At 39.3% G+C, this 65,092-nt stretch overlaps 5 protein-coding genes across 11 annotated transcripts in view; 3 read left to right on the top strand and 2 right to left on the bottom strand.

Annotated features, from left to right (window-relative positions):
- Window positions 1–4,605: 4,605 nt before the first annotated feature.
- Window positions 4,606–9,266, bottom strand: ogfod2 (2-oxoglutarate and iron-dependent oxygenase domain containing 2). Its single transcript, XM_026320681.1, has 7 exons — window positions 9,043–9,266; window positions 8,848–8,904; window positions 7,971–8,081; window positions 7,780–7,879; window positions 7,114–7,238; window positions 5,739–5,996; window positions 4,606–5,251 (listed from the first exon to the last, which is right to left on the bottom strand). The coding sequence occupies exons 1-7, from the start codon at window positions 9,175–9,177 to the stop codon at window positions 4,985–4,987; spliced, it is 1,053 nt and encodes a 350-aa protein (XP_026176466.1). The 5' UTR covers window positions 9,178–9,266; the 3' UTR covers window positions 4,606–4,984.
- Window positions 9,267–15,412: 6,146 nt separating this feature from the next.
- abcb9 (ATP-binding cassette, sub-family B (MDR/TAP), member 9) lies at window positions 15,413–22,604 on the top strand. 3 transcript variants are annotated; one of them, XR_003296535.2, is made up of 12 exons: window positions 15,413–15,848; window positions 16,083–16,753; window positions 17,094–17,208; window positions 17,447–17,577; window positions 18,125–18,330; window positions 18,417–18,614; window positions 18,720–18,848; window positions 18,926–19,114; window positions 19,456–19,629; window positions 19,983–20,142; window positions 20,356–20,448; window positions 20,679–20,813. XR_003296535.2 is itself a non-coding variant. In XM_026322350.2 (12 exons), exons 2-12 carry the CDS (start codon window positions 16,084–16,086, stop codon window positions 21,336–21,338), a joined length of 2,430 nt encoding a protein of 809 aa, XP_026178135.1. In that variant the 5' UTR covers window positions 15,415–15,848; window position 16,083; the 3' UTR covers window positions 21,339–22,604. The 3 variants fall into 3 exon arrangements, 1 of the variants encoding a protein (XP_026178135.1); XR_003296536.2 differs by having other exon boundaries at window positions 19,983–20,165; XM_026322350.2 differs by lacking the exon at window positions 20,356–20,448 and adding an exon at window positions 21,018–22,604 and having other exon boundaries at window positions 15,415–15,848; window positions 20,679–20,815.
- A 335-nt stretch (window positions 22,605–22,939) lies between these two features.
- Window positions 22,940–36,227, top strand: vps37ba (VPS37B subunit of ESCRT-I a). Its single transcript, XM_026322165.2, has 4 exons — window positions 22,940–23,152; window positions 28,635–28,806; window positions 34,692–34,774; window positions 35,529–36,227. Exons 1-4 carry the CDS (start codon window positions 23,048–23,050, stop codon window positions 36,012–36,014), a joined length of 846 nt encoding a protein of 281 aa, XP_026177950.1. The 5' UTR covers window positions 22,940–23,047; the 3' UTR covers window positions 36,015–36,227.
- Window positions 36,228–40,158: 3,931 nt separating this feature from the next.
- ppp3cca (protein phosphatase 3, catalytic subunit, gamma isozyme, a) lies at window positions 40,159–62,521 on the top strand. 2 transcript variants are annotated; one of them, XM_026322102.2, is made up of 13 exons: window positions 40,159–40,850; window positions 45,023–45,220; window positions 46,603–46,727; window positions 50,869–50,980; window positions 53,023–53,168; window positions 53,460–53,599; window positions 54,884–54,961; window positions 55,048–55,142; window positions 55,243–55,368; window positions 55,657–55,734; window positions 56,407–56,491; window positions 57,432–57,529; window positions 61,123–62,521. In XM_026322102.2, the coding sequence occupies exons 1-13, from the start codon at window positions 40,799–40,801 to the stop codon at window positions 61,275–61,277; spliced, it is 1,488 nt and encodes a 495-aa protein (XP_026177887.1). In that variant the 5' UTR covers window positions 40,159–40,798; the 3' UTR covers window positions 61,278–62,521. The 2 variants fall into 2 exon arrangements, with proteins under 2 accessions (XP_026177887.1, XP_026177888.1); XM_026322103.2 differs by lacking the exon at window positions 40,159–40,850 and adding an exon at window positions 41,449–41,597.
- A 1,927-nt stretch (window positions 62,522–64,448) lies between these two features.
- adam28 (ADAM metallopeptidase domain 28) overlaps window positions 64,449–65,092 on the bottom strand; it is a 13,827-nt gene continuing 13,183 nt past the window's right edge. For all 4 annotated transcript variants that reach the window (XM_026322101.1, XM_026322098.1, XM_026322099.1 and 1 more), the window contains one exon: window positions 64,449–65,092. This exon is cut by the window's right edge and continues 80 nt beyond it. The gene's annotated coding sequence lies outside the window, so the exon portion shown is untranslated.

Here is a 65,092-nt window from a genome sequence, read left to right as displayed (position 1 = left end):
ACAAGATGGATATTCATGACTTCACAGATATAATTTATGTAATTAAAATGTAATTATTCTAAAGTATGTGTGTTGTCCTGTGTTGAATGTAGTAATTTTCCCTTCAAATTTATAGTATAACTGACTGCTTATCATTTCAATTCTTCCTGTTCCTGACCACATTTTGCAAAAACTCTCAACCCAATTGGTCAGTAACACCAGTGAATCAAAAATGACTAAAACAAGCCCATTATAAAGGAACAGTTTAATATTAGATGGTTTCCAGATATATGAACAAAAATACCAACAATCACTGACAAATAAAATTCAGTGTTTTTACTAGGGATGCACTGGCCCAAATTTGCTACATTGCCACTGGCACTGATGCTGACCTTATTCGAGATCATTCATTGCTATGATGTTAGACTCACAAGACAGGCAGAAGCAGAGATACTGTCTTCTTAACTTCATTTGTTCTTCCTTATGAAAATCCCACAGTGCAATCACACATCAGTCAGTTATCGGGTACATTATAGTTGTATCAGAAAAAGGAGCTTAAAGTTACTATCCTCACAAGGTGAGGAGTGGGCTACAGAGATCTGATGAGTTCACTTCTTTTTAGATTCACACACACACATTATTCTTCTTTCCCTTCTCAGACTTCTTCAGACCCAACCAACACTGACTAAAAGGAGTCCTAGTATATACTTTTTGGGAATAAAAAATAGCTCCCGGATGTCCCCAAAATACTGACAAATAAAATACAAGTTCATCAATGAGAGTTTTGAACTGTCTGTGAGCATGTGTGCTTATAAAATTGACAATTTCCAGCACACGTTTCATGATATGGTCTAAGTTCAGCTTTTTAGACACTAAGTGCTCTTGATGGATAATACAGTGAAAATTCTGGAAAATGATCATCAGCTTTACACAGCCCTACAAGACCTTTCTCAGACCCCATCATGGCTGGAGCTCCATCCGGGACCATTGCTGTTACTTTTGATAATTGCAGATTTGCTTTCTCAACAACAGTCAGTGTCTCTTTCAGATCAATGCCACAAATTCTGTCTTTCAGCGGCACAATGTCAAGAAGTTCTTCCTTAGTCTGACACACCTTCTGACACAAACCATACAAATATTGCCAATTGTGTCTTGAACATCCAATGCTGAAATACCGGCCCTTCCAACAGTGTGCCCTGATAGTTGAAGGTCTTTTACTGAACATTTAAAATTCCCCTTCAAGGTATGGCTTGTTTGCATGAGCAATGTTCCATGCCAGCTGATATGACGCTAATGTGACCGTCTCTGAATGCTTGGTAAATTTCACTGTCTTTACCTTGTGCTTGCAAAGTTCACTGCCCTCTGTTTCATTTTAGCACAGAAAAAAAAATCACACACTTTGTTTCATGTAGCATATTTAGTTTATTTGGTATTGACATTGTACATTAGTTTCTATATGTAGCACGCACATTTAGTTTACTATTGGACAGTCACATTTCAGCTGTATTTTTGTTACAGTAAATCTATTTGTTACAGTAAATCTAATTTATAGAAATCTAAGCATGAGGGAGCCAGAAGCACTGTCAGCTGCAAGAGCTGCAGGACTGAATGAGCAAGTAGTGAACCAATGGTTTCATCAATATGAAGAATTATTTAAGAAACTCGGCATCGAGGACAACCCATCCCACATATGGAATTGTGACAAGACAGGTCTCCAAGATCAATTCTCCTCCACCAAATTGGTTGGACAAATTGGCCAAGCATGTATGGAGGTCACAGCTGTGGAAGAGGGAGAGACAACCACCCGTTTGGCAGCATTCAATGCTGTAGGGACATATACCCACGCCTTGTTCATTTTCAATGCAAAGCGGCTGTGTCCCAAGTGGCTCTCTGGATGCCCAAACAATATATCTATAAAGGTATCTGAGAATGGATGGATAAATGCTGACCTTTTTTTGGAGTGGGGTCAGATGGGCACAGATGTTTATAATCTAAAATTTCTTAACCTTATGAAGAGCAGGAATGTCCACATCAATGTGCTACCCTCCGCACACCACCCATACTCTGCAGCCTGCAGACAAATCATTCTTTAAAAGTCTGAGACATCACTGGGTTGAAGAGGGGAGGAAGTGGACCAGACTAATGGCAGGCCAGAGGCTCCCAAAAGAAGAGCTTTTCTCTGTTTTCTGCCGAGCTTGGGGAAAGGCAGCCACTATTGACAATGCCCAGGAAGCTTTCAGAGGGATAGGGATGTTCCCTCTAAATAAAACGATACTACCAAAGACTGTTTTTGACCCGAGCAAAACTACAGAACTGACCCACCCACCAGACCCCAGTCTCTTCCTGGAACACCTGCCATACCTTAGAGTCCTCCTGACCTGCCTGCTGTCCTGACACCCACTGACCAACCTAAGGAACCACTCAACCTTTCCAGAATGATCATCAGCTTGCAGAGGAAGTGATGTTTGAAGAGGTAATGTTGGAGCCGGTGCCAGAGCAAGAGCGCAACTTCTTCTATGCAGGGGATGATTATCATTCCACCTGAATAAGTGAATGAATGAGTGAATAAGCAAAATGTTTAACACCCACAATTGCATAAAGGCTCATATCATATCAGACAAACATCTCATTTCTTGTTATATCATATTTCCATTTATTATCTTCTTTTCTGTCAGTCTGTTGTAAGATCAGTCACATTCAGTGACTTGATTTTATTACCAAAACGAGAGAGGCCCATGTGACATAGAGCCAAACCACCTTCTTATCTTCTTACAAGTCAGGAACACCTTGACTGCATAAACACAAAGACAAAAGAGCAACAGAAGGGAAAGCAACCAAGGGGGAAAGCAAGGTAAGAAGAACCAGAGACAAGAGGCAGATCACTGCAAGGTTTGCCATACCCTCTACGACAACCCCAGTGACTCAAAGGCCACTGAGGACTGGGTGTGCTGTGAGCACTGTAGTGCCTGGGTTCATGAGCGCTGTGGTGAAGAGAATGGCATTTTTGATGACGACAGCTTTATCTATCAAGACTGTTTTTGATAAACCTTAATATCACAGAAACACATACGCACACACACTAGTTGTTCAGGTTATTCTTACATTTTTCGGTAAATTTATGTTTTACTGATGAAACTTATTGAAAGGTTTGAGTGTCTTACTTCTCTTGGAAATTCTTTGCAGTCATTGGCTGTTAACTTTTAAATGCTTGTCATAACACTACTTTTTTCATAAAATTTGTTTTATGGATGAAATTGATTCAAATTGATGTTTTCATGTAATTTAAATGCAATGTTACACTGTTACATTATAAAATTAAATATAATTAAATGTGTTTTATCAGAAATGTCTCTATTTCACTTTGCAGTTTGACTGGCCCATTTTTGCTGACCAACTGGCCCATTTAACCTGAATACTGCTATCTCAAAAAATGTGGGGCAGCTAATGTTTCAAAACTTGTAGGGCCTGAACAATTATATTTTACTACATCAATTCAACACAAAAATATTAAAAAATAGTCCTTATTAATCGTAAGAACACTGTTAAATGTCATACATGGGTTTTTTGTTAGTGTCCTAAGCAATTAACCAACAGGTGGGCCAATTTACCTGACATCAGCCTATTCTCAATAAATTACAACACAATAAAAAAAGACATTTATGTTACATTTGTGGACACCATCAGAGGAACCACCTGACGGAGTTGATAAAAGGTCATTTTTAGGTATGGAAAAGTGATTAAATCTGCTTAAGAAGCATTGGTTACATTTCATATAATTCAGAATACTTCTTTTTTGTAAGACATGACATTTTTAATATTGTGTGCATATTTTCACCACAAATCTGTGTTTTATCTGACTGACATGTTATGTACCGTATCTCAAGAATCACTGAAATCCCATTTTCTGTTAATCCACCTGTTGTTCTCTTGTTCGCACGCTCGGTCCCCCACACGGCGTAAAATCAAGGCCATGAGTAGACAAAGTACGTTAGTCGGGCAGCATTAGCATTAACTGTGCAGCTAACATGGCTAATTTCAATGTGTCCATGTTATAAGAAAATAGAAATAAAATATATAGAAATATCACTGTAAATTAAATTCCTTCTTGTCTTGTGCTGATGCACAAGCTGATGACTGCTGTTGTTTTACAGTCAACACCAGAGCAGCATATTTTGTGTTAGCACATTTATTAGCTAATGTTACAATTAACTACAGGTTAGCTCACTAATGTTAAGGTATATGCTAACTTCAGCAGTTACTTAATAAAAAAAAAAAAAAAAAAACCCTTATGGCATTTGAAAAACAGACATGAACTTAAAATCAGAAGAAAAAAAAAACTTTGGCATAAAAAAAAAAAAAAAAACTTATATCAACAAAAAGAAGTATTTCAGTAATAATACTTTTTAATGCCAAAGTGCTTTCAGTACAGATCCATCAGTGCCAAAGTTTTATTTTTCAGTTCCAGTTTTGTTTTCAATGCCAAATTTCGTTGTCACTGTTCTGGCTCCATACACAGGCTGTATATTGCTTTTTTGCACATATATTACTCTGCAACACCTGTAAATAAACTGATGTATAAAATGGACGGAGTTTGCCTTTCACATCCCCACAAAAAAAGCAATGGAATAAATGTTTTCTTTTTTTATTTCCATGGGGCATTAATAGCAACAATTAAAAACAACCAACACAACTAAATGAAACAATTATTTTGTAATAGACCGTACAGTTTTTTCCAACTATCCATGCCCTGAACACACCTGATCCAGGTAATCAGCAGTGGGTGGGGCAGGGATATCTGGAAAACAAGCAGGACAGTAGCGCTCGAAGACCAGGATTGGAGACAACTGGTGTAAAGGTGAAGATGACTGAGTATCTGCTGGATGTGAACACTGTCATAAAATTAAAGGTGCCATGTAAAGATTCCCTGCAGTCTGTTATCAGTACTGTAACCTGGAGACAACAAAGTTATTACATTTTGAGTCCCAGGCTCAGCAGCTTGGATACGTTACGTCAGCACACATGAAACATTCAGTGGTACTTCAGTCTGCTTGGTAAATCCATCAGCAAAGCCCTCTCCTTCCATCAGTGTGGGCCTCGCGTTACACATGGGGCACAGTTTATTGCGCTCCTGTGAGGCTCTCATCCAGATGATGAGGTTCCAGCGCTGGCCAGAGGAGATGGGCAGGGCCCCGTGCATGTGCTGGCCCCTGTGGAGGAGGCCCTCGCTCACCTTGTGTTCAACCTCTGAACACTCTGTCTCACTTAAAGGCACCTGCAGGCAGCAACAAAAGTCGCAACAGTAATATTAATATCAACAGTCAGGAAAACCTTTATTGAACTCACAATCATATAACACACAACATTCAGCAAAAAGAACTGACTGTCACAAGGCATGGTTATCTCCTTTTAAATTTATATTTCAAATGAAAGAACTGAAATCCATTCTTATTTTTGTCTAATATACTCAGATAATAGGATGACTTCAATATTTGCTGTCACTAGAGGTATAGATGGAGTATGGATGAACAGTTATTTTACTATTATTGTAATTAATTATTATTATACAATAGTTCAAACATACATGTATACTCCACTTTAAATTCAATATAAAGCTTACTGGCCAAGAAGTTGCTGGTGAAAATACACCTTTTTAAAAATGTTAAGACTAGGTGAAGCACGGGTAATAGGTATAGTAAAAGTAGAACAGAACAGTACAGTAGTGATAGTATTATGAAACAGTACTATTATCGTATGGTCACCTGTCTCATATCACCAAAATAAAGGTTGCCGCCAGTGAAGTCCTTGCCCAGGGAAACATTCAGAGTGACCTCTGCGTTGTCATAGTGGTAGCTTAGGTCCACATCTTCATGCATGTCATATTTGACCACAAAGGCCTTGTGACTGTCAAGGCAACCCCCCCCACAGTCCGGATATAGCAGGGAGGTGAGCGGACGCAGGTACTGCTCACGGAGAGGTGTGAAGAAGCCCTCGTCAAAACCCAGTTCATTCAAGAGGATCTGGGAAAACAGAATGATGTTATTAGTAAAATAATAAGACAACCCTTGTGTGCCAATTCCTGACTTTCTTGAGACTATACATGTTTGGGTCTGTGCTTTCACATTTCATATGATCCCAATTTATCACGTTTGCTGAAAAGAGTCGCCCTGGTTAAAAAAAACATAAAGCAATAAATATTTAAGGATGCAGAATATTTGCATATTACTGTGAATTGACCCTTGGCATTCCCTGACCTTCATAGAAAACCACCTCTCATTTTCCACGTTTCATGAACAATATTACCACAGTAGGCCAAGAATCCAAATAGCATGGCACAAAAAATGTAGGGATCACTTGAATCACAGATCAAATACTGATCAAATTATTCAAGTTGAAAATCTGAAAAAAGTGACATGACAACAGTCAATGGAAACCAGAATCATCAGCCCATGGAGGGACTGTATTTAATATCACACTGACAGTGAAGAATTGAGATCACAGGATCATATAGGTTGGGTCAGTTTCATTACAGCAACTCATAATGTGACCCAGAAGTGTGTATGGCCCCTGTGTGGGTCATTTTCAGATAATGCACTTGTAAAACAACGTCTGGGCTGCTCCAGATGAGTCAGTGGATGGGGTCCTGGGGAATCTCCTTCCAGACCTGGACCCGGGCATCAGTGAGCTCCTGGACAGTCTGTGGTGACTGTGGTGTTGGATGCACCAAGACATAATGTCCCATAAGTGCTCAACTGGATTTGGGTGAGTGGAATGTGAGGGCCAGTCAATGGCACAGAGGAACCACCTGATCACATGAGACTGAGCACATTCCTGCACCAAGAGGAACCCAGGGCCCACCACACCATGGCCATGTAAAACCATTCCCTTTTGGGGGTTGTCTTACTTTTAGCTCTCCATTGCACCTGTTGTCACTTTCATTTGCACCAAAGCAGGAGAAATTGATTCACAATCACTAAATGGACAGATTGATGTCTCTGAGGTTTAAATGACTTGGTGTTATACTGTAATGATTAAGTGTTGCCTTCATCTTTTGAGCCGCTAGCTGAAACAGGAATGACTGAGCAATGATTTAACTGTGTTTGAAGGGCTTTCAGCCAGAAGAAACAGGTGCGTTACCCCGTAGTGATTCATGGTGTTGGGTCTTCCTTTAGGAGCAGAAGACTGTTCAAAGTGCTCCAGTTCCTCCATTAGCTCCTCACAGAAGTTTTTTTCAAACACAGGGAAGTGATAAACCCTTGGAGCTAAAGAAAAGATTAATTTATGAGTGATTTAAAGTCTTACAGCTTTAATGTACAAAACTCTTTTGCCTCACATAGCATGCAAAATGAAAACAATCAACTTTTGTGAAACTTTTGAAACATGGTGATAAGGTAATAAGGCACCAGGCTAATGCTGTAAGCACACAAGGAGAAATGCATGACAAGTCTTGTTTCACTGTTTAGCAGTAAGCATTGAAACGTGTTGATATGCTGTGGATGTACTGCCTTGACTTTTTGTTTAAAAGTAAGAATTTAATCAGCCTCTTTTGCATTAAGAGTTTCATATTGTGAATATCTGAATAACAAATTAGCCATAATACACTGTCATACAGATGATTTATTTCCATTTGTAATGTAAGACTGAGGCTCAGAAACATCTGTTATGTATTGCTTTTGGCATATGTTATAACTCGTAACTTCAACGAGGATAATGGGGGCCATTCCATCCCTTTGCTTTTAAAGTGAGTTATTTCTCACCTGAACCATAGCCCCTGGGAGGAAGTGAAAGCACTGCTCAGCTCACCTGCTTCTTCCTCCAGCCAGTCCAAGAGACCTTCCTCACTGGCACCGCTGCTTCGACAGTACTCGACAATCTGCTTGAACTTTGGTGAGAGGAAGGACTCCTGAGGAGAGGTGCAGGACAGGTTTGTCACAAGAGGTTTGCACACTGAGTTTTTTAATTCCATTATCAGCAGAGGCTCATGCAGTTAATACCTGCAAATGGTAGACATGAGGATAGAGGGGCTGGTAAACGTCTTTAATAGCAGCAGCTCTCTCAGCTGACGTAACGCTGATACGTCTTCGCCTGTCCACTTCCTCTGAAATCTAAACAGAGCAGTCAGAGTACAGCAGGGATGTAAGGAAAGATTACTGCACATGTTTTAGACTAGTTATCTTAGTATTACAACATATTGCGTTATCTTACAATAACATGTTTTCTAATTTTAAGTCATGGCATGAGGGTCATCATTAGGTGTGGGCTACTAACTGGACCCTCTGCCCCGTTAGCTCTATTTTCTGATCTGATGGGGAAGATGAAACCAATTCAATTGATTAATATTTAGGTCTTTTGTGAAATTGAAAAGATGCACATCACATGTTCCCAAATGAGAAGTTCAAATTACAGAGTTTGTAAAATTAGATACTGATGTTGTAAATAACAGCTATAACAGTAACACCAGTATATCTGCAGTAGGATAATACTGATCAATATATCAGCCAATTCTTTAGTCCCAGCTCTACTTCATATGGTTTGTCCCAGACAGCCCCAGTCCCAAAGCCAGGTTAAAATCCCACAAGGCACTATGAAACTGAACCTCCCAATTTTTTTTGTCACCTCAAAATCCATTAATTCACCCATTAATGATCGAATTACCATATTTCTAAGGGGATTTTAAGAGAATAATTATGGATTCAACAACTTTTAAGAATTTTTAGGAGAAAAGCTTTGATCCCTTTATGTACACCTTAAATTGACCAATGTTGTCAATTCAAATTCAAATATCTTTCCTTAGAAATACCAGTGATTATATTTGTGAATTTCACTTCACAACAATGATCCAACCAGATCAGACCCGTTGTGTTGTGTTACCGTGTGGAGCACAGCCTCAAAATGCTGCTCGGTGACACAGCCCAGCCTCCTCAGCAGCTGCACAGCACAAATGGACACACAACACACACACACACACACACACACACACACACACACTGCAGTCAGTAAGCACTTCACGCCATTACCAACACAATATTTTGTGTGTCTGTGTTGTAAAACATAATGTCGACTTACTGCCTGATAGCCCAGCGTAAACTGCTGCTCGGACACGAAGCGAACATGGAGCTTGTAGTCCTTCAGGAAAATATTATCAGTCGTGAAACAGTCACAAGTATAAAACTGAGGCTTTGTGTCTTCTTCCTGTGTCATTATTGCCCATTTAAAGGGAATAACTTGAACAAAACACGCATGAAAACATGACACCACGCTGAGGAGTTACACACGGACACTACTGGTCTGTGCGGATAGCAGGAACTAACACCCAAGTCTTCAAAATAAAAGCTCCTCCACAAATACAAAACTAAGATCTTGTTTCAGAGGAAAATGGCCACCAGCATACAACTCATGAATGATTTATGAGTGAATTTGAATTGCTAAACTACAAAACACTTTATTGGCAAACTGAACAGCTTAATTACAACTTGAATTTCTTAGTGTCAAATTTGTTCTGAAACTGTGGGCCCACATGTATTTGGACAGTCACTGCTCACAGTTCAGTTTCAATGTATGCTGAGGAATAACAATGTGAGAAATTGAGCTGTGAGAAATGAAAATACTGTTTTTAATTATCCAAACTGAGCAGTTCAGTCTCTTCTAATTTATTTTCTACTGACACGTTTCTTGCTCATGTGAAATAGATACTTGTAGCTGAAAAATATACCCACATGTAGTCTGTATTGGCATATTTCATTATTTGGTAAAGTTTTGGCATTTCTAATTATATTATTAGTGTTTTTGCCAAGAGAGGGTACAGTTGTATTTACAGACAGTGACCACCAGGAGAAAGCGGCAGTCACACAAACACGGCAAAGTAATGCTTTTCAAATTAAAATTTCAGGCTTCCGGTGAAAATAAAACTTTAACAGGTCAGAGGTAATGCACCTAAATAGCTGTTTGCCAACCGCCATTAAAACAAAAGAAGAGGGAAAGAAAAGAAAAGGCAAAAGAAGAGATTTTTTTATTCTGTTTTTCCTTGAACTTTATTGAACCTATTTATATTTCAATTATTCTTCCAAAAAACAATACTCACATCAAGTTCAAATTAAAACGAGCCAAGCAATGCTGATATAGGCCTATATATAATAGTAACAACACAGACAACTTTCAAAAATAAGGAGTCAAATAACAAAAAAAAAACAATAAAAAAAAAACAGTAGACTGAAATAGAATAACGTGATCTAAAAGAAATTATTTTTAGTCATGTGTAAATCGAGGTTGCTTGCAGAGGGGCTTTTCATGCATTTTACAGACGTATTATTTAAGGAAAGTTTATTAGCAGCCCATTGCACTGTTTGTTAAGAAGAAAAAGTCTTTGCAGACTTTGCAACCTTCATTATTAAAGAGCTCGTCAAGAAGGGGGCGCAAGTGGTAAAACAAAACCGGATATTCACCACCGCCTTGATGCAGCAGAAGAAGAGGCACACGCTGTTGTTATGGTCGTAGCAGTTCACTTCTCATTATGCCGGTGGGAATTCAGCTTATTGGTGTTTATTGAGACTTATTGCAGCCGCACTGATTCCTAAAGTCTGTGCTAAAATGTTGAGTGTGGAGTCGTTGCAAGTGGCTGAGGAGGAGGTGGTTGAATCCAGCTCCAACAAACTCGGTGACATTTACACTTTTGTTGCCAAAGGCTGTTTTCCTCAGACGATGAATCCTCTACGAAAGAAGAATCTCAAAAGATACGCTCAGAAATTTATCATTGACGGTAAGGCTTATGTTAAAAACACTACTGACCAGTATGTAGAAAACACAGAGTGTCCTACAGCTCCAGTGACATCAGGAAATTCAATCCAAAAACCTGCCCATGTAAAGCAGCCTGTGTTGTTGACAAGTGCACAGTGTGTACGGCATCAGGAAGGATATTTGATAAATATAGATAGGTTACCTACCTATGACCATATCTATGACTGAGTACAGCCTTGGCCCTGAATATAACGCTAAGACACAGTTGACGTCCATTTCTTCTGTTAAGGAGTAGTTCATGCTTACACCGACATTAGTGACTGGTATCTCGTGTCTTTCTTCATCCAAGAGGGCAAGCTGTATTATGTGGGACCCAAGAAGGAAGAGAAGAGGGAAGTGGTGATTGAGCATGAGAGAAAGAGGCAGATCTTCCTGGACTGTCACTTCAATGACATTGGCCATCACCTGGGCCAAAAGAAGACCGTCCACAGGATCCAGAGCAAGTACTACTGGCTGGGGATCATTAAGGATGTAGTAGACTGGGTACAAGATGTTTTTACATGATTGGTGTTCTGGTAACATCAGTGCCACATAATGATGGTAACTTTTGTGATATCTGTTTTCTGCCTGTTTCAGATTAAAGTCTGTGAGACATGCCAGCACACAGAGAGGAATAAAAACCTAGCCAGGACTGTACGGCCTATAAAAGTGGATGCACCTTGGGAAGTTGTTGGCATTGATATCATAGGTCTCTGCTTTGTTTATTGCCACCAAATGATACAGTACATCTTTTTTCTGTTGTGTATTTTCTTGTCAAAGTTTGAGACCAGTTGTCTGTTTTTCTGTTCACTTCACCAGGGCCTTTCCCAGAGACCCAACAAGGCAACACTAATGTTATAATCATCATTGATTACTTTAGTAAATGGCCAGAGGCTTTTCCAGTGCAAAAGACAGATGCCCTCTCTGTTGTGCGATGTATCTCCAAATGCATGTACAGGTAGAAACACCACAGAGGCTGAAACAAGGCTTTGTCCATTCAAATCTGCTGATAAATTTAGGTGTAAATTGATAGTATTTTTGTGTTCTACATGAGCTGAAGTGTCTCTGACAAAATTTAGCACAAACCAAGGCTGCTTCTGGATCTTTATTATAAGGCAACTACTTTTTGACTATGCCACATCAATACCCACAAAGTTATGGTATATTTAACCTGAAATATACTTATTCTGTTCTCTGTTTGAGCAGGTTTGGCGCCCCTAAAACAATAGTTAGCACACAGAATGCTGACTTCTGCGATGAGGTGAGATGTGTCACAGTTAATTAAAATAAACACATCAGTTTACTGATCAGAAGTTGTGGTTCAGTTTTGTCAACACACATATGGATGTTTTCCAGGTGACAAAGCTGCTGTGTGACAGGTGGAGCATTGTGCAGAAGGTTTCTCCTTTGGATCACCCTCATCTCAACCCACTCCATGACTGCACGTGTCCTTTGCTGAAGGAAGCCATCGTGCAGATGGCAGCAGAGAAGCAGGCCGAATGGGATGACTTTCTGGACCCTGTGCTGTTTCTGTTCAGAACGTCCACCAACCCTACCACCAAGTTCACCCCTTATTCCCTCATGTTCAACAGGAAAGCTAATTTACCAAATGAAGTAAGCCTGTTCTCATACAAGACAAAAAAAATGGACCAGTGCAGTTTATTTCTCCTTACTAATTGTATTTCCCCTCCTCTAGACTACAGTGAGCCTACTGAATTACGATGACCAAGAGCAGGACATGTATTCCACAAAAGAGAAGGCCTCTACATATATGAGCATAATGCAGGAGCAGCAGAACTTTCTTAAGCAGCTGGTAATTCAAATTGTTTTATTTAAAATTATGTCAGCAACAGATGCGTGTCTTTTACTAAGAATTATGCAAATAGGATCTTTGGGGTGGGATATCAGACAGTGAGGTGTTAGTCTTCAGTGTAAACTAATAGAGGTAGTATTTATGCAAAGAAAGTTTTTTTTTCTTTGATAGGTTGCTGGTAATGTACAGCTTGTTTATTAATCAGATGTGGTCTCAAGCACACCTGATGCAACTAATGAAGCCCTTGATTGAGGGAAATTATTCAACATTTATTATTGACTTTCACCACACTTTTTTGCATCTGATAGTGTGTGTGTGTTCCATTTCCAGGTAGTAGCCAATATGAATGCAGCCTATAAACAAGAGAAGAAGAAGAACGCCAAACGCAGGGCTAATAACATGCCTTCAGTCACCTTTAAAATTTCAGATCCTCTGTTCGGTGAAGGAGACTCGCCACCCCCCAAAAAACTGAAAGAGAGTTTATATTTGTCTTTTCCCGTTGAGACGGTGCTGGCCACCGAGCAGAGCAGCTCCGAAGACTTAAAGACGGAGTTAGCATATCACTTGACTGAGTCTGACGTCCACTGAAGAGGACAGCTAGAAAAGACTTCGGAGAGGGTACATTGGTGGAGCACTACTACATGTCGTCACGAGCTGCCTGACGTTTTTGGACAGAAGCTGGATGTCTGGGTCACCCTACCAACCCTCAGTCTACTGAACACACTGCTGGTTGGTGTTGATTTTAGAAACTGAATGTGCTGGTCAGAGAAAGCAGTGAGGGCCACATGGGATGTTCAGCCTCTTCACATTTCCATTAAAGGAGGTTTTTTCTATGAAAGTGATGTTTACTCATTTTCACTTTGTCGTACAATAGATTTTTAAGCTACAATAAAGGTATTGTTTCATTTGTGCAGGCTTCCTGTATAGTCATTACATGATGGAAATGAGTGGTTACTTATGACTGGTAAATGGAGTGCACATTTAATGCTTTGCTATGTTAACAGAAAAAGTGCTTTACAAATTTTGCCTCTCGTTCACTCTTTCTCACAGAACAACATGGACATGTGAACCAGAGGAGCCGCAGATTGTCCCACTCTTAACTCCTGGGTCACCCTATCATTTATTGTTCTTGGAGGCTCTTGGCCCTGCTGTCACTGTGTCATTGCATTGAACAGACAAGACTGAAATAATTGACTTTGTCTTGAAAGACATTGTCTTTGGGCCACAGAAACAAAGAGAAAGTGTCAGCAGTCACCTCGAGTCTCTTTCTCTCAAATCTAAAAATCAGGTTAGAAATCTAGGGGTAATCATAGACTTGAATTTTAACAGCCACATTAAATCAAAAACATCATCAGCATTTTACCACCTCAAAAACCTTGCCAGAATCAAAGGGATCATGTCTAAACCAGACTTGGAGAGACTCATCCATGCATTTATCTCTAGCAGGTTAGATTACTGTAACTGCTCACAGGGATCTCAAAATGAGCAGTACATTCAAAACGAGCTGCTCGGGTCCTGACTAGAACCAGGAAGTACAACCACATTACTCCTGTTCTCAGATCTCTGCACTGGCTTCCTGTCACACAGAGAATAGACTTTAAAACAGCACTGCTTATGTATAAGTCTCTTCATGGCTCAGCACCTCAGTACATCTCTGACATGTTGGTGCCATATGAACCATCTCAGACTGAGATCATCAGGGACAGGCCGTCTGCTCGTGTCCAGAGTCAGCACTAAACAAGGAGAAGCAACGTTTCAGTTTCATGCAGCTAAAATCTGGAATAGTCTTCCTGATGATGTTAGACAAGCCTAACCTCTGGCACCGTTTAAGTCCAAGCTAAATACTTTTCTTTTTAGCTCTGCATATGACAACTGAAAGTGTTTTATCTGCACTCATTCTCCTTTTATTTCAAGTTCATTTTCTATTTTCTATTTCTTATTTTAATTTTTATCTATGTACTTTTAACTTTTTATTTCTGTAAAGCACTTTCAATTCAATGTATGAATTGTGCTATACAAATAAACTTGCCTTGCCTGAAATAGTGGATTTGAGTCAATATTATATTTAGTAATGAAAGTTCAAGACAGGGTCAATAATTGTATTTCTCTGAAGATTAAACCTGCAGTAATTTAGTTGGCCACTTGAGGGCAAATTAATGAAAACGTCATATACTGTATGTAATGTACTATTGGAAATACCTCCAGTTACTGCTAAAAGTTGTACTCCTATAGGGCTGCTATCACACGAGTGTTTGTTTTAAACGCAGTTATAACATTTTAATACGATGTAGGCAGCTGCCTATTTTACTGGAGTTTAAAGGAATAACCCTAAACGTATGTTTTTAGGGTGACTGATTTAAGTTTTCAATTCGATGTCTGTTGGTGTTTCGACATGCTGCTCTTGAACGTGCACGTCTGGTGGGAGGAACTTCACACAACATCCGCTTCCGCAACCACAGCGCTCGGCCAGATAGCGAAAAAGTCAAAGAGGTATCACGCTGCCGCCTTTTCTCTTGCAAAACCACCACCGCTATTTTATGGAAGTGTCGGATTGGTTGTGTTCGGACTTTTAATTCACCCATAGATCAGGAACGTTAATAATCTCAGTTATACACAGCAAACTACCCGGTGAAAGTCCAGCTTTATGAACAGTTAGCAAACTATTCCACGTTTAACAATAAGTTGTAAAAGTAATTTTGAAATGGGTGTATAGTGACAATGTGAAAATGGCACTGCTTTCTATTTACATATACCGACATAATATCATTTTCAGTGACTCTTACCCTCTCCTGGTAAAGGGGCAGAGGGCAGTGTGATTACGTCAGATTATAGTACTGCACCTGCCGTCAGATAGCTTGGTGAACTCTGTGATATAGACGATCTTCGATATCGGTGTTCACTTGTCTAGTGTCAGTCGGTCCAGGCTGTTAAATAGATCTTGACTCGTTTTACTAACATGTACAGGTTTTGTGTTTAATTGCATTAATAATGAAAATACAAAGACTATGGTAGATTCCGTAATGTTCGTGTGGACACCTGGCTGATCATTATGGGATTTAATAACTCTGAATAACGTTTTAGCAACCTGAGACAACACAGCTCAGCGCCTGCTAATAGCTAATAATGAAGTGGACACGCCTTAGACTGATGTTGCAACCTCACTGGACAATCGTTTAAGCGTAGTGGCAACTTCCATTACACTATTTATAATTTAACCAACTCCCTCATATTTATTCCCCTCGCTACGAGCACTAGGAGACCGGAAATAAGCTCCTTCAAAATAAAAGTAAGTGCAAAGACAATTAAAACAATTCTCTTTGTTGGAGTCCTTTCTGTTCATTTCTGAGTGATCTTAAAATAACCCAGAGTGATTTTTGCAGTATGGATGATTAGGTTTATTATGTTTTTTTCTGAATTTCAAGGCTGATATAAGCTTTGACTGGATATTTTATATTGTAGTCCAGCTGCTAACCTCAGAGAGCTGTATTTTGAAAGCAGTGTTTTGTATTATCTGCTTTAGCATGAACATCAAAGTAGCTGTGAGCTGCACTGTCTTATACATCCTACTGGACGTTGCCATCACCACTGTTCTGTACACACATGGAGCAGACTGGATCAGTTTCAAAAAGGATGTACTGGGCTTTAACATCTTCCAGTCAGCATTGGACCTCTGGGGAGCTGTGCTGCTCCGAGCCTGCCTCCTCCTTGGAGCCTCCATTGGGGTGTCATGGAACAAGGAGGACGGCCCACTGAGGGTCGCTACACTCACCACCCTCATTCTTTTCATCTGCCTGATCATTATCACCTACACCCTGGCCAAGCTGCTGATGCTGGCCGAGCTGGAGCCTGTGACACACCAACCCTGGCTCCTCGGCCTTATTTGCTGGACTTGTGCGTCCTCTGTGGGTGTCCTGCTGCTCTGGAGGCTGCTTGGGAAGGAGTCCAGCTCAGTGAGCAGTCACAACAGCAGCAGCAGCCACATTGAGGAAGGAGTAGGCTGTGAGGACACTGAGAAGCTGATGGGGACAGCTAGTGAGGAAGAGCAGGAGACGGGGGGTGAGAGGAAAAAGGAAGATGAAGAGAAGAAGAATACCAGCTCTGGGGCCACACTAGGACGTCTGCTGATGTACTGCAGAAAAGATTCTGGGCTGCTGTCTGTAGCTGTCCTTTTTCTCATCGTCTCAGCTGTGTGTGAGTGCTCCTGACAGTAATATAACTCAGTGCAGTTAAACTGTTTATTCTTCTTACAAAGAATTGCAACTCTCATATGCTATGTTAACATGTAGTATGTCCACTGCACTAAGACTCCCTTAACAAGGGCTGAAGCTTATTTTCATTTACATTAGTCCACTGTTTCTTTTCTCAACTACTTATTCAGCCAATGAAATGTCTGAAAACAGAAAACAATCCATCAAAATATCCAAGAGCAGAATGTGACAAAATTGCTTGTTTTCTGCATCTAACAGTCCAGAACCCAGAGATATTATGGACCGCTTTAATGGTATCTCATGGTCTGTCTCTTTACATGCAGGTGAAGCCTTCATACCTTACTACTACGGAAAGGCCATAGATAGCATTGTCGTTCACCAGAGTATGGAGTACTTTGCTAAACCTGTGATCACAGTGGCAGTACTATGCTTAATCAGGTGAGTATATATACTTGTGATTGAGACATGAGCACTACCAATATAAGTGTAATATTAGGGGAAATGGACATATATTTATAGTTTTTTTTTATTGTAGTTATCAGGGACTGTGCTGATGTAGAAATGAAAAAGCTACTTGACTATATTTGAGTCAGTGTATTACAGGCCCTGTCCACAAACTAGAAAAATGCCAGATTTTAACTTTTTTTTAATTTAATAACCTTTTCTTTCTCCTCAGTTCACTTGCAGTTGGAGTACGTGGAGGAGTCTTTACCCTGACTTTTGCTAGATTAAACCTTCGGCTCAGGAACCATCTCTTCCAAACACTGATGAGGCAGGAAATTGGCTTTTTTGATGCAAACCATACAGGTAATGCAGGAGCATTGTCAATGCATCCATCCATCTGCATCACCAATAGTTGTCCTTATTTAATAGATGTAGTGGCAACTGTAACTGCAGAAGACATTTCCAACTCATGCTGTGAAAAAACAAGGTCCGCCAAGGATATGCCTTCATGACTTAATTAACTTTACACAAAAAACAAAAGCAACTACAAAACACTGGGTGCTGACTGAATGAATTAAAAATGAGCTCATAAGTACAAAAGACAAAAATAACGATAACCAAACACACAACTTATCCTGACATTTGCATACACCTGCACGGTTGAAAACCTGTGTGGCTTCCCCTTAATCCTGATTCCCTGTCCTACCTCCACCTGTGTCCTTCCCATCTCAACTCCTTAATTACATCCTCTCCCACAGTTGTGCAGGTAACCTAATAACCACACCTATCTCACCACAGACACATACCCCTTCATACACACACACACGCACACACAACACAAATCTAAATAGGCTAAAACAATACTCATCTTTGACCAGTGCAATGGCTTTGTAACCTTATGTCCCTATAGGTGACATCATTTCACGTCTGTCAGCTGACACTACCCAAGTGAGTGACCTTATCTCCCAAAATGTCAACATCTTCCTGAGGAGCACCATCAAGGCCACTGGTTTCTTCATCTTCATGTTTGGGATGTCTTGGAAGCTCACAATGGTGACCATCATGGGATTCCCTTTCATTGGCCTTGTCTCTAAGCTTTATGGCAAATACTACAAGGTGAAGTAGTTTTGTGTTTGTGCAGGTCATTTATTTCATAGATAGAACTACAACATCAACATGTATATTGTGTTCTTATTTAACAGAAACTGGCCAAAGAGGTGCAAACAACTCTTGCAGAGGCCAATAAAGTTGCAGAAGAAACCATTTCAGCCATGAGGACAGTACGGAGCTTTGCCAATGAGTGTGGGGAGACCGAGTCCTACTACACCAAACTCCTAGTCATGTTCCAGCTCAACAAAAAACAAGCCCTGGCCTATGCTTGCTACATGTGGTCCAGTTGTGTAGGTATCAACAGTTGCCTCATGGAATAAGACCTGATGTTTTGTTTCATCAGTATTGTTGATTTACAGTCCAATTTGTTGTTCAGAGATGTTTGTTTTTTCCAGATATCAGAGCTTGCTCTTGAGGTTGCTATCCTCTACTTTGGTGGCCACCTTGTAGTTACCAGTCAGATGACCACTGGTGCCTTGATATCTTTTTTCATATACATGCTTGAGCTGGGAGAATGTCTTGAGGTATTTCATCTTTTTCTTTCAGTTCTTTCATTATATATGCATGAAGATACTAGTGCCTTCACTGATGTCTTTTACAGAGCATTGCATCAGTGTACACAGGCCTGATGCAGGGCGTTGGAGCTGCTGAGAAGGTTTTTGAGTACATGGACAGAAAACCCAAACACCCAGCTGATGGCACAGAGGCTCCAGACACATGCAGCGGTCTTGTTGAATTTAAAAACATCACGTTTGCCTACCCAACACGCCCTGAGATCGATATTCTCAAGGTTTGTTCTGAGGGATTTCACTCCCACACTGTGTTGATGAACCCCTTATAACTAATACACAGCTGGTCAGTTTGGATTTAGGTAGCAGAGTTTAAGGTCTTTTGCTTAAATATAGTGTAGGGCCAGTACAAGCATTTTATTTAAAATCTATATGAAGTTTTTGCATCATTGTGATACAATGTTGTGAGGCCCCCTGCTTTTTACCCAATGTGTATTTTTATACACTACCAGTCAAAAGTTTGGACACACCTTACCATTCAACTGAATGAGAGTGTGTCCAAACTTTTGACTGGTAGTGTAAGTTTGGCAAAGATCACTTTCTTCATTGGTTCCTTTTGTAGGACGTGTCATTTACTCTGCGACCGGGAGAGGTCACAGCTCTTGTTGGACCTTCAGGCAGTGGAAAGAGCTCCTGCGTGAGTCTGCTGGAAAACTTCTACCTTCCTCAGCAAGGCCATGTGCTGCTGGATGGAAAGCCTGTTCACATCTACCAGCATAACTACCTTCACTCCAAGGTCTGGCTTCATCAGTGGACTGGGTGTCTTTTAAGGATAAGACATGTCACCCAGTGCACCAATGTGGCCTACTGTTGCGTTTGAAATAGTTTTGGGACATCACTGGAGCTCTGTGTCACAGAGGAAATCAGGCTTTGCTACTGTAGCTTATTTTCACTTAATGTAGAATACATCATCCTGCTGCTGAAAATATTCACTAGAGCAATAAATGTGTGTCCATATGTGAAAACAGCCCCTAACAAATGCACTATTTATTCTCTTTTGAGTAATGTTAGCTAAAAACTACAGTGTCCAGCTAGGATCAAGTCATGTTTTTCACATAAAGTCATAAGTTGGTCGTTTTGTTTCTGCAGGTTGCTCTTGTGGGCCAAGAGCCTGTGCTGTTTGCCCGGACGGTAGAGGAAAATATCACCTATGGCCTGACTGATGTCCCCATGGATGCTGTAGTAGAGGCTGCCACCAAAGCTAATGCTCATGACTTCATCACCATCCTCCCCAAAGGCTATAATACAAGTAATTGTTAGATCTATTTTTATGTGAGTGAGCTACTGAATACTGTGCTAGTATTATACATCCAGTCAGAGATTAGCATAACAGAAACAACCAGTAAGAGACAAAGTGATGTTTTTCTACTTTATCATACCTAACCTTAAATGACTCACTTAAGTCTATTACTATTTCCTGTTTGTGTTAGAATCTGATTTTAATATATTACCTCGATTCCAGCTTTGCTGCACTGATCTCTTGTGAGAGCTCTCAGTTCTGACATGTTGGGATGTAGCCCCAAGTTACATGTCAGTTATTTCTTTATTTTGTAAAGTAAGTGAAGTGAAGTTGTTATTTATTGTTCACAGAAAATACTACATTTAATACAATTATATCAGTTTGATTCGCTACGCACTACGTATCCTGGTGTATATTCAAGTACTGGATAATTATGTTTTTAATGGGATAATTATATATAATAGTTTTATTAAATTGAAACCCATTATTTCTGCTGCATTGCTGAAGCCATGCAGTTGCGTTATTGCATCTTATTCTTTTCCCAGATGTTGGAGAGAAAGGCACACAGTTGTCAGGGGGCCAGAAACAAAGGGTGGCCATTGCAAGAGCTCTCATCCGCAACCCCCGTGTTCTTATCCTGGATGAAGCAACCAGCGCTCTGGATGCAGAAAGTGAACACATTGTACGTAAATTGCTCCATTTACCAAAGCCACATGACTGGCTTCTAGGAAATGGACAACAGAAACACTGCACCTGTTAGATGTAATGTAATCTTGCAATATAGTCCTGTAATAAATGCTACATAAGTGAATGACACAAGGTGTTGGAGTGGTGTTGATTTATCTCACTGGCTATTCTGTTGATGTCCATCATATCTACTGCAGGTTCAGCAGGCTCTGAACAACATCATGCAGGAGCACACAGTGTTGATAATCGCTCATCGGCTCAGCACGGTGGAGAAGGCAGACAACATCATAGTGATTGACAGGGGCCGGGTGGCTGAGCAGGGGTCCCACAGTCAGCTGATGGCCAGTGGGGGGCTCTACTACAAGCTGGTGCAGAGGCAGGTCCTTGGCATTGAGACAGGGGTGGAGAACCCTAACCCTTCGAACAGCTTGAACTGGAAGCCTGATGGTGGGTGTCATTGGAGAAGACAAAGTAGCAGCAGCAGTGCTAGTGGATCTGAGTGCGATGTTCGCTACTGACAGTGAAGTACGGTGTGTGGAAATGGGATTGGGCATCTGCTCAAACCATTTATACTGTAGGAGATATTTAATGCAGATATTCAGTAGCCTAAACAGAATTTAGAGCACAGGACTCTGAAAACACTCCACTGAAATCAGGAACATTGATATATTTTAATGAGGTATCTGATCAAATTATCATTTCAGATTCAGTTCAGGTGAAACCTCACTTATAAAACAACTGAGTGGCATTGCTAGCATTAAGTTATAAATTGAGTTGAACATGTCAAAACACATCAAGAGGGTTGTCATTGCCACTGGAAATGAAACATGAATCAATGGACAATATGATCACTAACTGATATATGAGCTTTAACAACAGGGAATATGTTGCTGTTGCTATAAGACTGTGTGTGTCTGTATGGGTTACTTATTGAAGTTTTCCTCAGGTTTTCTTTAAGCTTTTATATTTAACTTTACCATGGCAGGTGTGGAAATTCTTTGTGTTTCTTGTTGAGGCTGTTTAGTTATAGCATTCATAATCCCACCTGTGAGCTGTGCATTCACTACACAGTCAGTAGAACTGACTGTCTTATAGAGATTTATGATTGTCAGAGATGAAGATAAATGACTTGAGAGCACTACAGTTATATAATGTAAGTAGATAAAGTAGTGCAAGTGAACAATATATGTAACAAATAACGAAGAATATACTACAAGTAGTCCTTTGTGGATATAAATATGTAATATGCAACAATCACTGTCTCCTGGTAAACGTCCCCTTCAATTTACGCTCAGCAGAAATAAAGTCACTAGTATAATAACAAGTTCTTAGTTGAGAAAATAAATTTATCTTATCAATAATGATAAGAAGAAGAAAATGATCTAGAGGTAGCTGCAACTAGGGGTACCCTACTCTTAAGCACAAGCAATTATCAGTCATCAAACTGAGGGCTGCTTTGCTATCTCACTGCTCATATCTTGTGTTCGTGGCTTGACTGCACAAAGAGCATGTTTTCAATCATAAGCTCGGTGTTAACAACAGTAGTTGTACCTATTTAACACTGAGCAAACATTCCTCTTAGATAAGTTAGAATCACAAAATGTATGTATGGATCATACCAAATTTCCATAATAAAATCCTTCTACTGGTTTTCTGTTGTAACCATTACTTGATCTTCTCACTACAAACATTAACCTATGCCTGTACCTATGGGACAATACATGCAAAGGCAACTAGATGCATGAAAATAAATAAGGCTAAGTGGAAATGGACTTAAGCAACATGTGGTGTAGAATTTACAGCATATCTTTTCCACAGACTCTGGTTGTCAGGTTGATTGGTGACTCTAAATTGCCCATAGGAGTGAGTGTGAGTGTGTGAGGTTGTTTGTCTCTATGTGGCCCTGTGATGGACTGGTGACCTGTCCAGGGTGTACCCCTGTCTTTCACCCAAAGAGAGCTGGGATAGGCTCCAGCTGATCCCTGTGATCCTGGTTAGGACTAAGTGGGTATAGATGATGGATGGATGGATATTTTCCACAGTCCGTATTTTGCTCCAAAGTATCACCGTGCAGGCTGCTGGAGTCTCCCTGTAATCGTCATATTTCCGGCAGCCCGTGAAGGCTGCGCCGGGCCTGTACACTGTGTAGTTCCTGTACAGGAAGCTCAGTCAGCTGTGAGGCGACAAAGGGCTCGCAGAAGAGGAGGAACACACCACAAGAGCTAAAATGTCTAGTTTTTCCAACAGATTTAGCGCTTACACGATGACTCAGCTAAACGAAATTCTGGAGGACGACGAAAAACTCACGAAAATGGTCCAAGACATGGATGAGGTATGTTAAGGCAGCGATAGCAGCTGGCTCCCTTTTCTCGGTTACTGTGTTTTTGTCCTCGACCCTTTGTTGTGTTTGCCAGGATTAGGTCGGCGCAGTTATGGAAATGGTTGCTTCTAGTCGCGGATTTGATACTAAATACGTGTTGTCCACCGACTTTACATGTTTGTAGACGTCAAGACGGGTCAGGAAACGTTAACCTTGGGACGGAACATTGTCTCAAGTTTTAGTACACGAGGATCCTGGTTGTTGGTCCAAAAGCCTCCACTTCGCGTACAACAGCAGGTCCTCTGTGTTCAGTAAAACGTATTCAAGAGTACGATTTAATGGCCACAGTGAACTAGTTTCAATCCCGTCAGGGGACAGGTCGTCACAGATTCCTGGTAAATTATGTCTGACTTCTGTCTCGGCACAGACACACAGCATCATATAGGCTGTTCACACTAAGTCTAATCTACCTGTTCGCTTTATTCACTCAGGACTGGTCCCAGATGATGCCACTTGTTTGACAGTGTCAGAGCTGCTTCTCCATACCGGTCACTTATTCTCAGAAATATCCGAGCTCCTTGGCCTTTCTCCCATTGCACAAGGACTGTGCAATTTCTAATTAACGTGTACCTGCGCTCCGTCATAAATTAGCCCTTGTCATGATAAGCAGCTGATAAGGCTTAGTTTTTCCATAGCCTGCATGGAACAATTACAAGCCAAAGTCCCTACAAGGGTTTTACTGCAGCCAGAAATTTGGCATATCAAGAGGAGAGGACTGACAGATTAGGATTTTTATACAGGATTTGTGCTGAGCTCATTCCAAAATAATCAGCTCCAGTGTGGGCCTAAATGTAGCCCGATCCCTTCTTTCCCACATTACCATTTTATTTATTTATTATTATTAATCATATTTACAGTGAACTTTTCAACAAACATTGTGTTCCTCCCTGTCCTATCCTGAAGTATGGACCTGTTCAGTACTTACAAACATTACCACACATTGTCAGGACACAGGAATTTTTCTTGTCTGTTGTCATGGTGCTCACTCTGTCTAATTTAAGCTCATTTTGCGTAAGAGTAGGGAGTCACTGCCTAAAATGTGACAAAAGGCTTCTGTCCTCACATATGGGAAACTGAAAGCTACTCAATGTGTTAAGTGCACTGGATCAATTTCACCTAATGAAAGAGATAAGAATACACTCTTCTTAGCCATTTGGATGCTCTGAATCAGCGTTTTGTGTTGCCAGCTCTGTTTTTGTTCCACACCCTGTTAGATTGTCTCCATGGCTTAATTTTCCTCTTCCTGTAGGTGACAGAAAGGGAGGGACTGGTTTACTGCAATGGCACTGCAGTTGTTGACTTTAGTCATAAGATTATGAGAGACATTGAGGAGAGTCAGTTAAGCAAAGTCATGCCTGAGCCAAAGGAGAGACTGTCATGGAAATTCTTTCTTTAGATTGTGCTAAATGGAAACAAAGGCAGTGGGTGTCACAACTTCACCTAAGAGTGCTGAGAGACACTGAGTGTAGAGCTGTGCTATATGGATACAAACACTTGTGTTAGATGTGAACATTTTGCTGGAGGCAATAATTGGTTTATTTTGAGGCACACAGTCATGGCAGCACATGTGGTTCCTTTTGAATAATGCAAATAGTGCTGCCATGAATTTGTTTATTTTCAGTGCATCCCTCAAAACTTTTTAAACTCACCTTAAATGTGTCGTACCTGTAGATACTGTATGCCAATTATTAAATAAAAGCAAGCATCAAAATATGTTTCAAATATTTTTATAATTGCAGCAACTTTTCAGTTAAATTAAATTAAATTATTATTATTATTTGAGTTCCAACTGAATGACAGCCAGAGTGGTCTGACCCAGTTTTAATTTCTAACATGATGATTTGGCTCACCTAAGCTTTCTGTTATACTGCACTTAACATGTTGAAGTGAGTTCAGATTAAGCCAAGCACCATTGCCTTTTTATCTTTCTGACTTATTCACTAATCCACGCATCAGTTTGTAAGGCAAAAGACATTATACCATTTTGGTCATAGGTTGCTTGTCCAAAGGCAGTTTAACTAGTACTGATTCCAACATTTACATGCTTTTGTAATGATACTAGTTACAGCCTGATTGATTTTTAAGACCAGTGCTGATATTGATTAAAAACAAGAGTTAAAAAAAATAAATCTGATAACAATATCAATAAAAATAAATACAAGTTTATTTTCACATAAATACTACATGATGACACGGATCCCCAATGGCGGGAACACACTTTATGACGATTGATGAGACTGGGTTGGACTGGTTCTGTTTCAGCCTCGGCCATCTGTTATTGACACCAGATGAAACTGTATTGTCAGCCGATGACATCACCTCTGTGTTGCCCAAGAGCTTTACCTGAAGTTCAGGCCACACCTGAAGTACCTTTTACACAGTTCACTTATCTCTGGTTTCCTCTGAAGGCTGTACAGTTTGTCAGCCATGCCTCACACAAGCTTTTTTTTTTTTTTTTTTTTTTTGTCCTTTACAGCACAAATATTATTGCATATAAACAGTGCAAGCTAGTGGTTGCTGTTCATGTTCAAGTCTGGCAGCCTTTTTGAAGAATTGTTATCAAGATACATTTTATAGTTTATAGGTAAAATAGCAGCTTATTACTGCTCTCTGTTGACCAGCTATTTATTAATAATGCTGTAAATTATCGCAAATCTTTGTGCATTACAGTTTCTCTTACCTCATCAATCATCATCTATACTGATATACTAGCAATAAACTAACTGATTTATCAGTCTTGTGCAAATACTATTTAGACACTTTTCATAAAGACAATTTGATGGTTTTGGCATAGAGTGGGGACTTGGGAGAGAACAACCTTTTTATGTTGTGTGTTTCTGTTCACACTCTCAACAGATTAACTCAGTTTCTGAATTTACATTTTTGAATTGACATTTACGTTTTTATGACTGTGATTGTGGTTATACAGAAATAAAGGAAGAAGGAAGTGAGACTGTCATTTGAGCAGAAGAATTACTGAAGTGAAGAATTTCCTCCTTTTAAAGGTTGTATTTTTTTGTCAGTCTAGTGGTGTTTACAGTGACCTGTATCCAATTGTGGTTTATTACATCAGCTCTCCAAAATACTGGTCCATTGGTCCTTTCAGACTAGCTCTTAACCTATTTTTCCTGTGATTATTCCAGCCTTTATGGAGGGAGTGGAGCATTGGAGAGCATTTCCCCTGGCAAACAATTATGTGTTTGGTTTGACAAAACAAGCCTATAGTTGTGGATGCTATTTAAAGGCCTGCCACTTCTCTTGGGCCAAGAGGAATAAGCAAATCAGCTCTTTCTAATGGGAGGCTGCTCACCTCAGGATATGTTGATGTAAGGTGTAGGGGTAATGGGCATAACTTAGATGCTTTTCTTACATAGAAGGTTGTTTTCCCCATTTTGTCCAGCCACCAAACAAGGCCTCTTGGTCAATTTTAGAAACTATTCCATAATCTCAACCTACGCTATAATGTATTTTTAGAGTTTTCCTACATGTTCTCCCCCAGTCCAGTTTATATTTACACATCAACATGTTGGCAGGATGTGTGAAATGAGTCATTTTAAAAAGTCACAGTTACATTTAATCCTCCGCTGTTCGCACTGTAGCATACTGTTCTTAACGTCTTTAAGTTGAAACTTGCATAAAAGTGTTATGTCACAAATTCTTAAGGTTTGTTGTATTCATTATGAGGGGTGCTACTTTCACTTTTGGAGGGAGGTTTTTAAATGTAAAAAAACAGCCACAATGATGTGATAAGCATTTGCAAAAAAGTGGCATTTTGATAGCATGTACTAAAAATTAAATATACCAGACCCTGCTGTTTTACAGCACAAATATTACTGCACATAAACAGAGCAAGCTGCAAATGTTTAACCATTCTTTTTTGTTTGTCTTTCTTAAGTTCCCCAACTAATGTATGTGAAATACCTAAATAAATTATGTTTCAGTTTTAACGATAAATCAAATGACTTGTATAGTGTAATGTGAAATGTTCACTTCAAGTACTAAGTACTCAAATACACTTTGTCCTCTTTTAGTCTATTATGTTTTGTCCTCCCGCTATCAGTTAGTCATATTGGTGAGTCTCACCTCTCCTCCTATGAAATCAGAGCCATCTGTTTTCTAGTAATCAAGCTCGCCAATTGGTGTGAATGTAATTTGTCTGTAGACCTTTTTATTTTTTCCCAGTGAAAATTTAGGCTTGTCATGGCAGGAAAAGTACACATTTAATGCTGCAGTCATGTAATGTTGACAGAGTGGGAAGAGCAGAAATATCACCCTTTATCTTGTGTTAACGCATTATCCCAAATTGGTTACACCCACTTTTAACCTTGGAGTCAATGGCCATAATGAGCCACTTATATTTCACATCTTATTAACTAATGAAAACAGATAAGAGCAAAGCCCTCAGATCCCCTCTTTTATAATAAAATATAGCTAATCTATTAATAGTCTTCAGAACTAAAACAAAACAAAGAATAATAATTGTACCATTTTTCCAATTTATTATATAAATAATTTATTCATCAAGTGAATTTTTTTTGTCATTTTAACAACATTGATATCAAACTTTTACAGAGCCAAATAATTAACTTAATAGTTAATCGTTAATGAAAAGAATTGCTCCTAATTGTATTAGGGCAGCATTGTATTATGATTCTTAGTGTTATTTCGATGCATCTGTCAGTGCTGAAGGTTTTGTGGCCATTTTGCCAGTGGTCTGTTCATACTTTTACATTTCTTTATGTTTGCACCAAGTGGACTGTGTCATAGCTGTCGCAAATCCCCGATCTCTGAGGCTGAATTCAGTAACATGGGAGCCATTTTAACTGGATTAGTTAAAGCTTTTCTGCTGCACGTTTGTTTTGGAGTCTCTGTGGCCTGCTCAGAATTGCTTGTTCAAAGTGAATTTAGTCATGTCACATTTTCTATTTTCTTTTCCTCTAACCAAATATATTCATAAATAAGAAATGTAATGTTGCATTGTAATGTTCTGTCCTTATAAATGTTTTAGTGCTTATACAGTTTTCAATTTTGTGTTTCAGTCTGACAATTTTATTGTTTTTGACTTGCTGGAGAACTTGAAAACAAACATATCACATCACTGAAAATATTGTTGGACTCTAAAACAAATTGCTAAATTTGAACTGAATTGAAATCAAGCTTTTGTTGTGATGAAAGGGGGCAGAATTTGAACACTTCTAGGACATATTATTTGTGTTTCTGAATATATGAAGAGGATTGTGGGAGTTGTGAGCGAGCTGGCAGTTTAAGCGTGATGAATGGTTAATATTCTCTGCAACATCTTTTGTTCACACACTTAAACTCAAGTCCTGTATGTAAGAGAAATGTTTTGCCTATTCAGACTGTCTGTCTGTTGTGACAAGATGTAATCCCACCAAGATATTGCTGTAATGTAACTTGTTTATTTCTTCTGCAGATGCAGGACGTCCAGCAGAATAAGGAGAAGACCTTAATCAACAACCGAACCCTGGCTGAGGAAAACCTCTCACTGCAGCCCAGATTGGAGCACAAGAAGGAACAGCTCACCAAGCGCTACAACTGCCTTAGGGAGAACTTTGAGTCCTACCAGCTCCGCAAGTCCACCCTAGGTACAGCAGTTGTATAGTAGCTGTTGCCAGACTGAGAAACATTTTTTAGTGATTTGTTTTTCTCATTGTAATGAATTTTTAATGTTACTGAGCTCTATGAAATTTGAACACATTCTTTTGTGTGAAGTCATTAACAATTGATACACAACCAAATGGATGTGGGACTAGCTTCTAACACAGCACATGGTAGTAATATATAACCAATTACAATCTGTTTAAAAAAAAAAAATTTAATTACAATTAAAAGTAAAATTTGCTTATAAATAATATAATACACTTTTACCCAACACAGTTTGTTAAGCCTAGGTAAACTAATTGCCATGTACCTTTACCAGTGTGAACTGTAAATAACTAGGTTTAATTTGAAAATTGTTATTATTTACAGCAGGTAATCATAATAACAGAATAATCATAGATTTTAGCTAATTTCCCATTTCTGTGTCTAATCTGTCCTGTTATTGGGTTGGGCACATTGTAAGCTGGGTGGTAGTGAAGGTACCAATTACAGCAGTTGGTTTCACCTCCATGGGCAGCACTGGATCTGGAACCAAACGCCTGGAGAGGGGTTGGACTTTTGGAGAGTTACTCGGGGTGAGAGGAGCCAGACGGCTGTGAGGATACTCACAAGTCCCCAGCTGAGTGGGACTTCATGCCATTGCAGGTTGCTTGGGTGAAGGCTTTGACTGTTGTTCGGGCTCATCCCCCAAAGGGAAGTTTTGAGTATCCAGCCTTAGTGGAGGCTCCATGGTTCTGTTGGGGGATTCAGTGCTAATGTGTGCACTGATGGACAAAACTGGAGGGGGTGTGAACAGAAGTTAGTGAAGCCAAGTTGGATTACTATTAGATTATTTAATAGCCATGGTTAGTCTTTTAGTCAAGACCAGAGTAAAGTGAGACTTTTAAGGGTTGGAGACCAAGACCAGTCTCAATTACTGAAACACTAGCAGCAGCAGCAGCAGCAGAGATTCGAGATTCAAGGTGGAAAACATGGGGAGAGGGGAGGTGTACAAAAGGAGTTCTCAGCCAGAACCAGACTGGGGGTGTTATATGCTATTCTCTGCTACTTACTCACCAGTATCTGGAACTTGCTGTTTGGCTAATGCTTTTTCTGTGATGGTTTTCATTTATTTTCATTATCAGTCAGTGTATACATTTTTTTTTCCATTAATCAATAACTACTTGGTCTAAGAAATATCAGCCAGTGGTGAAATTGGTCATAATAGTTTCTTAAAACGTAAAATGTTGTCTTCAAATGTCTTGTTTTGCCTGTCCAACAGCTATTCAGGAGATTGTCAATGAGTTATCAGTTTGTCAAGAGACAGAAAATAACCATTTTGACAATTGATGATTTTTTTCAGTGTTTTTTTTTTTTTTTCAAGAATGAACTGCCTGATATTCTCTGGCTCCGGATTCTCATGTGTGAGGATATAGTGGTTTTCTTTGGATTTGAATGTTTTTACTGTTAGTCAGACAAAGGAAGCAAACTGAAGACGTTACCATGATCTCTAAGAAGCTGTGAATGCCATTTTTTTTTAAAACCTTTCTTACCCCAAAAAAAACAGTAAATAAATTGGTACTGAAAATAATTGTTCTTGCAATTTACTTATATTACTTTAATGTGCAAGTAGTACAACTGGACTCTGCCAAATCTTTGGCATTTTTGGCTAAAAAAAAATTAAATATTGATCAGTATCAAAAAACTTTTCAGGTTTGGACATCTGTTTGTCTGTAGTAGTAACAGATGTTTTTAACGTAATAAATTGAATTGACAAATCATTTTAGCTTCACATTAAAGCACTACTGCTACCAAGACAGTTGGTGGCTAAAGATATCTCCCGTCACTTTAAGAGTGAACTGCCAGTTATAATCATAGCTGAGGTGTTATGTGTTTGTGGATTTTTTTTTTTTTTTTTTTTTTTTTTTTTTTTTTTTTTTTGGTTGTTGTTTTTTGTTCTTCCCCACTACACACACACTGCTTGTCCTTATTCTGCATGAGCACATGCTAAAGAGACCTGTTTCTCCAGTTCCCACATTTCCCGTCTGGGGCTGTAGCAGCCCTGTTATCAGACGCCCTGTTGTCATGTTGCTGCAGGAATCACTGTAATTGAACTCCGTTCAGGTTGAGCAGGTTCCACATCTGATCTGCTCCAAGCATTTGTTAAGGGTTGTAATATCCCTCACTAGCACACCTTCACAGTACTTCCTAGCGTGTGAAGAAGGTGGAATGACAATACTTGTGACCTTGTTGACGTAGTGGTTGCCAAGCAGCCCTCTCAAAATAGCATGCCAACCATTCTATTTTGCTGTGCTTACAAAGGATCAACTTTGCTTCCTTCCCTGCAAGGCAAGGAAAGCTGAAAGCATAGTACTGTCATAGTCTACAATACGCAGAGGCTGTAACCTGAAATTTCTAATTTTTATCACTGTGAAGTCTTCTCTGAATTGAATCCTTGTCCTTTTAAAACATAATGTTGGGTGCACATTTGTTATGGTTTTTAATTTTTCTTATTTAGGGTAGCATGGTGGCTTAGTGGTTAGCACTGTTGCCTCACACCAAGAAGGGCCTGGGTGTGCAACCCGTTAGGGACCTTTCTGTGTGGAGTTTGCAAGTTCTCCCCTATGCTCCAAAAACATGTATGTCAGGTTGATTGGTGACTCTAAATTGCCCATAGGAGTGAGTGTGCATGTATGGGGTTGTTTGCCTTAATGTGGCCCTGGTGACCTGTCCAGGGTGTACCCAAAGAGAGCTGGGATAGGCTCCGGCAGATCCCTGTGACCCTAATTAGGAATAAGTGGGGTTTTTTTTTTTAACTTACTGTAAGGCTTCAAGACCATTATGACAACCTTTACTGAAGCAATACTTTTAACATCCAATCCTTTTTCGTAGTGGACACTGATACAGCAATCTGGGTTTTTGTTTGCTGTCAGAAAGTGATGGCTTTTCTCAAATGTAGGTTACCCAGTGTCCCCCACCCCTGCCTTTCATGCACTAGTTGTCCTAGTTTTGGATTTGCTGTCAAACAGCTGGAGAGAGATGTTGATGCTCAGAGCTGAGAGTAACATAGTGGTTTGACCCAGATGAAAGTTTTAGTATACAGTAGCTTGCCATGTTGTCATTTGCATACAGGTACATCATCAGCACCCCTTCATCCTTTGTTCAGGAGATGTGTAGTGTGTGCATTAGTCTTCATTGCCCATTTTAATCTGCGGGCCAAAATGGCAGGACAGGCCTCTTTCCCCACCACCATCTCAATCTAATGCCTCTGAGGATGGCAGCCCACAGTGGACTGTTGTGCTGCCAGGCAATCTGGTGTAAAGCAACCACAGTGGGTGGGAGGGAGTGGTGGATGGTGGGACTGTCTGGCAGGAAAGCTGGGAGGGTGGGAGACAGAGAAAGGCAGTGAGGCAGGCCAAAAACTCCTCCTCAGATTCACAGCAGAGGTGGATGTGGTTTCGTGTTCTAAATGGCTGTCTCATGATCTCCAGGCCCAGAGTATGTGTGCTGTGCGATCAGCAGGCTCTCCGCTCAACCAGAGAATCACAGCTTTGTGTGAATGAGTGCTGCTGATACGCCTGAGAGTCTGCCTTGTTACTGGAGGCAGCATGAGACAGAAAGGAATGGGAGGTCACTGGTAAAAGGCTTTGAGTCAAGAATGACGCTTCTGTCTGAAAATTTCTTGTTCAGGTCAACTTGTCAGTAAAATATGCCAAACCAACATGAGGTTTTGCGATCCATTGCTAGCAATTCAGAGATAAAATATTTGATTGCCAATTTGACAAATTTGGTCTGGTACATTGTTTCCCTCAAAACCACAATCTTGGCTAATTTACTCTAAATGTTTGTCTCACACATATGAGCATGCTTTGCCACTCTGTGCTGCTGATTTCCAGGTAGGCATAGTCTGTCGTTTTAATTTATCCAGTTTTGGAAGACTATTAACAAGTGGTTACAGAGCTAATTATTTAAGCTTGCATTACCCTATTGGCAAGTAAAATAGATTGAGTTTCAGGTATAGTTTTACTTTTTGAATTTAATTAGGCTCAAATACAATACATTAATCACTGGAAATGGTCCTCCACTTACACTGGTGTGTCCTTGTCAAGAATATTTATAAGATGTGGCATTCACCACATCTCTCAGGCAAGTTGTTTGTTGCAAAACTGTCTGAAAATGGCTCTGATATTTCATCTATTGTCATCATTGGCCTACTAACAGAACTTTTGCTCACTTTGATAAATCTGTGAAGGAGTAGCTGATATTTTCTCATTTGCCATTTCTTCATGACGAATGTGCCAAGCATCTTTATTGTTAAAACTGAATGTGACAAACAAATATGATAAAGTTGTGTGGAATTTGAATTGTGACTTGCTGAATAGCATTCAGTGCTATTGTGCAGGGGGGAGCACAGCTGGGAAATGCCCTCAGTGGTGTTGAATGTATGTACCATACTGATAGGAGTGTGGGGGGTAAACACAGCTGGGGCATACCTTATATCAGCAGCCATTGTTATTTATTTATTTTGCCTTTCATGCACTTAATTACCTTCACTCAGATATGGTTTTAACCCTTATTTAATCAAAGAAAGGAACAGTGTGGAGGGGAACTTAATGAACATTGACATCAGAGAGCTGGACTTTGGCCATACTCCAAGTCATAATTAAAGGCGTGGCTTAGGGGAATACCAGTGATGGAGCTTTGACAGAGGAAAACTGCTAGATTTAAAACTGAATGGTGCTAGTGAACAATAATGGTGATGGTGATGGAGGTTCTCTCTGGTCATGACCACTGACTGTGTTTGTATTGTTAGTTTGTCTTAAAGCTTGCAAATCTGTAAAGTGTGGCAGGTCTTAAACCTGAAAATGTGCTAATACACCTCAGAAGATAAGTTCAAAATTGTAAAGGTCTGGGCTGATCTGCGTTCAGTGCATAACTGAATTGATTTAGGTCTTTGTTCATCTGGTTGCCATGCATAGAAAGGAGAATCTCTCATGTTATTAGAGATCCATTGTATAGACTTGGTGTAGTGCCTAGATCAGTAACTAGTGATGTGCTATTGGTTTCATTGCTGTGGTGTTGCCAGTATGTGAATGTAATCCCAGCTCCAGCCTGTGCTGATTTTCAGTCCTGCTTAGGGACACAAACAAAACAGACTTCCTCCATAGAGACACAAACTCAGTTTGGTTTCATTCATGAGCCTTTGTGAGTTTACAATGAACAGAGAAGCATTCTGACTGTTCGAATGTGCCAGTCACAGGATGATAATTGGAAGATTTCACATCTCCTGTCTTAGCTTTGCGTGACAGGCTTATTAAAACCTTTTATTTCCAACATGTTCATTTCAGAGCAAGAATTAAGGGAATATTTTGTTTCAGTGTTTTCTAATAAATGAGCTTCTTGGTTAATTTACACCAAATTCAGTGTGCATTTGTTATGCTTTAAAAACAACAAAAGTATCTTGTGACTCAGATGTGTTGAAAAGACTAAAGGAGGTGATGAATTGTTCTACTGCAGTATTACAAATGCTGTTGCAGCTTTTATTTACAGACAAAAGAATCTTTGTCACGAAAACTACAGTGAATGCTATCAAAACAGTGGAGTAAGACATTCTAGTAATATTTGATTTCATTACGAAGTTTAATATTTAGGGAGCATTGAAAGAAATGTGTGGCTTAACATTTCAAGGATTATTATCAGTTTCACATTTTAGTGTTTCCTGTAAACACTAAATATGTATGAAAATAGTGAGCACACCGTTTATATGGGTCTCCTAACAGTTTTGCCGTCACACAGTGTCTTGTTGCTAAAAAGACCAGGCATGCCTTTGCTCAGTTCCAGGTCCAACAGAAAAATAACATTTGTGCTGTCCTGTCCTGTTATTTAACAGACCACAAATCAGGAAACACCTCCCTGGACACTTTACTGGCCTTGCTGCAGGCAGAGGGAGCCAAAATAGAGGAGGAGACAGAGGTAAGCTTTATATTGCTCTCTCCATGGATGACTTCATGTATCCCTCTGTGACACAAGTCAGTAATTCTTATACCTGCCTGTCCAGGTGTTGATGTTGTCTCCTACAGAGGCTTCTTTGTTTGTTAGAAAACATGTACGCAACAGAACAAACTCAGAGGTCATAAAAACTTTTAAAGGATCCTTATGTCCCTTAGTCTTCGCCTCTGGTGTATGCTGGGAAACTTTCCCAGATTCCTGTTGAAATGTTTTTCTCCTTTTTTTTTCTTGATTGCTGGTTTTGTCCACAATAAGTAACTCTAAAGCCCCCATGAGTTTCAAAAGGCTGTTATTGATCATATTTGGCAATCTAGGGCTGTTTCTGTATGTAAATGAGCTGATATGAGAACGAGCAAATGGATGTAGATTAGACAGAGATTTATCATTGATCACTTCATGAAGGTATACGTGTGCATGCTGCTATGACACTTAGAAATATTCTGAACTTAAATCTACTACTTAATGCACACCTGTGTAGTCAGTTATTTGGGCAGTTATAATAAGCTTTTGTCATTATTTTTTGACATTTTACTGAATGCATTGTTTTAAATTTTTAATCCTGCTACAGTTTATCTGAGTAACTGACCCTGTTTGTTTGGTATTTTTTTGATACTTCGGTCCTCATGACTTATGTTGGCTCTCAACTTGGTTTTAATCAGAAGTCCAAAGTATGTTCCGTCTCTAACATTCTCCCACATCTCCCTAATTCTGCTAACAGAATATGGCTGATTCGTTCCTGGATGGCGACATGACCCTGGATTCCTTCATTGAAGCTTATCAGAGCAAGAGGACACTTGCTCACTTGAGAAGGGTGAAGATCGAGAAGCTGCAGGAGATGGTGCTGAAAGGCCAGAGGCTTCCCCAGGTGTCAGTCTCTACCTCCCGATCTCAGGATGTGTCGGCTTCCCTCCTCACCGAGGCCAGCGACAGCTCTCCCCCTGTCCCGCAGCCAAGGAGGAAACCACCACCTCCTCCATCACAGCCCGCCCCAACTCTAAATCCAGTTCATTCTCCAACCACTGTCACCCAGTCTCCCGTCTTCTACCCTGTATCGCCATACCCGCCGATTCCTCCCAGAACAGGCCAACCATTCCCAAATGTCTCATCTGGCTACCCCAACCACTTTCTATCTCAGTACCCCTCTGCTATGCCTCAGCAGGCCCCACCTCGTATGGCCCCACAACCTGGCTTCATCATGCAGTAAGTAAATGCAGTTGCCACATGGAGGATGCAGTGTGTACATGGACCTTTCACCACTGGGACTCCTCTGAGAAATATTTTTCTATGTCGTCTGCCTTCTTGGATTGCGCCCAATCAAAACACAAGTAGGCAGACTTGCGCTGGCTGGTCTGGTCACGTTCAGTTGAAGCAGGTCTCCAATTATCTCTATGGATTTGCTCTTCACCTCTCATTCCTACCAATGGTCCAAAAAATAAAAACAGAGGTGATGAGATCGACCTTGACTCTAGTTAGCTTGAATCCCTTCAGTAGAAGGGCTCACTACAGGCTGTAGTGAAACAAGTGTCAGTCTATGGGTCACTGAGCTGGGACTTATCATTTATCAGCACTTTCTGTCTCTGGCAGTGCCCTAAGCATTGCTGGGCTATTAGTTTTCAGTCTCACCTCCCTTAAAACATATTCCTCAAACTTTTATGAAACACTAAAGTCATTTGAAAGGGGTTTGATTAGTCATTTCCTTGTGCAGCATACCAAATTTCTGGTATTGTATATGCAAGCAAAAAGAGACCCTAATTACTGTGCAGTTTTGATGAAAATAGATTTCCCAGAATATATTCAAGCGAAACTGCATCAATGCTGTGATTTTTTTTTTTTTTTTTTTTTTTTTTTTTTTTTTTTTAAATATATATATAAATTTACAAGGTACATAGAAATATTTGAATTTCTGCATCTTTAATGATATAGTACTAATGGAGTTATGTTAATAGCAAGGATAGACTGATTAACATGTATAATGGGAGGGCTTTGATGTATCTTTGATTAAGTATGTGTCTAAGAGCGTCGAGACCTGGGTAGTCCAAGATTGCTGACTGTTCATCTCAGGGCAGAAGTCAAAAGGGAGCTGAAGGGGAGGTTTATGGCTAAACTATAGTATCAGATTCCTAGGCCTTTAGAACCTTGCCCGAAATGAAGGATTTGTGCATAGCCATACAGTTCTATTCACATGTGTGTTTGAGGTCCAGTTGTTTTTGGGTTTCTGTTGTAATGCAGCACTCCTTTATGATGTCCATTGTCTTTAACATCCTCAGTCAGGATTGGAAATTATGCCAACAGTTCTTTGGATCTCATGCATATGGTTCTGATCAGTTTTCTGTCACACTGAGCACCAAAGACAAAGTTCATCAATGTTCTTCTCTTAGCGCCTTTTTCTTTTTTAAGTAAACCATATAGTGAGGTGATCTACCATTGTTTCAAACATATCTGTTTATGGTGTTAAGCTGAAACACTCTTTTGTAAACATGCAAGCCAGATTTCTTCAAGAGGAACTTGCAAGGTCAACCTGGCTTTGGGAGGCAACTTTCTCTGGTGTGATTAAATATTCACTCTTTGTCCTCCCAATGGCTGTCGCTGTGCACTGTTGAAGAGCCACGAGTGCCTACGCTTGAAGCGACGTTAAATCACGTCCTGCTGACTACTCCATGTTTCTCTGTGCTGAGCTGTAGAGGTTAGAATCCCACCGTCAACCTTTCAGATGAAAAACTGGCCTAGCATTTGGTCTTCTTTTGCTACTGATTTTACGTGCCACCACCAGAAGGTAGAAAAGGCAGTGTCTGGCTGTTCGTCTGTCAGGCTTTGCTTTCTCACTAGAAGCAGAAGGCCAGAATACTGAACATGTGCCAGAGAAAGATGTGACACCCTCAGGCTTCATGCCTAGTGGTGCTAGTACTACTCTTCCATTTTCCCTCCACTGAATTTAGGATTGCCTGGGGTGAATTGAGAAGATTTTTTTTTTTTTAATTGGTAAACAGGGCTTGGAAAAGTTTTGCTTTATGTGTTGGTGATAATTCAACTCATGGCAAAGAAATGGACAATAGAATGAACAGAGGATTCTTGTTATAGTACAATACAGAGCAGAACCTAACCCATCAAGGTGTGGATGAACCAGCGTTTCTAAAAACTAACAGTGGATTCTTGTTTTGTGCATGGCCTTGCTTTGTGTGTCTACTCTGAAGATTCTGAAGATACTCCCATTTTGTAGCTTTTTTTTGTTTGAACTGATCCTCTGTATCCATGGTTTTATATGTGGCTGGTGGTATTTTCAGTGGCATGTTGTAGATATTTACTTATAATGAATGTTTAAGTGGAATTTTATGTTATTTCCAAGTTCAATAAATCATTTTTTTGCATATTTGTAGCTAGTTGCTTTATTACACACTGAACACATCTGAATTTTCACTTTTGTTTTTTTAATTTTTTTGAAACAAGACAGCCATCTAGTGTTCCTGGGTTGGTAATGAATGAGAAAGTTCCCCATAGTCTTTGGACATCTGTTTTTATATCCAATTCTAATAACACAAGTTAGCAGATACTACTGTATATTTAGTAGTAGTAAATATCAAAACTATCCAAATTATAATAATTGTAATAAATTTGGCCATGTTTCTAGGACTAAGAAAATACAGCAAAACATTAAGTACTGTATTAATTTAGACTCCCTGCGTATTTTAGCAGCATCGCACACTTTGAAATTGTATTTTAGATTAAATTCATAAAAAGTAATATATCAGCTAATCCTATGTTGTAGACTGGTTATCTACACAAATATAACTTATTTTAATACCACATCTCTAGCCTTCAATACCATACACGAACACTTGTCAAACAGCATGGTTTTGAATGTACTCCTATTTATGTAACGTTGGATTGACCTGCAAGTCTCTGACATGGGAAAAACTAGTGAGCCATATGAATCTTACCGATTTTACCCGTACCGTTTTGACGCACTGTGTTTCAAATGTTTGGTACTTAATTCTGTGCAAATCTATGGGAGAGAAAATTTACAAGTTAGACTATTAAGTTAGGGTGATGTGTGATTGATAAGTGATTTGTAGGCTATGATAAAGAAGGAAACCCTTCTCTCCCCCTGGCTCAGCCTGCCACGACCAAATCAGAGAAAGGGATTCTCAGTAGGCTCCAGGAGATCCCCGTGACCCTGGTTAGGGATAAGCGGGTATGGATGACGGATGGATGATGGATGATGAATGGATGGACGGATGCGTCTCATTGGTCGTGACTCGCGACCAATGAGAAGCAGTTTAGCAGCGCGGTCAGCGTTGCTATGATACGCCTGACAGAGGCGCGAGATTTAAAAATGGCGGCTGTTTTGCATTGTTAAAAGAAAATTGTGTACTTGCCAATGTGATCTGAAATAATCTAAAATGTTAATTGTAATACTAGTAGAAATTGTTACATGGTGTTTCTATATATATTTTTTTGTTATTTAAAATATGCTTATATTGATAAAATAGTGTGTGTTAAGCCGTTGTTTTGTACACGCCAAAGAATTCTTGATAATCTATTACACATGTATTACTTGTCTTTTTATGTACACACATATACATATACATACACATACACATACACACACACACACATATATATATATATATATATATGTGTGTGTGTGTGTGTGTGTGTGTGGGTGTGTGTATTTATATATACTTGTAGGCCAATTTTTGCGGTGGCAATCATTGACATAAATCGTTCCCTAGACCTTTACCCTAACCTGCAACATAACTAGACGCTTAACTTTGATCCCTATCCTAACCTACATTTCCCTCATACAGTAGTCTGAAAAATGAGGACCGTCCAAAATGCCCTCACTCCGATAGAATTGTGCACAAAATGGTAACCACAAAGATAAATGTATACACACACACACACATAACATTACTTAAATATATGTACGGTCAATGCAAATAATAGAGTACACACTGTAAACTTGTCCAAGTCGTTATCATTTGCATTGTATTGACTTTAAAGACCCTCCAGAAGTTCGTCCAGCTCAGCCAGCCCCCCGCTTCAGAAAAGACGGGCCCTGTATTGACCATGTTCATTCAAAGTAAACGATTAACTGAGTTGGACTCAGGCGAGCCAATGAACGAAAGGTGGTACAAAAATGAACGCCACAGCTACTTTAGCATGTTTCACACAACACTTGCTTTAGAAGCTTTTAGTCTAGCGTGTCTTCTGAAGAGAAGACAGGGCAGACTGTGGCCATGCCAGGAAGGAGAGAGGTTTGTGTTTGTGAACACACCCCTGACCCACGTGTTACGTTTCCATAGTCACGTCACATCGGCCCCACCATGTTGTAGGAAATCCGCGGCTGCTCCTCACTCATTGTCAGATTAGAGTTTAATCTGAGGAGGAGGATACACTGTCAAGACGCCGTCTGCATCTTAGAAGGACTCGGTGTTTATGTCTGCTAAATAAACGCGACTTTAGTGCTGCTATTATTCTTTCTACAATGCCCGGCCTGCACATAGTAGATGAAACGTCGGTCTTCCGTTGCTGTTTTTGTCTGTTCGCCGACTTGTCAATACGTTAAAATGTTAACATTAGCTGGCTGACTAGCTGAAAAAGAGTAAGTAAATCGGCTTAGCTGCTAACGGCAGTCTCCTCTAGGTAATATCCTGGTATTATTTGTTGTGGTTAATTATTACGGCGGACGGTCCCGTCTGTTTGTTCTTATTCCACAACTGAATGAAAACAGCTACCTTTTGCTATAACTATTCGGTAGCGTTAATGTTGCTGCAAGCTAGCCAGGTAATTAGCTAGTCAGACATAACAGGAACTGGAGCGTCTTCGCTGGCTAATCTTTAGTGTTTGTTCGAAAAGATCAGACATAAAACTAGTGCCCAAAAGTCAAGACGGAGGTGACGGCCTGATGTGCTAGCCTGTCCTCTGGGTAGCTGGCAAGAGAACGGTGCAAGATTTGAACCTAGAAATTATCCTCCAGTCGTAGCAAAGATGTCAGGAAAGGACAAAGAGAAACAGTCCACAACGGAGCGGCTGATTAAAGGTGAGTTTTTCTTCAGTGTTAATGTTACACCGTACAGTACTCCTGTCCTACAATCGAGGACTGCGAGTTAAAGCAAGAATTGAAAGCAGCTTTTAGCTTTTGGAAATAACTTTAGCTAAGCCTATTCTACTTATAAAATGTGGCAAAGTATGATGTGTTAGTCAGATGCCCTTAAGAATATACAACATTTATTATTATGTTTTTTAGATTCTAAAATAGCCTGATCCTTACGGACTTCCCTTAACCAGGAGATGCTGCGGATGAGGCTGAGTCAGGGCTAGCCTTTTGTGATTAGGGGTAGAACTTCATAACAGTACCAGCCCCATAGCTGTCCACTGATATATGCAATACACCATCACATAACAGGAATCAAAGAAGTTGACCTATGTCACTGCCCAGTCTCCTTGACATGTAAGGTGGAAATCCTAATTCCTAATTCATGAGGCTGTTGTTTGCTCAGTGGAATACCCAAGATCTGCTCAGGTTACCAGCAAAGCTTGACAATATGGATACCTCCGCACCAAAGTTGTCATGGATCAGTGGATAGACAGGGCACATTATATTGTCTCTGCCCAAGACAGGCAAGACAGAATCAAGCTCCTGAGAGTGACTACAACCCCACCCTTGCCGCCACCACCACCACTACTTAATGCCAACACAGCCCACATCCCTGTCTGTCTACAAGGGCACTGGAAGAGTGTCCTGCCAGGGGACTGGAATGCTGAAGTGTGAGCCAGTAGGGAGAGGGTGAGTTAATTGTGGAAAGAATCTCCCCAGTGATGTTCCCAACATGGCCAGCCACATGGTGGAGGGAGAGAATAGGAACGTGACAGGGAATAGCTACACAGAAGAAATGTAGACATGAGTAAATACAATTCTGCTTGAGGGAGGGACCCCAAATTAGTATTGGTCTTGTGTTAAAATGTCCAACATTAGTTGTTAGCCATGTAAGGCATGGTTCAGTTTTTCAAATACATATCTATAAAACTGAGAAATATGAGTGCAAAAAATCTAATGTGGACTGTTCAATATCACTGTTGCATAAATACTGGTGTATGTTGCCAGTGAGCAGCAGTCATGTCTTCAGTTTAGGTGGTGGCTGTAAGAGCCTTAACTGGTAGACTACATAAGATTAATGCTGCTCTGGTTGTGTAAGTCAATAGTTAAGCTCATTCACTGTTGAGTATTGCATTCAACCGGTGGCCCAGTCATTTTCTCATTTTATGGGATGTCTTCTTCCCAGGCTGTGTGTGAATAGAGTAGACTAACAGCTGTAGGCTACATTTGTTTTTGAAGAAATGGATTGTAGCAATGTGTTAAGGCTGACCCTCTGTGTCTGAGGTAAAATCGCAGAGAGGGCTTGTGCGAATGTATGCTAGTAGTACCACACCACATGACTGACTGACAAAGATGACAAATAGGCCTGTGGCTTGGCCATTTATCTTGCAATGGTAATACATTCACCGATAATTAGGGCAATCTGAAGTGGACTTCATGATTCATCCAGCCACAGTCTGCACCATTCATCTATACCCAGCCGCATCTTTGTTATTCAATCCTCTGCTATTGTGGTGATTTTTGAACAATAGCAAACATATTCTAGATGCTGGCTCATATCACTGTCCAAAACATTATCCTCGGTAGGCAGGATGGTAGAAAGTAGTGTCTTTGTTTCTTGAGTCGTTTGTTGTCATGCCAGACAGTGTGGGTGTTGATGCAGTGCAGCCGTGGCCCACTGTGTGTCTGTGGTTTGAGTTCATCAAACATTAATGCTAATTAGGTCAGGCAGTCTCTAATAAGAAGCCAGTCTCAGGGTGGTGTCAGCTTATTATTGAACAAAACATTTTTTCTTTATTTGGTTATTTCTTGAAAATATGAATTCACTTATCTGCACCATTCTTTTTTTGCCATGCAGTATAGCCTGTTTGGACTGAGTGATGCTGTTTACTGGCAGCCGGACATTCATTAGTATCTGTGTTTGAACAGATTGATTCAGCCTTGATTATACAGGCAAAGCCACCCAGAATTTATTATCATTATTATTTGGGGGACAGAGAAATCATCCCCATGTTTAGTTGTTTTGGCACTGAGACCTTTTATTGTCCAGCATGGGTAACAACCACCAGCCTCCAGGAAAATACTTCTAAATTTGGTCAGCATGTGTTTTTCCCAAAATGTTTTACAGTCTGGTTATGTCATGGGCATGATGTATCCTATTCTGTGTACTAATGTTTTCATGGAGTCTGCTTTTGTTTGTACTGGAGTCTTCCTTTAGTGTCACAAGGCTTTTAAGTAAACAGCCCCTGAATCTGGAAGCCCTTGCTAATAGAGGCTTTACCTAATCTCTTCTTAAGGCTCATACCTCAGCTTATAGCCCTCTTCACAGCCATGCCTTGTAGGCCTGGGAGCACTTAGTATTTTATTTATACCACACTGGTCCATCCTATGACAACTTGTTCTCAGCATAGGCTAGCCAGGTTGGTACTGTGCAGAGCAGGCTATAACCTGTGGCCTGACTAACATCACTTACTTGCTTTTCTTGAGTCAAACACCACCTATGGTTTCATTATCACAGCCTTTGTCATGTGTGTTTCTTTAAAAGCTATAAAAAAATAAGTCGACCTGCTTCTAAGCTCCAATATGTTCCTCATGTCCAGACATATACAATCCTGTGTGAGTTACAGTAGTCTACCTTGGCACTCAGACACTGCATTGCTGATTAGCATACATACCCACACTAAAAACTCATTAACTCTAAGGATGGATTTTTTAGTTTTTTTTTTAAAGGCAGTCATTTATATTCTATTATTTTTGGACACCCTACCTGACTAGTATTACACCGGAAATAGTTGGTGCCATAATGTACTTGGGGCGTGACTGTCGTTTTATTCAGCGTACAAGGTGTAATCCCTTTTACCTCACAGGCCCTGGAAGTGAGAGGACTGGGATCACACTCCACTATTGTTTTGATCGAATTCAGCTTAACGGGCTACTGTCTGCTCCTAGAGTTTGATGAACTGATGCAGCTGCTGCAAATATTATCATACTAATCTGCCTAGTGGGTACCTTGGTACTAAGTGAAATTTCAGCCTTTTTGACAGTATTTAATACATGTACAGGTCCTATCATTCTCTCCCTCAAAAAGAACTGACCTTTTGTGATGACAGTAAAAGGGTTGTGTGGGTGATGAGGAGCAGATTGCCTCACTTGGGTCAAGTGAGGCACAGGCCTTGCTCCTGTGTTGTCTTGTGCATCTTTATTATTTAGGTGTATGTATCCCATGTGTGCCAATGTCTTCATCTTGGCATTCACAATGCATATGTTCCCTCATGATTACAACTTAAGTAAATGCAATATGAGAAGCCATACATTTCTAGTGCTCCTTGTTTCTTTCCAGTGTCATCTTATATTTCATTCATATGAAATTGAAATATTTTCTTGCAGAGACACAGATCCATTTAATTGTCTCTTGAATGTATTAACGTTTTCAATACGATAAGTTATTTACTGATCAGCATGCTAGTTGAACCTTGAAATGGTAAAGAAAAGAATCTGCCACAGTTTGAGATCTCTAATTGGTTCTAATCCAGGTTTTCCCAGACTCCCCTTTAGATATGAAAACAGGAACTATTATGTTGCCAGGCATTAAGTTATTCTGGTTAGTTGTGGGTTCCAAAGTGAGTTTTTTTTTAAAAACTATTTTTGTTTATATTTTGGAAAATTGGCACCATTAAAAGTATAAAAATGTTTTTTTTTTCTATGAATTTAAGCAGCTTCATGGATGTTTATCTATGATAGACAGTGGAGATATGGGAAGTCCTTAGTTACACTGAACGGAATATGTGTTTTTTATGTTCAAATTTAACCCTTTATGACCTACTATAGAACAAGTCCACCAGAGCTTTGACGTTGAGTTGCGTAGCAGCCTTGCTCTACCCTATTTGGTCACAATTCTACAGGCATTTAAGAATAGATATGCAAATGAGATTGTGGGTATTCTTGTAGGTTTAAAGGGGTTTACTAATTATGAATCAAGACTTAAGATGTATGACTATTAAACTTTGTCTCCCCCACACACCTTTCCCCAAAACATTCCACATATCTCAAAAGAGACTTTACTTTAACCTTATCACAATAAATGATGTTGCTTTTTTTTTTTTTTTTTTTTACAGCTGTGCCATACCCTCCACAACACAAACTGACTATGAAAGAGCTATTTGAAGATGGCAAACCCAACTCTGAGCTACTCCGCAACCATCTTGTCAAGGAAGGCAGGGTTGAAGAGGATGTAGCTCTAAAGATCATCAATGATGGGGCCAACATCCTCCGCCAAGAGAAGTGCATGTTGGAAGTAGAGGCCCCTATAACAGGTAGGCTGGCAGATGCCCACTAAGAGCACAGAAGGGATCATGTACTGAGCAGATTTGGACATCTCATTATTCCCAATTTGAGTTTGTATCGCAATATAGAAAAACAACAAAACACCCTATGACAATGGTCGCTTTAATGAAGACACCCAATCTGCTGCTCTGTAGCTGACCCTGACCACCTCACAAGCATAAATGTATTGTGTATGTAAGTAATACCCTGATCAAAAGACTGTACAGGGAAGAAGAAGAAATGAGTAATTTCAAGCATAGGAAGTGTTGTGAAGTGAGTAAACACAGTGCTGACAAAGGCACTATTCCTCTGCAGCCCTGTTTCTGTATGCCGACTTCAGTGCCAGATCTAAGGGCCTGGCAGAGTCATTTCAGTCCTTGAAAAGAATTTTCTCCCTCTTAGCTGTTTTTCGTCATGGCCTCAGTCCAATGTGCTCAAGCCAAAGAGAAACCAGATATCAGGAAACTATTAATGTTTAATTTTATTCACCTTAAAAATGTAAAAAGCCATTTATACAGATTTATATGAGTATCTTGAATTTAAATAACAACCATTTGGTTACGAATAACTGAAAATGCCACTTTCACTTCTCTCTGTAGTCTGTTATTATGAGTTGAAACAGACTTTATTTTTTGTATTATAGACCCAGAGTGATGGGTATGTTGGTTGATGACCATAGACAGTCCCAGCTTCATAGCTAATATCTGTTAGTTAGCCGAGGTAATGTGAGGATAGTAACTATTTTGTATTAACTGCACTGGCATTGATAAATATTTGTAATTTAATTGCTGTCTACTAACACATGCAGTAGTATTTGTGGGGTATTTCTTGGTGCTCAGCGTAGATGAACAATTCTGTAGTGTTACATTTGTGTATCAAAGTTGATAACTGAGGCTTTGCATTAATTTGAAAAAGCCAAATCAAATTATTCTGCCTTCAGCAATAATCACTTCATTTGCATCATTTGAGCCGAACCCAAACTGTTTCCTCCTCTGCCATTCAATGAGGCAAAAACTGGTTTCTATTACTTTTGCTGTCAATATTTTAAATATTATTGCTGTTATTGCTAATATCACTCATCATCAACATCAGTAACTGTAAAGGATATGGAAAATTACTACATTTGATTGCTTAGCATTAATGATATTGACTTTTTCATCTGTTTGAAACATTCATATAATTTGATAGAAGAATTAAATAAAAAGTCTGTCCTCTGCTGCATGTGGTTCCATGTTACAATGTTTATTGATGTAAGAAACAGAATAATGTCTTGTCCAGATCATTTTTAAAAATAGAAAAATTCCTTGCTGTTATTGTCGTCATTGTTACTGATACATGAGCGATTAACAGCAGTGTGTTTGTCATTTGGCAGTATGTGGTGATGTCCATGGACAATTCTTTGACCTTATGAAGCTGTTTGAAGTAGGGGGCTCACCCAGTAACACACGGTATCTCTTCCTCGGAGACTATGTAGATCGAGGATACTTCAGCATTGAGGTAAGTTGTTGTCACAATTGTGTTAATAGCAGCAAAGACACTTAAATTACATTAAAGAATAACAAAAACACGAATCAGATTTTGGTTCTGATGATTAAAAAAAAATTAGATGGTGGAATTGTTTTATCAGAATGATAGAAAACTTTATTCAGACTGAGGTGTAACAATTCATTCACATTTGTTTCACCATTATTTCATGCTTACATTTCCACTATTGTTTACTGTACAATTTACTTTTTCATATTTTTGTAGTTTTTAGAATAACAGTCATAAGTTTTGAAAATTAAAAATACCATTGACACAGTGGTAACAAATTAAGCTGTGAATTTAATATGTTAATATCATATGTTTAAGTATACTATTACAGGACACCTCTTTGTTTGCTCTTTTTTTTAACCTTAGCTCCAGGTTTAAACTGTACTTGTGTCATGAGGTCAGATCATAATGAACTGGCTTTTTGTCAGTGTTTTTTTGACTTCTGACACTCTGCTGATTGTATCCTAGTATAGTGTATGTTAAATACGTCCAGTGCCTGAAGCTCAGATTGAAAGGAGCTGATGTAATGAAGACAAACTGGATGGTGATGTGTGTCATATCGATTGTCAGGATGGTTAACATTGACCTATGGCTGGAATAGCTACTAAAATGTAATCACTGCTGGAGAGCTGCTTTGAGGATCTTACTTCATTGCCCCTGGAACAAATGTGTTTTGCTGTCTGGAATAACTCCAAATACTATGTAGACTATGAAACTGCACTGCTAGAAATTGTGCTAGATGGCATGAAACTGTCTAGATTTAGATGACAAGCTACTGTACCATTGTGGGAGTAGTGTGAACCTCAAAGCTCACTGTCATATATTGAGATACAGTGATATGGGTATCTCCTTTGTTAGTTATGACTCAACGTCGGTGTTCTTCAATGCACATAAAACTCATATTAGTCCTGTACATATTTGAAAGGGTGGATATGATTTTTGCACTCACTGTGGAGCAAGAGGTTTCAGTGTACACCACAGTGCAGTGCATACTGATATTTTAAAGCGAAGCACCAAAGATTTGATGCATCAAAGTGTACTTCCAGCTGCTGGGGAGTACTGTTGAATATATCACAAAAGGTATTCAGCCTTTTGTGTCTGTGGGAAGTCTTACACAGTACATGTCTTCAACTAATATCACTTGAGTCAACATTGGTTGTGTCTGAAGATTACAAGCTTGAAAGTAAAAACAGTCTGGAGGCATGGAATTAAACATAGCTCTCTGTACGTCTCTAGACGGCACCTCGTCTCAGTTTGGGGCTGAAAGCTTGGGATTATATTAGCTGCCACGGATATAACACCTGGATAGCTGACTGAATCTTTGACTATCAAGCTGCATTGTGGGTAATGTAGGAATAAAGTAAATGATACCTTTGTTTGTGCTGCAATGACTATGATCCTTTTTGTTAAATACTACAGTGTGACAGGAATGCAATGCAGAAATTCTGGCAATGGTAAGGGGAAATGTCATCTTTGAATTGCAGTTGTGTTTTTCCTTTGCTTTTGTTAGGCAGTCCTAAATTGTTTATTGTTTAGTTAATTACTTGTTTGTAACACCCTGCAGACATTGTCCTTTAATGTTGAAATGAATATTAGTAACGTAGCAGAATAGAAGGATGTTGTTGAGCCAGTGTGTAAAAGTCAACAATGCAGTATGCTAACATTTTGACCACCCTGTGGGGGCTTTTGATGGCCACTGGGTAGTACACTGAGGTGGGCGAAATGCCACAGATGAAAGGAAGAGTCTGAAACAGCATAGGGAATGAAAGATTGATGCCACTTTAGGATCTGTGTCCCCAGAAGACCTTAAAAATGGCACTGTGATTATTTTTCAACACATTTATGTACAAAATGAACATTTTAAACACTTCCCATACAAACCAGGTCGATGTCCTCTTCTCCACTGGAAAAAACAGTTGAGCTTGTCTGAGCGACGCCACTCTTCAGGTTCACCGTAGTGCTCCTCCACCTGCTGCAGCTGAAGCATGGGTGTGATCACAGAGGATTGCACATCCTTCTGTCAACACTGAGCACAGAGCAGCTAAATAAAATACACTGTGTTTGTATAATATGTAGTCAAGCAATTATTATAATATAAATAAAAGCAGTGTGGAGAGATGTATCATACAGAAAATTAATCGCCAACTATTTTCATAATGAATTTATCATTTAAGTATTTTTAATACAAACAGCTTCTACTGCATATTTCAGATCAGATAAGCTGAGCTCTGTAAATTTTACACTGGGCAGTTATTATTTTTGTGACATTTTTTTTTTATTTCAATCATTGAATATAAACAACAGTTGTAGCCCTATATTGGTCTGAATCCACATATCTTATGAAGCACATTTTTCTGTTTTGCTGATGTAAAATAAGAAATCAGAGCAAAACAAGACAAACAGATGCTCTGTGTTTTAAAGGACAGCCACAGAGTTCACTTCAGCAACACTAAGACAGAGGAAAATGGATATCACGATGTTGTTACCTAGGTAACATAAAGAGTCACTGTAGCCTCTTGAAGTAGCGTATTACCTTAGCAGGCCAGCAATTTGCCAAAGTCTATATTCAGTGCATGTGAGCAATCTATTCCAATCCTGAGCTCTTCTTTATCTACTTAGAAATGTCTCTTTGATCCAACCATGCGTGTCTATGGACTAGCTGTCATAGGCTCTGCATATCCCCTATACGCACCAGGCACAGACTGAAGTGTGTGTGTATGTTTGCGTGTCTGTGTCTGTGTGTGTTTGCTGTATCTAGTATCTATATTTGCATGTTTGTGTCTGCGTCAAGGCTTGAGGTGAAAGTAGCCAGTGTCTGCCACACAAAGCTTTGTGCCATTTCCTTTGTCTGCCTCCCCCACTCGAGGCTCGAGCACATAGTGGCTGGCTAAAAGAGCAGAAAGCTCTCATTAAAACCCATGTCAGCTTGCAGGCACTCCAAGTCAGGTCCCTTTCTCTGCCTCCACACATGAGAGATCAAGTAACACCGACAGGCCCATCTACACATTTACCTACACTTCTTAGTACACCTTTCTTCCTAGCAATTGAAGTGAGCAAGACATCGTGTAGCCCCAAATGCTCCACTCTTTTATTTTTACATTGTATGTGAATACGCACCTGCTGGCTCTGGTTACCTTGGCATCTTGTTCTATCGACTTAACAGCAGGCCATGGTTGGTGCATGTTAAAAGTGTGGGTTGAGAGTGGCAGCTATTAAGCATTGAACAGAAAGCAGGTTCATTTGGATTGTAAATGCTGGTCTGTATTTTTAATAAGATCCTCTAAAATGGTGAGAATAAAACATCTTTCTTGCTTCTCAATAGAGGAGTTTGTAAAGGAAACACAAATCTTTCCTTGCTGCTCGACAGTGCGACTGTCTTTCCATGACAGGAATTCATTTGGTTCCATTTTATTAAAATCTCCTGTAGACTGTTATTGTAATACAAAGCAGGAACTGGCAGTTAGCCTAAGTTGTTTTGAGGTCACAGTCACAGGTCACAGTCTGACTGAAACATGCACAAATAAAGCAGAGACAATTGTGTAGGAATATTTGGGGGGAAATATTCATGTAACTGCTGTACTTTAGGGCTGGTTTCTGACAGTCTTCTGCAACAATGCGAACAGGGTTGCTCTGAAGCAGCTTGTACATGTAACAATTTCTTGTGATGGGCAAATCTGCTTGAGTCTAGAAACACCTAGCTGATCAATATATTAGTCCAATGTGAAAAATGTCTACCTTTCTCATTTTTATATCATTGACAGCTGAATGTCTCCTGAAGCTTGGACTGATGGTCTGACAAAACCAAATATTTAAAGAGGTCACATTGGGTTCTGGGAAGTTTAATGTTCATGCTTGGCTGTTTTCTGATGTATAGAAAAACACTGGTCATTTATTCAAGAAAAAAATCTGCATAGTTCCCCTAATACTGAGCTAATTTATTCAGCAGAGAGGAGAGAAACTTGCCAATACTTTCTTAAATGTTGACAATAATTACACAAGCACTCACTGGGCTTAGATCTTCAAGGTCTGTCGTCAGTATACACCCCTGACTGTTCCTTCTCCTTCCCTCTTCCCACATTTACTCTCTTGCTGCATGTCCTCACAGTGTGTTCTCTACCTCTGGTCGCTCAAGATCAATCACCCCACCACACTCTTCCTCCTGCGTGGGAACCACGAGTGCCGACACCTCACAGAGTACTTCACCTTCAAACAGGAATGTAAGTGCAGCGCTTCTGTCAGCCATATGAAGGCTGTACCAGTGTGCTCCTCCTCTGTGTGCCACTTCAGGTTTCAGATTTCAGACAGTGCCTTGGTGTAAGATGTAGTACTCACAGTACAAGTGCAGGTTAGCTTATGTTTCAACATAGCATCAAATAAAAACCATGTTTAAATTTGAAATATCTTAATATTGCATGTAGACTTTCATGCCAAAGTTGAAGAGTGGCCTAGAAATGGCATGCTTCTTGTAGGCAAGACATGTTGGTCAAAAAGTGTGTGTGGGATCCGAAACTCCCATCACAAAATGTGGCAGTGCATCATCGATGAAGCCTTTTCCTTTTTACGTTGCAGACAGTGAAGTGCTGTAGCATGGAGAGCAGCCAGGCATGCTGTGGATGCTTTTCAGACAGCTATGCACACTGATTTCAGTCTGTAACAGTTGAGTGTGTAAGGCTGTCTGCATGTGTGTTTGTGACACAGGTGTGAAAGCATTAGTGTTGAAACTCAGAAACAAAGACATTTTTCAGACAGGAAAGACAGCCTTGCCAGCTCTGAGTCAGTTTCCCTCAGTATACTTACACACACTCTGTACACACTGTACCACCTTCTACTTTTTTAGATAGTAGTGTTTGTTGGCAGGGTTTTCTACATTTTTTAGTCCACCCCTTTTGTATCAGTGAACCTAGACTGAATAACACCAACACCTTTTTGTATAAATCAGTACTGTTATATAGACATGCAAACTACAGCCTCCAGAATAATCATACAGTTGTATCAACACCTCTGAAACAGCTTCAGCAACAGCTGGACATTGCCACCTTAATGAAATAAGCCTTATTACAGGGCTGTTTTAGACCAAATTCCTGTCTGTCATTTTCTGCTAATCAACTGATTGATTCATTGACTAATTATTATGCAATAAAGTCAAAGTTAGGGAATCATACTAAGCTCAGACAGTGGGAATCTGGCATTTTTATGTCTAAAACTAAAATATATTTTTAGAAAGTTTATTTTTCAAATGTATCTTAAAATAGAACTGTGGTAATTAGACTTAAAACACCTCTTCTAGGAAAATCATATGCTTAAATCCTTCATTCAGTGGGTATACAATCCAAACTGTAGGTATTTGGATGGTTACACATATTTTATTCTTCAGGCTCTACATTAAATTCTCAGAGGAGAGTGTGGAGAGGTAAAAGGTTCTCAGTCTGACTGAGCTGCGATTCCACTTCCTGAAGACCAGACTGAAGGCAGAGAGACCCCACAACAAGCAAGAATTGAGGGTAGCTGTGACCTTTTCAAATTAAAGCTGAGACCTGGCACTTATTTCAAACTGAATGTGCTGAAGCACAGAGCCTGAAGAACAAACAGTATGTGCAAATACTTAACAGTCTAGACTTCACGTGGGTGGTGTATTTTGTTTTGTGCCTAAGATGAGGAAAAAGGATAAATTGTCTTATGCATGATAATTTGCGTTTTATTGAAATATTCTACATGAGTCTGTACCCAACACTTCTATATGCTATATGCTAACTACAGATACTGTGTTTTGTGGATTGTTAAAAAGGTAGAAACTCAATTTACTCAGGTTAAATGATCAAACACTAAAAATGGCTTGAATTTACAGACTTTTCTCTTTGACCTGAATACAATGCTCACTTGGCATAGTCTTTATCACTTACACTGTATTGTCAAGTCTGTGTTTTGGCTTCTCTTCCTGTTGACCTCCTCCTCATCTACTCTGACCTGCAGTGTTATAAAATGAGTTGAACTGAGATAAATTTTACTAATCACCAAAAGGAAGTTATGGCAATTCTTTCACTGTTGTGCAAGTGACACTGTGGAAACTACCTGGTAACAATCCTCGCTCCTTTTTTGGCAGAGGAGCTGAACTGCTTGTATAGTATATCCTTTTGTTGAACAAGTGGAGACAGCAGATTATTTGTGCCCATATTTTATAAAATAATTACAGATTATTCTTATGTGTGATGAGCTACAAAAATGAACCATGTTTTGTGTTAATGCCATGTGTTTACTGTAGGTAAAATTAAATACTCAGAACGTGTGTATGATGCCTGTATGGAGGCCTTTGACTGCCTGCCCCTTGCTGCCCTGCTCAACCAACAGTTCCTGTGTGTACATGGCGGACTGTCACCGGAAATCAACTGCCTAGACGACATAAGGAAAGTAAGTGAATGGCCACCAACACATGGCACTATTTCAGTACTGAAGATCTGTAAATTCATGATGGCTTACGTTTACTTACTTAATTCATGCACCCTAAAAACGTTATGTCAATGTCCCTTTGACACAAAAATGTGCTTGGGTGCATCAAAGGGTAGAAATGCTTTTTTTTTTCTACTGAAAATAAATGTACATTACATTTTATTGGTTTAATCCGCTTTTATGATCTATCTTTATCACAATGGTTTCCTTCACGCAAGTAGCCTGTCTAAACCATGCAGTGTGTGTCAACAGTTAGACAGGTTCAAAGAGCCTCCAGCATTTGGACCAATGTGTGACCTGATTTGGGCTGATCCTGGCGAGGACTACGGCAGTGAGAAGACATCTGAACACTTCAATCATAACTCTGTCAGAGGCTGCTCATATTTCTTCAGGTGTTGGATAAAATTGCTGCCTTCATCATTCTTGCTACAGCTTAACTTTATAGGGACACTGTGGCAAACAGATACAGATAACAATTTGATCTAATGTAATCAAATGATTTGGTAAAATTGTGAGCTGTTTTTTTTTATAGACCAATCTCAAACAAATACAAAAATAGTGACAAATGATAGAATAATAGTAAATAGGCTCTAGCACAACAGGTCAGATGAGGTAAGTTTATTTTTTTGTAGGTCAGAGTATTGAGGCACTTTCAAAAATGGCCCTCTCAAAGCAGGTTAACAGATAAAAAACAGATTGTTGAAAATAGGCTAGCATTAAATATGACCTTCACAAAATAGGTTACAAACACATAATGCATTCACAACAATAGGTTTAGAAATGGTAAGGGGCAGGCCGCTAACACACTGAAATCATTCTTTGGATTTCTATATGTTAAACCATACGAACAGCTTATTTAAAATAGGAAGGAACAGTATAGCAGTATTATGTAATAAAATAGAATAATGTGCAAAGGGAAGCATGTCAACATGTTTATATTAGATATGTTACTTTTACATTGTACTCTACTCTTAATAAAAATACAGCATGGTGCCAAACTGACTTTGATTCAAGTATTAGAACAATTTCACTTCTTTATTTAAAGATTTTCTAGTAGGGCTAACACAACTCTTTATACTACAAGATATTATGAGTCTGTATGACTAGACCAGTCACAGTTAACCTGGCAAAATCAGGTACTTTCCACTCTGAAGTGTAGTATTAGTATTAGTATACAGTATATGATTTTGCTTCCTGGAAGTTATGCTACAGTTTGTGATGCTAGTGTAATTTCCTGTTGATAGTTACTGTTGACTATTCCTGGTAGCATTAAGTCGTTTCTTAAGTTGAAATGATGCAAGCCGTTTTTTCCTGAGCACTGACGGTATTAGTGAGGCAATAAAAGAAAGAAAGGCAGTAAAAAAATGTTTAAAAGGCCGTGATATACCCTCATTCAGATGAGCTCATCTGCTCTCTTGCTTTCTTAATTCTCTCGTCTCTGGTCCTGGCTTTGTCCTGGCTCTAAATACTCAGCATCTTTAAACCCCAATCTTAACAGGCCAGAGGCCATGGCATGCTGACAATAAATGTAAAAGTATTTCCATAGACAAGCAACAGTTAGAGAGTCGGTCATGATCTCATTCTGTTCTTTTCATGATTTAAGTTAAAAAAGTTTTGACCTACACTAAGTGTTTTAACAGGTCTCGCTCCCTCACTGGTTTTCTTTCTCTTTGCAGTTACTCAGCAGTCTGTGACTTTTTGGTAAATAATAACTTGCTGTCAGTAATTAGAGCCCATGAAGCACAAGATGCGGGGTAAGTAGTATTTTTTTCAATAACAAATTTCCAACATATTATAATATAGAATGTGTTTGACAAGTTTCCTGTTTGTGGCTGTACAGGTATCGCATGTACAGAAAAAGCCAGACCACAGGCTTCCCTTCATTAATCACAATCTTTTCAGCTCCAAATTACCTAGATGTCTACAACAATAAAGGTTTCTGTGTTCCCCTCATTCATTGTTGTATTTTTCATGTATTTACCAGGGCTCAGTCCTTGAATTTCTCCTCCCATCTCTTTCTTCCTGTCAATCCTAGCTGCTGTATTAAAATATGAGAACAATGTGATGAACATCCGACAGTTCAACTGCTCCCCACATCCTTACTGGTTGCCCAACTTTATGGATGTCTTCACGTGGTCTTTGCCTTTTGTTGGGGAAAAAGGTATGTTTACTTAATTGGTATAATGTGAAAATAAAGCCAGTTGTCTATTATTCATTGACTTTGGAGAATATTCAGACCTAGACTGTCCCAGAAAAAGTTTTTCTCTTTTAAGACTGGTTTATGGTAATTTATGATTTTCATATGTCATATTTACATTTCATATATTTTATGTACTTTCCCTCCAGTTATGAAAAGCCATGTTGAATTCAGACCATGCCATAGAAACCCTGGCTCAAAATGGGTGTGGCACCGGTCTAAATGTTTAAAGTGGTTTCTCTCCCCCCACAGTGACAGAGATGCTGGTGAATGTACTGAACATTTGCTCCGATGATGAGCTCATGTCTGAGGGAGATGACCTATATGAAGGTAAAACTGAGCTGAAGAACTGTGCAATCAAAGCTTCACCTTCTTGATTTTGGTTAGACTGATAGACATTAGACAATGTTGTTAATCTGATGTTACAAATTGGAAAATGTCCCGCTAGTACCTTGTGTGCCTGTTGTTTTTATTAACGTAAAAATGTTTACTTATACTCTGCTGGGACTTATGCTCCTGAAAATGCAGTAAATTTAAAGATGTATGTCAGTACAGAATAAGCTGAAGGTAATGGATTGCTTCAGTATTAAAATAAATAGAAAATCTGGGCATTTGCCTCAGTTGTAGTCTATGACCAAAATCCTCCCTGGTCCTCTTTTTTTTTATTTTTATTTTTTTATTCTGCAGGTTGCTTTTTCAGTTCAGTTTTTAAAATTGGTGAATTGAAAATCTGTCCTGGCATACACGTATTTGACAAAGAATGCTGGGAGGTGATTCATATGCAGCACTTCATCATAATTCATCCTATACCCACGTCTGCTCATTAATGAGGGAGTGGTGATACCTTGAGTTCAGCTGCTTTGGAACATTAAACCCTGAGTTCATATCTCAAATGAATCATCCTTTCTTCTAACACCACAATGATTTTATACAACATATTGTTCATTTTAAGTAAGTAGTAAGAAAGTAACAAAAGATGTAAACATTCTGCACTTGTTCCAGGTGGCACCACAGCGATGCGTAAGGAAGTCATCCGTAACAAGATCCGTGCAGTGGGTAAAATGGCCCGAGTCTTCTCAGTCCTCAGGTCTGGCTATGCCATTAATGCTCTCCCTTTGAAAATAGTCCTCCATTCTCATGGTGACACTAACTGGAAAAGGCTTCTGTACAAGTTGGGGTGTGGGTCTAATTTAACAAATTGAATTGCAGGTCACCTGAGGGCCAGGAAGGAGCCAGTTGAGTGCACAATGAAGTTGTTTGAAAACACAATGTTTTCCTGCCAGGATTAATGAGCTGGCACAAGATGAGTCACGATGCACCTAGACTGTATAATGACATTAGACATTATTCCAGATTAATGCTGCTGCTGCTGCTTGCTTATCAGGCTGCTGTAAGTTGTCTAGATGTAGAGCCAGTGCATATTGGTCGATGGCTTAAAAGGATGTTTCAGACGAACAGAAAAGTCTAGATGTTACTTAGGTAAATATGTTTTTATAAATTCTTAACTGGTTTCATTCTTATTTTTCAAGATACACATTTTTTGTAGGGTGAAGATAAGATGAGAGTAATCTCAGAGGGGTAATGTTAATGTTACAATAAGTGTATATAATATAATGTGTACATGAAGTGTACATTTTAAGATGCATTTTAAAAGCTGTGGTCTCATTTCCATTGTTAACTCCAGGTTCTTTTGACACAGCAGAAGAGAAAATAAAAGATGGAAAATATGAAATGTAAAGTGTGTTGACACACATCTTAATACTGGTACTGATCCTTAAAAATAATGCATCTGCTAAAATTGACACAAATCATTAGTGACCCACTTAGAAAATCAGGACACTTGTTAGCAGTTTGGCTGGAGGCGTTTGGTGCTGACAGTCTCTTGCTCTGTCAAGCAGGTTAAATATCTCGTGGTGACTGAACTTATGACCTCTTAGTTACAGAGCAGCCTCGTAATCATCAGGTGTCTGCTTGCTGAAATGTAATCTGTGTGTGTACCCTGTGTTCTTGTTTTGTTTCTTCACTAGGGAGGAAAGTGAGAGTGTATTAACACTCAAAGGCTTGACCCCAACTGGAACTCTTCCAATGGGAGTGTTGTCAGGGGGAAAGCAGACCTTACAGACTGGTAAGTGTTTTTGATACTCAATTGCCTCGCAACTGCTCTCCCGCTGTGGGTGGGTTTTACTAGCTTTAGGGAGAGCCAGCCTGGCTGTTTCCCATTGTCTTTATGCGAAGCTAAGCAGCTAGTGGCTGCTCATGTTTATTGTATAAATGTAAGTGGTATTCGTAATAAAGCAAATGAGCACATTTCCCAAAACATTTAACTGTTTCTTTAAGCAGAAGATATTCTTGATTGTTCCTTTGTCTCTTTTACTTGAGTGGAATAGCGTACTTTGCTTTTGATCTTTACACCTACAAAAATACAGCACTGAGAACTCTATTTAATAGTCACTGAATACTGGCAGCTCCCTTGGTGATGGTCTAGCTGATATCCATTCTGGGGAGATTAGCCTCCCTGTCCTGCTAATCCCTTTGAAAGGCTCTAGATCAATGACAGTATGCTCACCACAGGAGGCACTGGATAGACTTTGACTTGAGCCCCCACCTTCTATGCAGCATAAAGTTTTTGGGGTGAACTGACTGGTCGGGGAGGTCAGCTGTCACCTGGAAGTGGCTACTGACCCACTGATCTAAAGGTCAGTTTCTGACCACACCCGCTACAGGACATGCTGCGAGTCATACTTTGCCATGCTGGAGGCTTACAGAAGCTGCAGAGCGATCGAAGGGGAAACCACATGCGACCTTTTGGAGAATGTCATTGTCCATGTCTGCTCCCATAGCCACAGGTTTCAGATCAACAAGGCTGCTTAAAACAAAAGGAGGGCAAATGATTGTATATTTGTGTCCCCTTCTTGATTCTTCACTTTGTTTTTCCCAGCCCCGGATGTAGTTTTTGAAGCTACTGCTCTACCGCTGACATTTTTGTCAGGGTGCTCACTGGCATTTGAACGCTGATTCATTCTAAGACTGTTTGATGAGAGAAAGCACCCAGTCTGCAAGCCAGCCCATTTTAAAGGACTGAAAGATTCAGTACAGGTCTTCTCACAACCAGAAATGTTTTTTCTGAGTATCACTCATAATGCAGCACCTCTTGATAAGGAGCAAACAATCACTATTCTGCATCTGTAGGCTGCTGTCTTAACACAGCACCTATTTATCTTGAATGCCTAATGTTAGGTCTTTGAGAAGTGCTACTTCATGTCCTCAGACAACTGTCTTCATGTAGACATTCAGATATTGAAATAATGTTTACACCTGTGCACTGAATAAGAAGTGTAATCAAATACAGGACATTCCAAAATGCGAAACATGAGTTTTAAAGGAGTAATATTAATCATGAAAAGCGTATTGTTCTACTACTGAATTCTGTTAATGAATATCACCATTTTTTGATTAAAGCCATGTATTTGTATGCATGAACACCTGATTTGATGTGTTACACAGCTGTGACAGTGAACTGTACAAATGCATTGTCCTGAATCTCTGTTCCCCTATTTTATTACTCCCTGCTCCTTGGTTGACCCAGAAGTTGTTCTGGTGTGCCATGATGAGGGATATCCCATAACTCTTATTTCTGCTCTGAGGGGCGAGGTCTGAAGAGTGAGGAGGCTGCTTTGAGGAGCTATAACCAAGAATACACGAGTGTGTCCCTTTACTGAAAATCAGTTTGTGGTTGCAAACTGCACATTAGGGATCAGAGGAAATGGCGTCTCACGTCTCTTAAAACATGTTTCTAGCTCCTCTGTGCTTGCTTCCTTTCCTTGCATCCTATGTGGGCGGGACTGTAAGGAAACATGCAAGGAAAAGATGCAAGTGAGTGAAACATGGATGCAATTAGTGGAATTGGGATTTACCCTTAGACTTTGAGCGTGCAGCCAAATCCCCTCTCAGTTCTCCACACCTAAGTCTGTATGACCCAAACATAATGCCACCACTATCTCAAATCTCCAATAGCCCCCCACCCTTAACGTTTCTACAGCTGCTGTAAATTTTGCATCCATAATGAGTGTGCCTTGGGTGATGGCCTATATTCTGCCATCTGTTCCCTGTTTAACACACCACGGTTTATGGTTTAATATTACTGTTGTATTTGCTCTTTCTGGCTGCCTTTCATGACTGCATTTTTTTCCCCTTTCCTCAACTCCTATTAACATAGCTACCATTGAGGCAGCTAAGGCAAAAGGTATGCATGGCTGTGTAATTCAGATCTCATGTCTTTGCTTTGTATGTACTGTTGACTCTTTAAACAAAGCCTCACCCTTAAAATTTGTACTGCTTGTTTTTAATATCACTGATTATTGTATTTTTATTATAACAACTTTATTGCTGGTTGCTCTTGCATTATCAGTGTCTCCTGGATCACTGTAAAATAGTTTATTAATAATAATAATAATCATAATAATACATTTTATTTGTATAGCGCCTTTAAAAGAAGCTTTCTCAAAGTGCTTTACATAAAAGGTTACATAATAAAAAGTTTAGGCATCACTTTTCATGTACAGGGTGCCTATCAAGCGATAAAAGAATCATAGACATGAAAAGATGAACATTACATGGTTTGAAAAGAAGATTGCATAAGAAGACAGTTAGTACAACAGTAATTACTGTTTTAGGTACAGTACAACCGTTCAGTGAGACAGCCTATTAAAATGCACTTGCAAATGTACATTTAAACAAGTTTATTTTCACCAGTCTTGCTTGAAGCAAGCTTGTCAGTGTGAAGCGGGATATTAAAGCCCATGCTACATAAGGCATAGTTATGTATTGGGTCTAACCCCTGACTTGTCCCTTGTTGATAAAGAAGTTCCTGGCTGTAGTCACAGGCTTTTCTTGCCAAGGGTGGCTCCTTTTAAGACCTGGCTAAGAAAAGGCCAGGGACATCCCCGCCTGAGATATTTTCAGAAGCTAAGCCTTTTACACCATGTGACTGTTTCTACATTGTCTGCCCCTAGTTGATTGTGGCAGTCAGTGGTTCAACAACTATCAGTCAACTGTTTAGTCAGTACATTTAGATCATTATTATTAACTATATTTAACTATATATCCATTACTTTACTGCTTATAGTGACAGTACATTTAGTAATTATCAGTGTCACAGTAATTTAGGCTCAAAATAATCATAATTAATTTAAGTGAGCAGAAGTGCATCATTATTACAGATATCTGGTTGTGCAAGAGCACCCTTGAGAACCTTGTTTCTATGACCCTAATTTTCCATATAAACCTCCACCTCAGTTGTTCATTCTCTGTTTATCTTGATAATTTAAATGCCAGATGACTATGTCTGAACAGTCCTTTACAAGTCTGTTTTTCATTTGCACACGTTTTTCTGTCTGATTTCCTTGGCTGTTTCGGGACTTCACCGTAAGTCTACAAAGTGTGAGGTGCTATTGTAGTTTGTCATACTAGTGTGTGAAAAGTGGGATTCATTGTTCACCTGTGCATGTGTTGTCTTCACTGATCATCTGTACTGTGCTAGGCTGATACCATGTTGTGTGTTTATCAATTGAAAGTCCACAAGAAATCCAGTTTGACTGGAGCTTTTTAAAAAAGAAATATAAAGAATATGGTGTACAATAGATATGGTAACAGGAATAGGGAAAAGACTTGAATATTTACATCTTTTGACAATGTTTTCTTTTCTCTCCTGCACTTCAGCTATCCAAGGCTTCTCTCCCACGAGGAAGATTCGTAACTTTGAGGAGGCACGCGGCCTGGACAGGATAAACGAGAGAATGCCACCTCGCAAAGATGGCCAGCAGCCAGACGGCACCATGATCAACACCCCCAATAAGAATGGCACTGATGGATAGGCAACAGAAGTAACACCCTCCCACCCTCACACAACCCACATCCCCTGACTCTCTAGCCCTCACCCACTCTCTCCCTCTCTTTCTCTCTTTCTGTTTCTCACCTCGTCTGTCGCCTGTACTGTAACTGCCTGTCCATCTTCTGCTCGCCCCCACTGGTGGGCAAAGGAAGCAGACACATCAGTAGATAAAAGCAAATCGAGGCCACAGTCATGGGAGAACACTTCCAGCTGCTGACAGACAAACATGATATGATATCTGGGTGAAAATCTAATCTTATTTATTAATGATTAAGATTAAATATAATAGAGATATTGTGTAATAGCACCCATCATTGAATGAAGACATTTTGCAGTTGTTCAGACATGTTCACTGAGGTCCTGACTTATATATGTGAAAATGGAAAAAAAAGAGTAACTTTTATAAATTTGAGGTGATATAGCTAGCAAAAACCCTTGTTATTCAGGAGTTGTATTCACTTTAAGCATTTTTTTTTTCTCACCATGTGTTTGGTAAGGAAAAATTGGAAGTACAGATGCTGTAGCTTCAATGGCCTCATGTTTATCTTTTTAAGACATTTTAAGCACCTGAGGATCTACATACACTGCAGTGTTTGCTTATATGTGTCAAGACAAATTATATACATATGTGACAAACTAATAAGAGAGCAGAAATTTAATGAGGATTTATAGTCTTTTCCACAAAACCTTGGAGAATTCCCAAAGATGCAGAATTGATTTTTTTTTTTCAGTATTTTTGCTTCCAGATTAACAAAAGATTCTTTCTGTATTATCGTTAGTGAATGAAGCATTTAAGATGAAGGGTTAATATTTTGTGTGCAATGATAGTTGCTGTTGCTGGCCGTCCTGTGCTGGTATGACTTGTATTCACTTGATGGCAGCTAGGATGTTCTCATTTTGCTGAACTAAAAAAAAAAGAAAAGTGATATACAATACAGTATGTCTTATTCTGTCACAACAGACAGACCTGTCAGTACTCCCACATCTTGGTTGGAAGCACTTACTCTTCTCAAACACTGTCTCACCCTGCGCTGCACATGAAGATTACAGCATGAGAAACCAGCTGAGACAAAAGGATGCGGATTCTCTCCAATCATCCATTTAGACAAAAGATGACATATTTGCTTACAAAGCAGAACTGCTGTCCATACTGTCATCAGAATAGACTGATGTTCATTATGGCCGTTTTATTGTTGAACACTAAAAAAAAAAAAAAAAAAAAGGGGGGGGTTTTCATGGCTTTCTTTGTTTTTAAAGCTATAATAGTGTCTCCATCTACTGTTGATTATACAGTATGCAGATGTTTTTTGAATTGTGATAACTGTGCATATTAAATAAGGGAAACATTTGAATTCAGTGAAATGGCAGCACTTTGACAAGGCTGTACCCAGACACAATGGACTGAATCATTCCCCTCGGCAGGGATGATGCTATAAAAGGTACTGCTGCCATGCTAACAGCTGTCATCAAGGCCTAACAGTACTGTAATCATCTCAATCATGGCTGAAGATATATATATATATATATATATATGTGTGTGTGTGGGTGGGTGTGTGTGTATGTATGTATATATATACATGCACACACATATACAGTATATAATTACTGTGACACTGATAATTAGTAAATGTGTGTGTGTGTGTGTATATGTATATATATATATATATATATATATATATATATATATATATGTGTGTGTGTGTGTGTGTGTGTGTATGTGTATATATATATATATATATATATTGATATATTGGTCATACTCATCGTCATGTATGCTTTTCTGCTCTGAAGTATTCAGCCTTTCAGCTCTCCTGCTCTGAAAACCTCCACTCCTCTTCCCAGGCACTTCCAAGCCCTTTAAGACCTGCATTTTCTAGGACATGTGACTCAACTGGTGCTTCAACACACCTGGCTGTAATTCTGTTGACTTTTTGTCAACCAAGAAAGGAGGAGGAAATGAGCTTTAAGATTTGCTATTCTCTTGTGATTTTTTTTTTTTTAATTATTATTATTATTTAAAGAAGTTTGCGCCCATGTGCCATGCCACCTTGGCCACACATGTCAACACACATGTATTTGGATGGTGAACGGAGTCAATCGAGGAGACTTTCAGTCAAACATTATTAAAGGTTCTCGGTACCATTAATCTTGAAATCCTTAACATTTCCAAAAAATATTGTTGTTTGCCGGTATGTTCAGTAGAATTCTGGAAAAAAGATTAAGTATTTCAGTTTACATTCATTTCATAACTGTGATGTGTTAAAAATGTGTTTTTAAAGATAAGGCTTTATTGGGTGAGCCATATGGTATACTGACCTCCTGCCAGGTCCGTTACATAGCCCACAGAATGTAAAACCTATTCATCAGAAATCTTAAAATAGCTGTAAAAAAGGGTTTAAAAAAACTGTACCGCATTTGTCATGCAAGGCCATGAAATCTTTTATGTAGATGTATGACTTGAAAGAAAATAAAATTCAAATGCAGTGTTTTATTTGACCTGTTTCAGGTGTTGGTTCATTTGTTTCATTTATAGAAGCTTTAGTAAATTCTACATTTAATCGTTCCAAATTAAAGAATTTTGAAGACGTCTCTATACAGTGATAATAATGTATGTCAGTATTGTTCTGCTGCCTCCAAAAGGCCAGTGTAAAAAAAAATATATATATATATTGTCATAAGTGAAATATTTTTTTTTTCATAAAAATGTTTCCTATGGTAACATTCATATTTTCTTCTTAAAATACAAATTTATTTCTTATTATTCTACATTTCTGATTTCAAAACCTTTTCAATGACAAACCATAGACATTTTGGTTTGAAGCTGTCTAATGCAGCACTACTCCTTCATTAGGAGAGCCTGAGGTAAGTGGGAAGAGGAACAATATTTATTTAGTAACAGGCCTTATGTCAAGATTACTGCACTACTGAGTGATTACTACTGAGGAAGAACATTGTGTTTTGTTTTTATGTATTAAGTTGCAATATATTGTGTCATTTGAAATGTGGCAGCTTGTGCCCTCACTGTTCAGTAGTTCTGGTCTTGGTTAGTAATGCTGCAACACAGAAAGGTACCATTATATTATTTAGTACTAAATGTGAAACCTGGAAACTGAGCTCATATAATTTTTTGTACATGTTCACACAGGGAACTTGCTTGAGAGACGAAGCAATGTTGCAAAAATATATTTACATGGAAAATCAGTTTAGTAATAAGGAACAGCTTGTTCTGTCCTTTCAACAAAGCATTAATTAGAAGTTCCTAAATAATATCTGAAGCACTCAGAAGAAGATTGTATTTTACAGAGCTTCAGATTATATTTTCCAAAGAAAAATGCTTTTGTAAACAAAAGTACTCTATTTTATGTAACTAAAAATTGTCAAAATGTCTGTTCCTCTTTTGCATTTTCCCCTATTATAGTATTTTCAATGAAGGCACTACTTGAGATGTAGCTACAAATACTGATATGTAGCATATTACAAGACTAAACAATGAACTAACTTTAGCAGCTGCAGAATACAGTTTTTGTGCAACATACAAAACATAAATAATACCATTCAGTGCCAGAGCTGTTTCTGGCTGCAATAATCCCAACCACGTAGTACAAAAAAGTGCCTTATATATATATTTTTTAAAAAGTTCAACCAGTTTCACTGGTACACACACACACACACACATACACTCTTGGATGCTTCAGAGTACTGCAGTGAGAACGCTGCAGGGGAAACAGGATGCCTTTCATGAAATCTTGTCTCTGCTTCTCTGGATTGCAGACAGCCTCTCATCAGCGACAACAGACA

The sequence above is a fragment of the Mastacembelus armatus genome, chromosome 9 (assembly GCF_900324485.2).
Source record: "Mastacembelus armatus chromosome 9, fMasArm1.2, whole genome shotgun sequence".
NCBI classification, from domain to species: domain Eukaryota; kingdom Metazoa; phylum Chordata; class Actinopteri; order Synbranchiformes; family Mastacembelidae; genus Mastacembelus; species Mastacembelus armatus.
The sequence above is the reverse complement of the archived record's forward strand: the minus strand, read 5'-3'. Positions and strand labels throughout refer to the sequence as shown.

Coding starts and splice junctions, on each gene's coding strand:
- ogfod2 (XM_026320681.1), bottom strand. CDS start 9,177: ATGACACAGGAAGAAGACACAAAGCCTCAGTTTTATACTTGTGACTGT. Junction 5,997..7,113: donor ACACCATGAATCACTACGGG/GTAACGCACCTG, acceptor CTGTTTTCCCAG/ATCCTCTTGAATGAACTGGG. Junction 5,252..5,738: donor ATTTTGGTGATATGAGACAG/GTGACCATACGA, acceptor TGCTGCCTGCAG/GTGCCTTTAAGTGAGACAGA.
- abcb9 (XM_026322350.2), top strand. CDS start 16,084: ATGAACATCAAAGTAGCTGTGAGCTGCACTGTCTTATACATCCTACTG. Junction 17,209..17,446: donor GCAGTACTATGCTTAATCAG/GTGAGTATATAT, acceptor CTTTCTCCTCAG/TTCACTTGCAGTTGGAGTAC. Junction 20,816..21,017: donor ATGCAGAAAGTGAACACATT/GTACGTAAATTG, acceptor TATCTACTGCAG/GTTCAGCAGGCTCTGAACAA.
- vps37ba (XM_026322165.2), top strand. CDS start 23,048: ATGTCTAGTTTTTCCAACAGATTTAGCGCTTACACGATGACTCAGCTA. Junction 28,807..34,691: donor GCTCCGCAAGTCCACCCTAG/GTACAGCAGTTG, acceptor GTTATTTAACAG/ACCACAAATCAGGAAACACC. Junction 34,775..35,528: donor AAATAGAGGAGGAGACAGAG/GTAAGCTTTATA, acceptor TTCTGCTAACAG/AATATGGCTGATTCGTTCCT.
- ppp3cca (XM_026322102.2), top strand. CDS start 40,799: ATGTCAGGAAAGGACAAAGAGAAACAGTCCACAACGGAGCGGCTGATT. Junction 40,851..45,022: donor AACGGAGCGGCTGATTAAAG/GTGAGTTTTTCT, acceptor TTTTTTTTACAG/CTGTGCCATACCCTCCACAA. Junction 55,735..56,406: donor GGGAGATGACCTATATGAAG/GTAAAACTGAGC, acceptor CACTTGTTCCAG/GTGGCACCACAGCGATGCGT.